Source organism: Triticum aestivum, chromosome 3B (assembly GCF_018294505.1).
Source record: "Triticum aestivum cultivar Chinese Spring chromosome 3B, IWGSC CS RefSeq v2.1, whole genome shotgun sequence".
NCBI classification, from domain to species: domain Eukaryota; kingdom Viridiplantae; phylum Streptophyta; class Magnoliopsida; order Poales; family Poaceae; genus Triticum; species Triticum aestivum.
In genome coordinates, this window is record NC_057801.1 from 358,107,872 (window position 1) to 358,179,960 (window position 72,089).

Genomic DNA, 72,089 nt, shown 5'->3' on the forward strand with positions numbered 1-72,089 from the left:
AAACGTCGGAACAATAACAATGATGACGCAGACGATACGACCATCAATGCCGGATTCAGCGGTCCTAAGTCCGGTCAGCAGAAGAAACCTTTCAAAGGCAACAAAGACGGGCCATCCAACTTAGATAAAATCCTTGAGAGGCCCTATCAGATTCATGGCACACCCTATAAGCCTTCAAACCACACCAACAGGAATTGTTGGGTTTTCAAACAGGCCGACAAGATAAATACCAAACATAAGGGAAAAGGGCCTCCAAGTGAAGACGATGACGAGCCCCGTCAGCCGAACACCAGGTGTCAGAAGCAGTTCCCCCCCCCCCCCCCCCCCGAGGTGAAAACAGTAAACATGATATATGTCACTCATATTCCTAAAAGGGAGCGCAAGGATGCACTACGGGACGTCTACGCCGTAGAGCCTGTCATCCCCAAGTTTAACCCATGGTCAGCCTATCTAATCACTTTTGATCACGTGGGTTCGGCCGCCCTGGTTCTTGATCCAATCATTGGCGGATACCACCTCACTAGAGTCCTCATGGACGGAGGAAGCAGTCTCAACTTGATTTATGTCAGGACCCCGATTCTAAGTCACACCAATCTAGCATGTAACACATCATATCACTTTGCGGCCTCACGCATGGTACTCCCATGGGTGCCACCTTACCTGGCCCAGGACCGTTTGCGCCTTTTGGCACACGTATATGATAGTGTTGCTAGCATCCATATGACAGAGAACCCGGGCTGACATGACTAGTCGTGAATCCAAAGTGGCGCTAACTTACATGGACATGCATACATGGCCCAGCAACAAACGTGTCGATCAACAGCGAATGAACCCAAGTCGTAGCAAGCTACAAGGACTTAAAGGAACACCGTGTGACATTTCCCCAAAGGGACGGACAAAGGAACGAAGAAGGGCACATGCCGGCAAGCCTAAGTGTTCCAGAGCAGTAGCAAGCTACCATGGCTCGGTGGAAGCACTAGGAGACATTTCCCGGTAAGAGAGGCTACCAAGGATAAACAACTAGGTAGTCAGATCCCACACATACCAAGCATTTCAATCATATACACACAATATGCTCGATATGTGCAAATACAACATGGCATCACAACAAAACTCTACAACTCAAGTACTTTATTTAAAAGGCTCCAGAGAGCCATACATATCATTCATACAGATAGGGGTCACACGACCCGACATCCAAGTCATTCAAGTATACAAGCATAGCAGAAGCAACTTGTCTGAGTATAGACAACTAGAAAGTAAAAAGGCTTGATGAAGCCTATCTATCTACAAGGGTCCTTCGCATGCTCAGGATCACCACCTGGGCATCAAGCTACTCATCAACGTCGAGGTCTACGTAAAACCCATCAGAAGGGGCGGCATTCTCTTCTGCAACAGTAATTAAGCAAACATGAGTACAAATGTACTCAGCAAGACTTACATCAAATCCTACATACATGCACATTATCAACAAAGGGATAGTGGAGTTTATTGCAGCAAGCCAACTTTGAATCTTGGCTAAGCTATCTTACGAGACACCAACTCGTAAATGTTTTGCGCACACGAGTCCACTACTCACCACAACAATACACTACCGCAGATCCACTCCCGTCATCCTACGGAAGGGCCATCCACGACACTCACACTTGTCTTGAGGCTTTTAGTAGTTTCCATTTACTTATCTATGAACTGTATAGGCAACCAAGTAGTCCTTTACCGCGGACGCGGCTATTCGAATAGATGATGTTAACTCTGCAGGGGTGTACTTCTTCACACACGCTTCCACCACTTATCGCCGTTTACACGACATGTACTCGACAACCTTCAAGCGGAAGCCCAACGAGGGTGTCGGCCATGGCCTGACTAAACACTCAAGTCTCTAGTCTAGGTTTATCGCCTATTCAGGTTCCAACTACAGGGAGTCCGACCGAGGTTTCCACATACGGCCCCGAACGATGTGTGCAGGGTTCCCAAGACACCAAACGGGCGCCCGGTACACCGTGCCACATACCTACCGCATCACAGCCCACCCCGAGGGTCAGTGCTGTGCACGGCTGGTAGTATACTACAAACACCAGAAACTACTTGCAACTCCTGGACAAAGGACAAGGGCGGTTAATAAGCCGAGAGGGTCCATTGGTTTCGGGCCCAATGCATGGTAGTAGCTGAATCTTAAATCACACACACAGATCTCAGTTCTTAAGGACGGTTCCAATGAAACAACCCACCATGTACTCCTACATGGCCTCCCATCGATACCTCTACGAAATCGTGTTCAACACTTCACTCTCTTCATCGACATATTCATTTCACTCTAGCCCATCACCCAGATGAACCAGACCTGACACGACTCTAAGCATAGCAGCCATAGCAAGGTAGGAACACAAAAATGGCTCAATCAACTCCTACACATGCTAGCGGGTTTCATCTAGTTACTGTGGCAATGACAGGTCATGCAGAGGAAATGGGTTCAACTACCGCAACACTCAGCAGTTTGAAACGTTGTTGTCTTATTGTAGTAAATGAGAGCAGGAGTGAGAACATGGGATTTTAGCGATACGGTCAAATGGTGGTTGCTTGGCAGGCAGATCGGTAGACTGGTACTGTCCTTCAGTTGGGTACTCACAGTAATCCTCTGGGATAGAACCTACCGCAGAGAACATACCAGTAACACAATCAATACATGGCAATATGCAACAATATGATGCATGCATATGACATGGCAAAATGAGTGTGTTGGGCTAATGCAACTACAGCCAGACGAGTTTGAGCCATTTTGGACCAAAGGCTCAACCCCAAACTCATTTTGTGATCTTAAATAGTGCCTTATCATGTTTTGCACCAAACAGCAAGGTTAACTTGTTTAAACATGCATGCCAGCAATACAAATGGAAATATTGGATTTTTATGATCATTTTTCATATATAACACTTTGCATTCGGAGTTACAGATCAATTTCTATGAATTTTTGAAGTTAGCACTATTTTCTGGAATTTCCTGAATAAGAATAAACCCAGAAAATGTATTACTGCGTCCGCAAGTCAACTGGGCGGTCCAGGTCTAACCTGACCAGTGGGACCCACTGGTCAGTGGCACAGTTAGCAAACAAACTAATTAGTGGTTAATTAGTTACTAACCTAGGTTGGACTAAAAGGGCAGGGCCCACATGTCAGTGACCCAGGGGGGGTCAAACCCATGGTCAAACTGGGTCAACTCGCCAACGTTTAGCCACCGACGATGACCAGACGCGGCGAAGGGGTGCGGGTTTTGCACTCTGGCGACCAAATGGACGACAGAGGCCACCTACGGGTAGCTGGGAGCAAGCCGTGTCGAGGGATGGTGGTGGTTGAGCTCGGGGTAGCCGAAAACAATGTCGGCGACGAACTTGGCGGCTGCCGGAGTTCGAGTGAGGTCAAAGTCATCGTTGCGGTGATCTTGGAGGCACGGGGCCAGCTCCTACGTGGCCTACGCGGTGCGGTGAAGTCAGTGGACATGGTGGTGAGGCCGTTGCCTGGCCGGAGCCACGTCGGCGACGAGCTCAAGCGGCAGCACATGCGGGTGTGCTCGTTGCAGTCGCTGCTATGGATGGCAGCGAGAACGGAGAGGAGTGGGAGAGGCAGGAGCTCACGGCGATCTCAGGAAGGTAGGCGGTGAGGTCGGGGATGAGCTAGAGCGAGCGAGACGGCGAAGGGGATCTCTGGTGACGGCAAGGTGGAGCGAGGTCATTGCGGTGGCTCCGGGGCGAATGAGTGCTCGGGGCTTGGCCTGCTCAATGAAGTGGAGAGCGGCGGAGCTCCTGGACACGACAAGGCGACGTGAGGGCGACGGTCGCCGCGGCTACGACGGCGGTGCGGCTGCGGCTGCGTCGGCCATGGGTGGGAGAGAGCGAGAGAGAGGCACAGGAGGGAGAGTGAGGTGTCGGGGAGGTCGGGGCGACGCGGTGGAGTTCATCCACGCGTCCAGCAGCTCGGCGGCAAGCAGGTGACGCCGTGGCGAGCTCGGGCATGCCGGTGCTCTCCTCTCTGCCTGCCTGGCGAGAGGAAGCAGCTGATTGGCCTCGGGCCAACACAGTGCTGGGCCGCCAGGTTAGTGTGGCCAGGTGAACTTCTCCTTTTTATTTTGGGACAATTGCATCTTTGCCCCTAGTTGGTTCCCACCTCCGGGTTTTGCCCTTACTTTTCGGGCATGCTCAGTTTTGTCCTTAGTTTTTCCCCTCTGTCAGTTCGAATGCCCTTCTGGCACAGCTCCACTTGGTCAGCCGTTTGACCGTGACAGCTCGACGTTTTGGACACCGGTTGCCCCTGGGCCTTCCTTACAAGTGGGTCCACATAGATTAGACAGTGTAGTTGCCATTTTCCCTCTCTCTAGGGTTTGGGTCGCCTTTGTCATCACCGATCTAGGGTTCAAAGGCGACAGTGTAGACAGCCCCGAACCCTAGATCGGTGACGACAAAGGCGACCCAAACCCTAGCACTCGGCAGCGACGCGGGCTCCCACAGAAACCGTGGCCTCGATGTCGTGAAGTACTCATCGCCGGATCTACATCATGCGGCGGTGATGGTGGAGACACGCTCTTCGCGCGGTGGTGGTGGCGGCGGAGACGATGCCATGAGGAGTGGCTGCACGACAGATTCAAGGCAGGAGATCCCGACAGGGTAAGTTTCCAGATCCAGTATTTACTCATCTGTTTCCATGATTAGAAACGTGCATTCCATGACTTCAGTTGTGTTCACAATCGTAGGATGGATCCATCGCGTGCGTTCTTTCTGACAATTAGAATGGAGACCACTCTTTTAGCAAAGGGTGGTACTAAGGGACAGGATGCAAGCTTCAGTTTCCCTCTAGTGGTGGACTGCACAAGTTCTTTCAATGATTTTAGGTCTGCAATCTATAGGAAATATCCTTGGGTATGCATGATGCAGTTGAGTTCAGATTCTGGGATGTAGAGAAAGCTACTTGGAATCGTCTACAGTGTGATGATGAGTTAGGTGTAATGTTTGCTACATATGCTGATTCAAAAACTGCAAATGTTGAAACTACTGTAATTCAGAGATGTAGAGCAGAAGCAGCAACTACAGCAGCAAAGCCCCCTGCCTCTAAAGCAACATCTAAAACATATGTTGCAGGAAGTACTTCTAGGAGCAGGTCAGCACCCCCTAGTAGTACTTGCAATCCACCTGCAACTCCTATTGCAAATGTACCAAGGCAACCTGGCTGCAAAGACACTGAAATTCCTTTAGAGCCTATGATTGAGGAGGCTGAGCCTGATGATGTGCTAGGCTCAGATGAGGAGGATGAGAGGATGTTTCCAGATCTTGTGCAGAAGACAAATGAAGAGATAGATGAGGATTTTATTCCTGCTGAGTTTTCAGATACAGATTCAGAGGAGGAACAAGAGAACATTGACATGGGACATTTTGAGAATGATGATGAGGACAGGCCTGAGATGATGTATGACAGGGAAAATCCTAGTTTAGCTGAAGGAGTTGTTTTTCCTTCTGATGTTGACTGCAGGAATGCAGTTGCCACATTCTCAATTCAGCATGAAGTAGATTTCAAAATAGAGAAGAGTGATCCATCAAGGTTCACTGTTTACTGTGCATTTTAAAGGTGTAGATGGAGGCTACATGCCTCTTTAATGAGAAACTGTACTTTGTTTCAGGTAGTAACAGTACTAACTAACTAATCTCATTGATAGTATCTTGCATATTTAGTTTGCATATTCAGTTTCATTCAGGCACACAGTTTGCCTTACTGTTTTGCTTTGTTTCAATTTACAGATTAAAGTAAATCCCTATGAGCACCACTGCCCGAGTGTGAACAAAACTGAGAGGCTCAGAGCAGCCAAGAGGAGGTGGATGGCTGATGTTGTGCAAAATTGGGTCAGAGAAACCTCCAACATTGGTCCTGGTGAGTTGGTAATTTGAAGAAAAAATATGGTATAGAATTGCCATACATGAGAGTGTTTTATGGTAAACAAATGGCAATTGACAACTTGTATGGTAAATATGAGGATAGTTTCCAGCTTTTGTACACATTCAAAGCTGAGGTTGAGAGGGCTTCTCCAGGTAGAGTAGTAGAAATTGACACACACACAGTTCCTTTCCAGCTAAGAGGAAAGAGGTATGAGAAGCAGTGTTTTAGGAGAGTTTTTGTCAGTTTCAAAGCTTGCTGGCAGGGATTTTTAGCTGGTTGTAGGCCCTACCTTGCTGTTGATGCTACTGCACTAAATGGTAGGTTCAGAGGTCAGTTGGTTGCTGCATGTGCAATTGATGCACATAACTGGATATTTCCAGTTGCATATGGTGTTTTGGAGACTGAATCTAAAGAGAGCCGGGGTTGGTTTTTCCAAAATTTGAAGAAGGTGATAGGTCATCCTGAAGGACTAGTAATTCATACTGATGCATGCAAGGGTCTTGAGACAGCTGTAGATGAAATTTACCCTGGGGTAGAGCACATAGAGTGCATGAGACATCTGGCTCAGAATTTTTCTAAGAAATTTAGGGGGAAGTTCTATGACCAGTATTTGTGGCCTTGTTCATTGACTTATAGCATTAAGAGGCACAACTATCACCTGAGACAGGTGTGCACAAAACCCAAGGTGCAGGCTTATCTGGAGGATCACCACACAAAAATCTAGGCCAGGTCACAATTCAATGATATCTGCAAGGTTGACTATGTCAATAACAACCTTGCAGAATCATTCAATTCCAAAATTAAAAAGTTCAAGGGTCTCCACATTGTGGACTTGTTGGATAAGATCAGGCAGTACTTAATGCAAAAATTTGGCCTTAGGAATAGCATAGAACTACAAAAATTCAATGGGCATATCATAATTCCCAGAGTTATGAAGATTTTGATGGCAATATCCAAAGGCTTGGACATGACTTTAGTTAGGATAAGTCCAACTAAAGCAGAGGTGACTGCTATAGACAAGGAGAAGAGGGAGTGGAGATACCCTGTGGGTGTAGAGAAAAGAACATGTAGTTGCAGAAAGTGGCAAGTTACATGCCAGCCATGCATACTTGGTCTATTCTTCATAACATCATTGAGAGGGGAAGCTAAAGAAATAGACCAGTATGTGCACAAGTACTTCTCAGTTGAAATGTTTAAAAAAACATATGCTGAGAACCTGCCTGCACTTGAAGGAAAGCAGCAGTGGGATATTGTAGACCCTGGTTTCAAACTAAGTCCACCTATACAGAACAAAGTTGCACCTGGCAGGCCAAGGAAGACAAGAATTAAGCCAACAAGTGAAGGAAAAGGACTTGGTCCTAGGAAGAGAAAATGCAAGAGGTGTGGTGGCTTGGGTCATTTACTGAAAACCTGCAAAAAAGCCATTGATCCAGCATTTGGTGAAGAAGATGCACACTGGGGAGCTGACAATGCTGAAGAAGACCCTCCTAACCAAAATGCAGACCTACATGATGAACAACAAGAAGAAGAGGAGCCATACAGTGAAAATGAAGCTCTAGTGCAACCTGCAGGTGAAGATGAAGCTCCAGTGCAGCCTGCAGGTGCAGATGATGCTCCAGTGCAGCCTGTAGGTGCACATGATGCTCCAGTAGATCCCCACAGTGAAACAAATGAGGCAGCAACACAAGCTTCCACAGTTGCATATGAAGTTCAAAGGTAATATTCCTCTTTGATTTATTTATGTGCCTTATTTATGTGCTTTTACCTGCAAATATCTCTTGTACTGTTACTAACCAACTATTTCTTCCCTATTTGTTAGCACACCAAGGAAGAACTACAAGAAGGCAGCAGAGAGAGGAGCATCTCCAATAGCTATCAGCAAGAAGAGGAAGCTTAACATTTCTACAAGTCCAGAAGAAGAACCTTGCTCAGTTACTGGCAGCAATGTAGATGCAAGAGTTGCTGCATGTGAAGAGCAAGTTCTCCCTCCAGTTGTTCCCCAAATCCCTGTGAAACTGACTAGGAGCAGGGCTAGGAGATGACAATCCCAGCTAGCAACACAAGGAGCAAGAAGGCAAAATCTGGAAAATGAGTACTAATGTGCTGTGCAAGTTTGAAACTGTTAGATTTGTTGTAATGTGTTCTTTTGGTTGCAGCAAGATTGGTTGTGAACTATGTTCTTTTGGTTGTTGAAGAATATCAAATGCTGCTTCTGAACTATGTCTAGTTGCAACAAGATTGGTTGTGAATTATGTTCTTTTGGTTGTTGAAGAATATCAAATGCTACTTATGTTCCAGCAAGATTCATGTTTGATCTTTGTTTTCACAATACATGCATTTGGCAAATTGTTGCGTCCATAAAGCTTCATAACATAACATAACAACTGCTAGGTTCATACAACTTCATATGTTCATTACAGGTTCATAACATAACAAGTGCATTTGAGCTACATAGATCATAAACTAATGTGCATTCTATGCATAGACAACCATTGAGATTGCTAGAAAACAAATGAAAATGCTAGCAAACAACATTGTCCCTATGCACATAATTTCTTTCATTTTCTTCAACTCCTTGTTCAATGCATGATTCTTCTTCGCAAGATCAATTGATCTCTTCTCCAGGTGGTGACTTTTGATCCAGCTATGTTCGATCACTTCATGCAGTTCTTCAAAGGCAAGACCAACACGTTCTGGAGGTGGTGGGTCAACCCAAACTGCCCATTCACATTCATCTGGCAACTGAATCAATAAATTTGATTAAAATTCTCCTTGGAAGTTAAATAAGAAAATGGAAACGAAAATGCAATGCAAATGAAATCATACATCCAGAGGGCAACCCAGAAAACGACGTCCAGTGCTTGCGCCTTCCCAGGTGACACGATGAGCCGGGATTAGCCGGTGCCCCGACAACGATGCTTCGAGCGCGGCTCCAAGCCACAGTATGTCGAGTCTGCCAAGTAGAACTCGGAGCTGTGCTAAACAATGCCTACCCCATCCACCTAAATCAGGCTAAGATCCAGAAATTAACCCCCAAATCTAGCAAACCCTAGAAAAGCAGGGGACCAGATGAGCTATCAAACCTGTTCGGCTGCCGGCGACGAGTTCTCCAATGAGATGGCCGACGTCGACATGGTCCTTCCCACCTCTCCCCACATCGCGATGTCACACCTCTCTTCCCAGCCGCTTCTCTGTTTTCTTGTGCAGCGGGAGCTAGAAGACGACTAAACGGGTGGGGGGTATCAAACCCAGGGGCAAATGTGTCCAAAACGTCGAGCTGTCACGGTCAAACGGCGCTGACCAAGCGGAGCTGTGACAGAAGGGCATTCGAGCTGATGGAGGGGAAAAACTAAGGGCAAAACTGAGCATGCCCGAAAAGTAAGGGCAAAACCCGGGGGTGGGAACCAACTAGGTGCAGGAATGGAATTGGCCCTTTTATTTTCTGTTTTTCTTTTTCTTCTGTAACTTTATGGCTTTTCTAAAAATACTTAGACACTTCCAAAAATCATGAAACTTGCTCCAGCCCACTGTTTGGAATATATCCAACAGTAAACATTTTAGTTTCTCATTATTTGAACATTTAAAATATTTTATAGCATTTAAATGCCCAAATGCAAATAGAGTATGATTTAGTTCAGTGACCTTATGATGTCCTAGAAAAGTGTGCACCATTTTTGTCAGAGGTTCTAGACCAAGGCAAAGATGATGAACATTTTAGAAGGGCATTTCAGATTCATTGAAAAAGATTTAGTGAACCCTAGTTGGATTAAGTGGTGCCGGGGGTTTCTGTCATCCCCATTTCAACTTTCTGAGTAAAGTAAACATGATGCAGTCACTCTAATGCATGCACTAACTAGGGTTGTGACAGTTTATCAAGATACTGTCCGTAAGATGGGGATCAACCCATCACGAATCAAGCCTAGTAACACTACCTTTAAAGGTGTGATACATGGAGCGGAGGCCCGTTGTACGAGCTCACTTACACTGGAGGTAGTATTCGGCTCCCCAGACAACTTACGCAGTGAAGAGTTAATCTTCAACATTGTCCCTTTCCGCAGTGGCTACCATGCACTGCTCAGACGAACTGCGTTTGCCCGCTTCAACGCAGTCTCGCACTACACTTACTTGAAGCTTAAGACGCCTGGACCTCGCGGCGTTATTACAGTCAATGGTAATATGGAGCACTCACTCCCGTACTGAAGAGCATAATGCGGCCCTTGTAGCCGAAGTATATGGCGGCATTATCAAGCCGAATAGTTCACCGGCCAATAAAGCCAACGACGTATCCAAACGAGTCTGGTCCACGCATAATAGCGATAAGTCAACATATCTGACCCTTGATTAGCAGTTCGGCCTCCGCCGATCACCCCACCAGGTCGCGGTTTACGTACCATGATGAGGACATTACTACCTTGGATACGACCAAAAATATTGCATACATGTATATTTGTGAGGTGATTTCTAATGCAAACTATGCAATAATTTATTTATGTCATCCAGGACAATAATACTTCACAAACTTTTGTGCCATGTCTAATTGCAGGTGTATGGTGTCGGCGTTTTGGGAACGGGGGTCCCCAGACTTGCCTGCCTGCGGCCTGCGGCGTGGCTCAAGTGGGGGCCTAGGACAGCCCAGCTTCATCAGCTCAACCTCAAGACCCTCGCGAGGAGCCAAGCCTCGCGGGGCGGACGACAGGAAGCTTCCTCAGGAGCGGCCTCATCAGGCAGGCTCGCGAGGAGGCGGAGAGATCAAGGCAGGGCACCTCGCGAGGAGCCCGTGATGCAAGCCATGACAATCGAGACCAGGCGGGCGCCAGGCGGGCGCCGGCCTGTGCAGTGTCCTTGTTTCCCCTTTGGTGCAAAGGGGGCAAGCACAGGCCAAGGCATCAGGCAGAGGTTACCGTTTCGGTGCAACAAGACCAAGACCAGCAGAACGGCAGGATGGAGGTCATCGTGGAGCCCAGGACGGCGTCACCGCCAGGGTCTTTGGCAGTCGAAGACCAACTTTAGTCAAGATAAGTGTACTAGATGTTCCCCTTCAAAATGGCCAATTGTTTGCGCCCTTCCTGCTCTTTATTTGGGAAGAGGCCCAGGGCCTCCCTCTATAAATAGGACTAGCCACCACAGTAGAAAGGAGATCGGATCCAGATTGCGCATAGACTAGAGAGAGGCGACTGAACTCACCCAAGCAGTTCATCGCACCAGCTCAAGAACAGCCCCTCGCGAGGCTGTTCTCCCTTTGTATTGTTCATCATCAGACCCTTGAGGCAATCCACCACACCACACACTGGAGTAGGGTATTACACCAGAATGGTGGCCTGAACCAGTATAAACCTCGTGTCCCTTGTGTGTTCTTCTTTCTAGCCTAGATTCCTTGCGAGGCTTCGAGACGTGAGTTAGTAGGGGAAAGATCTTCTTGCGCACCCTAGAGTTCGAACCTCAAGGGTCTGCCGGAACCCGAAATCCAACATTTGGCGCGCCAGGTAGGGGTGCGCCAGAATCTTTCTTCCGCTGCTCGCATGTGATCTTCCGTCGTATCCATGGCTGATGCTCGTCGGGCTCGCGCCGAGCGTCGGGCTGCTCTCGCCACCCGCGTCGCCTAGACGGCGCCCGTCGGCGGACGCCCCCGTCGTTCCCTGTCGCCTGCCGCCAATACCGCCACCGGCCTGGCGGGGAACGAGCAGCAGGCCTCATCCTTGCATCCTTCGGTGCAGCAGGAAGGCCGCACCGCCACCCCGTCGCTGATTCCAGCCGGTTCATCGTCCCACGCCCGTTGCGCCCCCACGGACACGCATGCTGTGCTGCTCCTGGCGCGTGAGCTCCTGCACTACCGTCCCGTCGACGACCTCTATGAGGACTGGCTCGCCCACATTACCGAGCTCGTCAGCACCGCAGGGGGGTCTCCTATGCCATCTCTCTCGCTGCCTGGCCCTCCATCTTGCGCAGGAGGCGTGGATCAAGAGGTGCCTCCGCCACCTCCTCCCCAAGAAGGCTCCTTGGCTCCAAGGTGCACGGCCCCAGGACGAGACCCACCGCGTCCAGCGCCTACACGATAAGAAAGGAGTTGCCAAGAAATCCCTCACCCCCAAGAAGGTGCCCGCGTGCTCCCAGCACTGGAGCGCCATGACCGCATCCCTGCGCCACCACGTCAAGACCCTGCGCTGCTCCAAGCGGCGGCGTGTGGGAATTTCTAGGAGCAAGCCCAACACTAGCAAAGGGCTCCGGTGGCCACCGCAGGCTGCCGCACCTTCACCCCCGAGCTACACAACGTCGCATGGCCAGGCAAGTTCAAGCCTGACCCGCCCCTCGCTACGACGGCACTGCAGCCCGCGGAGTTCCTACAGCTCTACAAGCTGGGCATCGAAGCCGCCAATGGGGACGAAAAGGTCATGGCGAATTGGTTTCCCATGGCGCTCAAGGACGGTGCCCGCACCTGGCTCCTAAACCTGTCCCGTGGCACGATCTCCTCCTGGGACGAGATGCGCACTCGCTTCATCGCCAACTTCCAAGGCACTCGTGACCAGCCCCCGGCCATGAGTGACCTGCGCCGCATCAAGCAACAGCTAGGAGACACCCTGTAGAAGTACATCCAGCGCTTCAACAACGCTCGCCTCAAGATCCCCAGGGTGGCTGAGGAAGCCATCATCTCAGCCTTCTCCGATGGCGTGCATGACATCAAGATGAAAGAGGAGCTAGCAATCCATGAAGACCTGTGCACATCCCTGGAGCTGTTCAACTTGTCCACCAAGTGCACCAGGGATGAGGAAGGGCGCCTCTCCCTCCTCGAGCTTCCGGCTGCCGATCGAGAAGAGAAGAAGCCCAAGGTCAAGGACGTGAAGCGCAAGAGAGCTGATGTGCTCGCAGCAGAGCCAGACACCAAGTGAGGCAGGGATCAGCCTGAGTCATCCAAGGGCAGCCGGTACTGCGTGTACCACGACCTCCACACCCACAACACCGAAGAATGCCAAGAGCTCAGGGCCATACGAGATGGGTGTATCGGCCGACGCCCCGAGCGCAGCGATCAGGGCTATGGCCGAGGAGGAGGAAGAGGTGGAGGACGATGGGAAAATCGTGGCCCTCGCCAAGGGTGGCGTGACCGACCTCGCGAGGACCGTTGGCAGGACCAGCCTCGCGAGGGAGGTTGGAGGGATCAGCCTCGTGAGGATCGCCCGCACGGCAACGCAGGCCTCCCTCCTCTGCCACCACCGCCAAGGAGGAATGAAGACCAGCATCAGGACGAGGGGGCTGGGGGCTTCCAGGAGCCGCACGCAATCGCTTGCATCCTGGGCGGTGCCCAGGCCCCAGCCTCACAGCGCATATTCAAGCAGTTTGCTCACGAGGTGAATGCAGTCCTCCCCAAGCTTGAGGCCACGCGCCCGCTCAGGTGGTCTACGTGCGCTATCACGTTCAGCTCAGTGGATCAGCTCAAGTGAGCAGCAACGGCCGGAGTCCTCCCAATGCTTTGTTCCCTAGTCATCAGCAATGTGCAAGTCACCAGGACTCTCATCGATGGCGGAGCTGGACTCAATGTCCTGTCCGTCGAGACATTAAACAATCACTAAGTGCCATACCATCAGCTTCAGCCGACCAAGCCCTTCTTAGGAGTCACCGATGGTTCCACTGTTCCGATAGGGCAGGTTTGGCTTCCAGTCACCTTTGGGCAGCGCAACAACTACCGCACCGAGCTCATTGACTTTGACGTCGCCCACATACGCCTGCCATACAATGCCATCCTTGGGTACCCATCCCTGGCCAAGTTCATGGCAGTGACTCACCATGGCTACAATGTCCTCAAGATGCCAGGAAGCAGTGAGTCATCACAGTATCCTGTGAGGAAAGGGATGCAGTGTGTTCTCTTGAGCGTGCCTTCCAAGCCGCAACAATCGAAGACCCAGATCACAGGAGCGGAAGACCTCCCGAGGCGGTCCCTAAGAAGAAGAAGGCTTCGCCTAGCCCAAGCCATCAGGAGGCGGGTACCTCCGGAGGCGTTGCGTCAGGATTCGTGCCCGTTCAGGGGGCGCCACCCTCTGTCTCATAGGAAGGCGCGCCCGGCGCCCTCCTCGGGCAGGGCTCGGGGGCTCTTTCTTGGAGAGCCACCGACTTTGCCAAGGTCACGAGGGAGGCGCTCGGGCACCACTTGGAGGCGTGCTTCAAGGCGCGTTTCCCTCAGGAAGGTATGAGGCAAGGAGGGCCAGGCCCTCAAGAGTTCATCGCGAGAAACACTCAGGAGCTACAGGAGTCAAGAGTCATGCGCGGCAGCCGCCGCCTACCTGCCGCAGCCCCCCATCTAGGCGAGGATGGCGAGCTGCCCGTCTGCATCGACATGCCAGGGCTCAACCTAGCCGCGTCTCAGGAGCGCCTCTGGCCTTCGCGCGTGGGGTGTTGCAAGGGTCCACCTCACAGGTACGTTTGCATGCCTTTCGGCATGCCGTACGCGGTCGCCGCTCATCAGCGCCTGCTGAGGAGCATTCTGGAGGCTCAGGAGGTCAGGCATCACGCTGTCCTGGCGGAGATGGAGATGGCCCTCGAAGATCCACCTGTGCCCCCGGAGCCTCCCGAGGCTCCTGGTCCCAGGAGCTCATGAGGACCGGCTTCTTCACCGCGCGTCGTCCGCTACTCCAGCATTCCTTCATCTCCAACGGTATCAGGTGACATCTTTCAAGTTCCATTTTCAGCTGGGAGCGCCCACAGGGCTGCATCATTCCCAGGTCGCGTGGGTCCATCCCTGCGGCATGTATCTGTTTTGCTTATGCTCTTTACCTACCTTGTTGGGGGCGCCCCTCGGGCTGCATTATCCCCAAGCTGCTCGGGCCTGACCCAATGGCGCTTGCTTTTTCTGCATCTATCTGACTGGATTTGTTCGTTCATGCGTAACCTGCTTGACTTAATCGCCTGCTCAATTGACACCTACCTTTGGAGCCGCTCGCTCTGGCACGACACTTGCGTACGGGTCCGTCCCTGCAACACTGATAAATCTGAGCGGCCGAGCTCTGGCCGCCGCAGCCCCGCAAGGCGCCACCTCACCAGGCCCTCAGTGCCCCAATCACTCCCTCGGAGTGACCAATGGTTGGCTGGCAACCGTAACGACAGACCTTGTTTCCCCTCGTGATTGGTGTGCAGGGTCCGCTCAAGGAATAACGTGGGGGGGGGCGTCACGAGATCTCTCTCCCTCTCCCTGGCATGATCCGCTCGCGCGTTAAAAGGGGGGCGCCTGAACATCGCGACTCATGGGCTCTTGCTGGCTCTCCAGCCCTCACCCCCTGGCCTTGACCCACGGCATCGCGACCTGTCATACCAGCGGCGGCTGAGCTCGCTCGAGGGCCGGGACCTGAGAACGTAGAGCATGAAGGAAAGTGCAGGGGAGAGGGAAGAAGCTCATGAGGACCTAACCCAGCAACACCTCAGCTGCTGCCACGCAGGCCCAGCACTTCGCCGAAAACCACTCCAAACCTACAAGATAAGTCACGCAAGACTGAATTGACTCAGCGCTAAACCCTCCCTACTGCGGCTTTGTCACGGCAACGTGGCCTGCCTTTCTTGCCTAGTGGAGGCTGCTTGAGCGCCAAAGGGGACCTCCTGAGCTTCGCGACTCAGGGGCTCTTACTGGACCTTGGGCCGCTCACCTCCTGGCCTTGACCACGGCATCGCGACCTGGCATACCAGCGACGGCTGAAGCTTGCCTGGGGACCGGGACCTGTCGGCGTAGAGCACCAAGCCCTCGTGAGGAAAGAAAGGAGGAACTGAGCCGGGGCAGAACGCGCCTCCCGCATCGATTCATGATAAGGATGTACAATTCACAAAAGCATGGCAGGCACCTTACATACCCTCATGGGGTGTCATTTCGATTCCTTGCAGGGAACAAAAGGTGCTAAGGAGCAATAACTGCGCGCGCCTCCGCAGGAGACGCCGTCATCAACAGTGGGTCACCAGGCGTCGGCGCCAAACCCATCCAGATCAGCCGCGCCGACGGCCTGATGCAGTCACCCTGCTTTGGGCGCGACGCGAGCTCGGAGGCTCGTAGCTGTCGTTGCTTGTCTCCTAAGTCGCGTGGAGCTTGGCAGAGTCACTGGACCCTCCGGCTCCTCCGCTGCTGCCTGAGGAGCTGCTGGGGAAGCAGTTGGCAGGCCTGGTCCTTGCCACTCCGATGCCCTGGCCGCCTTCCTTGGGGCAGCATTCCAGCCGGCGTCCTTCCATGTCGAAGACCTTGAAGAATAGCAAGGAGGCGCCATCGTATTCGAGATGGATTACGAGGGTGCCCCCTGTCCGGCAGACCCAAGCGATCTCGCCCCAGCCGCAGGTCAGGAAGATCTTGCCCGAGGCAACAACCTCGACCTCTGTCCCGGTCGTGGGGGTGTTGCAGTCAGCGTGCTGCAGCCAGAGCTCCCGAGGCCCCCTCGGCGGAATCTCGAAGGCGAAGGAGGGAGGAAGGCGAATCCAGGATCAAGGAGGCATGGCAGCGTGAAGCACAAGCTCACAAGAGGAGCCCTCAGCGTGGACTCCAGGAGGAAAGACACGCACCGCCGGAACTTGCCGGCATCGGCGGCGGCACCGTTGGTGTCGCTCAATGCTTTCTCCTCCAGGGCCCTCGACTCGGGCGTACAAGGGCAGCGGAAACCCAGGCGGCGGCCGCTCGTACTAGGGCCTCGACGCCTCCTGTCGAGCACCCTCATCTCAGCGGCAGAGGACTAGCCGCTTCTTCGGCGGAAGCGGGTCGGGACCCTCTCGGGGGGCCTTTCCCTTCTCTTCTGCAGAAAACCGGCGGATAGGCGCCATTGGCGTAAGGTGGAGCAAGGGCGAGGAAGAAGAAGAAAAGGAGTAGCAGGAAGGGATGGACTGGAAGGGTTCGCGCCATTTCGTACTTATAGCCGGAGAAGGCCAACCGTCAGCCACCACGATCACAGGTAATCATGACCCATTTTTGCATGCAGGCACTTGTCAAGTCGTGCGGTTGCCGAGGCGTCATGGGGAAGCGGAGGCACCCACGTCCAATCAACCGCCACGCGGCGTCCAAGGCCGCGGGCTATTGGGGCTCGCGGCGCTTCGCACTTGCCCCTTCGCTCCTCTACTAAGCCAAGTCCGCGCGCGCCTTGGGCCCGGGGGCTACTGTCGGCGTTCTGGGAACGGGGGTCCCCAGACTTGCCTGCCTGCGGCCTGCGGCGTGGCTCAAGTGGGGGCCCAGTGCAGCCCAGCTTCATAAGCTCAAGCTCAAGACCCTCGCGAGGGGCCAAGCCTCGCGGGGCAGATGATAGGAAGCTTCCTCAGGAGCGGCCTCATGAGGCAGGCTCACGAGGAGGCGGAGAGATCAAGGCAGGGCACCTCGCGAGGAGCCCGTGACGCAAGCCATGACGATCGATACCAGGCGGGCGCCAGGCGGGCGCTGGCCTGCGTAGTGTCCTTGTTTCCCCTTTGGTGCAAAGGGGGCAAGCACATGCCAAAGCATCAGGCAAAGGTTACCGTTTCGGTGCAACAAGACCAAGACCAGCAGAACGGCAGGATGGAGGTCATCGTGGAGCCCAGGACGGCGTCACCGCCAGGGTCTTTGGCAGTCGAAGACCAACTTTAGTCAGGATAAGTGTACTAGATGTTCCCCTTCAAAATGGCCAATTGTTGGCGCCCTTCCCGCTCATTATTTGGGAAGAGGCCCAGGGCCTCCCTCTATAAATAGGACTAGCTACCACAGTAGAAAGGAGATCGGATCTAGATTGCGCATAGACTAGAGAGAGGCGACTGAACTCACCCAAGCAGTTCATCGCACCAACTCAAGAACAACCCCTCGCGAGGTTGTTCTCCCTTTGTATTGTTCATCATCATCCCCTTGAGGCAATCCACCACACCACACACTCGAGTAGGGTATTAGACCACAATGGTGGCCTGAACTAGTATAAACCTCGTGTCCCTTGTGTGTTCTTCTTTCTAGCCTAGATTCCTTGCGAGGCTTCGAGACGCGAGTTGGTAGGGGAAAGATCTTCATGCGCAACCCAGAGTTCGAACCTCAAGGGTCTGCCGGAACCCGAAATCCAACATATGGGACATTTGTACAATCCACATATGAAGATAAGGGAAAAAGCGAAGTTTAGGTGCTGTTCAAAAAGGCCTCCCATGTCACTTTTGGGCCAGGAGAAGATAGAGTCCAAGTCTCACACGTTCTAAATTATGAATCGGACTGCACAGACATACCTGACTCAAAATGCCAAGAACTCTTTCATACGAACTCCGAATTGGGTGATCCTTTTTTTGTTGGAAATAAGATTCGTGCTCTTTCCAACTCAATTGGATTCACCTTAAAATTCGTCCGGAGCTTTGAGTTATCGACGAAACAATCTGAAGCTGCAGCAGAATCCTAGTCAAACTACAAGTCCAAAGGTGTTGCATCACCTCCACTTGGGCCCATGAGCCTTGTACGACCTAAGCTTAGTTTTAGGCTGCCTTGGGACGTCCTCCCACCTCCTTGGCCACCACCCCTTGCTCCTATATAAGTGGATAAATCTAGTAGCTTCTTCCTTGGGATTTTTTTAGTTAAAAGTTAGCCAACGCAACTTCATGTACTTCGTTTGTGTCCAACGACCAGACCAAGACCACTTACAGATCCCCACCATTATCAATACTTCATCCATATCACAATATTTAGATTGCTTTATCATATTCTTGCTTGTTCTTCGATTGCTTACAGGAATAGACCTTGGTGGTCAGGTTGATCGTGCTCCGGCGTGGTCAATAACCTCTCGAAGTTGGTTTAGCGATTGCTAAGGCGCAACGTCGTGCACGTTTGTAGTCGGATCGTCAAAGTCATCTCCACCAAAATCGATAGTTATCATCTCATCAAAAGATCGGGACACCCTCGCCTCTATTATACCGCACACACATAATTACACACTAAAAATACCTTGGGCGGCACCGGAGGCACACTTCAGAATAGGTCCATTACACGGCTTCACCATAATTGGATCGCATATATCCTTTTCCTTTTAACACAGGTTCATCGAGAGCCCTACTTACAAGATGGTTTTCACATGAGATCCTTTTAAGGCTAGTACGTCCCAACCATCAAACACTCCTCTCAAAGGACTTACTACTAAGGAGGAAAGGTGCAGACGTGCGATAGGGCTTCATTGGAGTTTCTTTCCCGAACTTTGATTTTTAGGCCCCGTGTTAGACTTTCCCTTATGTAAAATCTTTTCTTTTCCTCTTTGGGCATGTAATATGACCTTAATATTGAACGGCATTGCCTGTCATCGATGTATGAATAAAGATATAAGGGACGCTGATGATTATTACCTTCTTGGTTGGGTCTTGGTTTTTTTTCCTTGTCATCTATGCTCCCCTTTACGTTCAACCGACACACGTGGTTCGACACGGCCATCATACTAGGGGCTGTATTCGGCCCCGCAAAATTCCTAAGTCCGAACACCTATAGGGAACTCTTTGGCTTCCCGGATATGGCATTACATGCATCGGCTCTGAATCATGTCTTTGGTCTATAGTTGGGTTGCCCGGCTCCTGTGTTTGCCACCTTACGTTCCGCAAGTTCGGCTAAGGTAGTAAAGTGAGAACTACTGCGATTGTATTTCCGGTTCGTGTGGTCAAGTACCTTAGTAGAGAAAGCCGAAAGCTGACTATCATGATAAGCGAGAGTGGGTCAGCGATCCGGTGACTTAGTGTTATACTACGAATCATTCGCAATTTATGTCGTGTTATACGGCGGGCTAGGTTTTTGACCAGCCGCGTCGCAAAGGCGCCACACTCCGGATTGTCGATCATGCAACGAGGAGCTAGTACTTAGCGCCACCAATGGACTCTTATGGCTAAGTGAAAGTACTAAAGCCGCATAGTCTAATTTCCTAGTTCACTCTGCAAGACGCCTCCTACATCAGACCAAGACGTTGGATTAAGTGATGTGATGCGTTCCCGAACACCCCTGTAATATTTACATGGGGGCTGAAGCCGACGACTGGTAAACTTTCAGACATATAAACAGCCAAAATAGGAGGATAGACTAATCATAAAAAGCATAACCATTTTTTACATCATGAGTTCATTGCATGACTCTTACAAACTGGACACAACTACTCAAATATAATGTCCTTGGAACACTGGCCTTCTACAATACGGGCTCCCTCGAGGACCTCGTCGAAGTACCTCTCCGGTTGTCGATGCTCCTTGCCCTCAGGTGGCCCTGCGGTGGCAATCTCGGTGGCCCCGCGGTGGCAATCTCGGTGGCCTTCATCTTCTCCCATTGCACCTTGACGCGAGCAAAGGCCATCCGAGCACCTTCAATACAGGACGACCGCTTAAGGGCATCGATCCGAGGAAGCGCCTCGACCTCTTCACGAGTCCGAAGTGGCTGCTAGGTACGGCCTCTGCCTGCCATAGGTAGACTATTACGTCCTTCATGGCCAGTCCGGCCACCCTATGCAGCTCGGACAACTGCTTCAGCTGGTCGCTCAGGGGCACTGGAAGCTCTGGCGCAAGGTACTGCGACCATAACAATTTCTCCGTGGAGCTCCCCTCTTCGGCTCGGAAGAATGCAGCGGCATCCGCAATACTCCTTGGTAGATCCGCAAAGGCGCCTGGAGAACTCCGAACTCAGGTTAGTAAAATATATCTCCTACTAGTATATCTACTCTGCATGATAAAGGCCTTACCAGCCGCAATCCGCCTCGCCTCTTGCATCTCCTGGCGAGCGCCTTGGGCATCAACCCGGGCTTCCTTCAGGCTCTCACGAGCTTTGGTGAGCTCGAAGGCCTGCTCTGAACTATTCTGCTCCAAGAACTCACATTTAGTGATGGTGTCCTTGAGCTCTTTTCAACCTCGCCCACCTGCACCTCATGTCGTCAGCGGGTGGTCTGCTCCTCCTCTAAATTTTTGGGCGCTTTGTCTGCGGCCGCCTTGCTCGCCTCCGCCTCCTTGGCTTCGGGGAGGGCGCTCTTGAGGGACTCAACCTCGTCGGTGCCAACTGTCAGTGTATTTATAACATTTTTAGTCAGTTTAAAGTGACTAACATATATACAATTTTCGGATACACCATTGGAGATATATGATCAAACTCCTCAATGCACGTATACCTTGCGTCTCCTCAAACTGCTTGTTGATGCGGACTACTTCTTCATCGGCCAGCCGCAGCTTCCCAGTGAGTGCGGAAACTTCGACAGCCTGGGCACTCGCCGCTAGCAAGGAAGCCTGTTGTACAATAGAGTAAATATGTCACCTCTTCCGAACACTATGTGATCCTCTGTCCGGCTTCTCCAAAGCCGGACAGAGTCTCAATGTTAGTGTACAAAAGTATGGGTACTTCTGTACCCCTTACTTGTGCACGGATGGTCGCAGCCACTCCCACAACAGGGCACGGCGAGGCAGAGGAAGACAACAGAAGGCAAGACAGGCACGAAGAACATCAAGACAACTGCTTGGAGTAGCAAACAGCAAGGGACAAGTTGGACCACGCCCGGCAACAAGCCTTGCCGAGGCAACCTACGCACCCCCTCTCGACAAGCCCCTTGCCAGGGCAGCTTGCGAAGAGGCCAGCAAGGCCACTACCCTTGGGGTTGAGAGCTCTGACACCATTGACAATGTTAGAAATCAAGACTTGAAGAGCACATGCCTAGTAGCATGCGGCTCGTCACAAAGATCGACAACCCACGAGTCCACGTGGAGCCAAATGATGAAGACCCCCGGCAACACCCTTGCCGGGGATGACTCCAAGGCCCCCGGCAAGCCTTGTCGGGGAGGATCGTTGGACCACAGCCCGGCCTGCGCTCGGCAAGGTTTCACCACCTCACCACCACTCCAACGCGACGATAATCATGCCAGCTAAGCAGACGCCTGCGTGGCGGCATGCAGATCTTCGTGGAAGCCTACCACTTTGCCAACACGGCAGCTGGTTGGCCAGCGTGGCGCTACATGTCTTGTCGGCCCAGATGCGTGGCAAGGCGAGGGGAAGCGGTGAAGGACGGGATGGATTATGTTGTCGTCCCCAATAAAGCGAGAGGACACGTAGGCATCACATTAAATGTGCTTGTCCTACGTTGATCAAGCAATAAGCTTGTATCACTGTATCTTGCCACCTCCTGTGTGCCACTCTGGCAACCCCTTTCGTGTATAAAAGGAGGCCCAAGGCACACAGAGAGAGGATTCGGACTTTTGGACAAAGCACGCATCATAGCTAGTTCAAAAGCTCAAGAACACTCATAAACCAGATAAAGCGGGACTAGGGTATTACGCATCCTCGCGGCCCGAACCTGGATAAAAATCCTCTGTGTGCCAATGACTCGACCTGCTCTTTGTGCAACTAATCCCCCGCCGAACATAGAAGGGATCCTTGTGACCCCATAGGTGATCGGTTTTCCCCGACATGCTTGACGCCAAGTGGGGGGAGTTGGTTGTGAGAATCTGGTCCGTAGTTAGTACAGTAGCTCTTTCATCGCCATGGCTCCGGCCCGTCCGGGGCTGCTCCACCAGTGCCCGCGCGGACGGGCGACGGGGCGGGCACCAGCGGTGGAGGAAGTCGAGATCGTCCACACCATCCGAATACAAGAAGTCAGGCCGTCGGCGTCCTTCGCAGCAGCGACGGGGGTCGGTGCGCCGCTGCGCCCAAGGGTGGAGTTGTGCCACCTGCGGATGGTGCGGGGACCTCCAAGGCTAGAAGATCGACCTCGCCAACGCGTGTGCCGCATTTTCCTCAGCTCGTGCACGACGAACCACGTCGCAATGTTGAAGACCCTGGGCGTCGCCACGACAAGAGCCCTCAGCGTCACTCTCAAGACACGCAGGGCCGACATGCGCATCATGGCGCAGGCAAAAAGAGCGCGCGGCCACGGAATCGAGATGGGACTCCTTCTAACGTCGTTAGAAGTCCTAGTTCCTCCCATTCCTCACGCCTGTCGCTGCCACCCACGCGAGCGGAAGCGCTGTCGCGAGTGCAGATGCTCCTTGACTTTCCTCCTTCCTTGGAGAAGCAAGAGGAGTGGAGGGCTGCTATCCAAAGCCTTATTGGACATGCCAATAGAGATGGCCACCAGGGAGCGAGCCCCTCATGGCACCGGAACAACGAACCGACGTGTGTAGGTAGTGGAAGGGTCGAGGGCGCCGCGACCACGGTGCACTCCCCTCCGCCAGGGTCGACCCATCAGGGCGACGCCCAGGACAATGTGTCCACGGCATTGTCCGACCCATGAACATGCCGTGACTAGCGCCAAGTTCTTTAAGAACACCGTAAGGAGGACTTCCGAACTACCATCGAGCGGCGACGGGAAGCACGTCACCAGTCTGATAGACATGCTGGGCCCGCTGAGTACATGCCTGCGCCGGGGGATGCTAGTGATTTTCCATATGCAATCACTTGTCCAGCATTCACCCGCGAGCTGTGGTAGTTCCAGTGGCCCAACACCCGCATGTTCAAACCAGAAGTCCCGGAGAAGTATGACGGCAAGACTCACCCGTCCGAGTTCTTGAGCGTTTACACCATTGCGATGCAAGCTGCCGGGGCACGGGACGACAAGATACTTGCCAACTATTTCCCGTTGGCACTTAAGCCCAATGTCAGGTCATGGTTGATGCATCTGCTGATAGATTCCATTGCCTCTTGGTCCGACCTGTGCCACGAGTTCGTTGGTGCCTTCACGGGCGGCCACGTGGCTCCTGGGCAAGCAAGTGATTTGCACGTGATCCCTCAGAGAGATGGCGAATCCTTGCGCAAGTACATATAAAGGTTTAGCCGCATGCAGTACAACATCCCCGATGTTCATCCTGCCGCCGTCATCAGCACGTTTCACCAAAACATGCACAATCGAAAGATGCATGAAGAGTTGGCCATGAACAAGGTCGCGGATGTTGCCGAGTTGTACGTTCTGGCCGATAGATGTGCTCGAGTGGAGGAAGGAAGGAAGTACCCGGTGAAGACGCTGACGTGGGAAGTGATTCAGAAGATGAAGGCATCGTCGCCCCAGCAAGGAAAGGTCGCCGGCGTAACAGGAAGCGCAAGGCAAGACCGTGCTTGCCATTGAGGAATCTGGCAACCCTGACACCGCCAAGAAGGCCAAGGTTGACGACCCCGGCAAGGAGGTTGCCGGGTGCAATGCCTGCTGGGCCTTGGTGGCTGCCGACAAGTCAGAGGGCTCCGACAAGTAGTACTGCAAGATTCACCATACCAAGGGCCACGATCTCCAGAACTGCCGCCAAGTGGAGCTGCTGATGGAGAAGCAAAGGGCTGAGTATGAGAGATGAGACAAGGAGAAGGGCCAAGGAGGCACTGAAGGGTCCGGCAAGAAGCGTGGCGGCTAAGGAGGGCGCAGCAATAAGGAAAAGCAGCAAGAGAGGCCTGCCGAGACCGCGATAAGAAAGAAGAGGATGACGATCGTGATGATGACGACAAATCCACCGAGCATGAGTTCCAGAAGGCGACAGAAGTCATTTGTGTCGACGGAGGTGCTTCACTGCATTCTTCTCATCGCCAACAGAAATAGTGGGTGCGTGAGGTCAATGCAACGGAGCCAATGGTCAATGCCCAGAAGTCGTTGAGGTGGGCCCACAGGCCTATCGTTTTCGATGCCGAGGGTCACCCTGATCGCACCTCTACGGTTGGGTGCTTGTCGTTGTTGGTATCCCCAACAATACACAACCTCAAGGTGACGAATATGTTAGTTGACGATGGGGCCGACCTTAACTTGATCTCACCCAACATGGTCAAGAGGCTGCGGATCCCCGATGAGGACCTCGAGGAAATGGGCATGTTCCAAGGGATCAATTCGGGGAGGAGTCAGCCCAAGGGAAAGGTCACTCTACCCGTTACATTTGGTGGCGACCTCAACTACTAGACGGAGAGGATTGTTTTCGACGTTGCTAAGATCTCGTTGCCATACAACGGGATCCTTGGCTGCCCCGCACTGGCCCAGTTCATGGCGGCGTCGCACTACGCGTACAACAAGTTGAAGATGCCTGGCCCGATGAGCATCATCACTGTCGGCTACGATAGGAAGGATGCACTCATCTGTGCCGATCAGCTCTTCCGAGAGGCGGTCGCAGCATCTACCGCCAAGGCACCTGATCCTGCCACAGGGAAGAGGACTAGTAAGGCTTCGGTCGCCGACAAGACTCCTGGCTCCGGCAAGGGCTCCTGTACCTTCTCCGGCAAACGCGCCTCCTAGGAGTGCTGTGTTTCCGCTGGAGACGTGCCAGAAAGCTCTACCAGTAAGAGCAAAAAGTCCAAGGTGGCCCCACTGGAGACCAAGAAAGTGTCCGTCAAGGAGGACGGCACGGGCGGAGCTTTCATCATAAGCTCCACCCTTGACAGTAAATAGGAATGCGTGCTCATCGCCTTCCTGCGGGCAAATGTCGACGTGTTTGCATGGCAAGCATCCGACATCCCCGGCGTTCCCACGGAGGTGATGGAGTTATGGTTGAATTTCTATGATTTTTAGAAGTTTAGGACATTTTCTGGAATTTCCTGAATAAACTTAAATCCAGAAAATGCTTTATCGCGTCAGGGTGACGTCACTGTGATGTCAGCAGTCAACAGGGTTGACCCAAGTCAAACCTGACCAGTGGGGTCCACTGGTCAGTGACACAGTGTTGTTCAGTGTCAATGACAGGTGGGGCCTGGTCAACGGCCACGTCAGCCGGGTCAACACTGACCTGTGGGGCCCGTGGGGTTAGTTTAATCTAAACAGGAGCTAAACTAGGGTTAGTTAGGCAGCGGGGCCCAGGTGTCAGTGGCGTAGGGTGGTTGGTTAGTGGGGTGTTTAACCGCTAATGATGGCCACGTCAGCTACCGGCGTTTAGCCGCCGGCGACCAAATCCGTGGCGGAGGGAGTCGGGATTTCGCTGCAGGGCCCTATTTGGCGTGCGGGGAGCATCTACGTGAAGCTAGGGGGCTGCCGCGTCGAGTGGTGGTGGTGTTTAGGCTCGGGGTGGTCGGAAAAGACGCCAATGACGACGTTGGCGGCTGCCGGAGCTCGGGCGAGCTCGGGGTCGTCGCTAGGAGGCACGTCAGGAGGTGCGGAGCGGTGCTGTGGGCCCCTGGGGACACAGCGAGTGTGGTGAAGCGCTCGGTTGCGGCTATAGGTGACGGTGGCCACGACGGCGACATGGCTGGGCGGCGGTGAGCTCTCGGGTCCGGCGGAGACAACGGCTAGAGTGGCCAAACGGCATGGAAAGAAGAGGGGAACGGGTCAGCGGCTCACCGCGAGTCCAACGAGCGCGAGGGCGAGGCCGGGGACGCTCTATGGGCGGCGAATCGAGCAACGGTGGCCGTCGGTGCAGAGGACGAAGATGGCGTCGAGGACGGCGTTGCAGGGCTTCCGGCAGGGCATGTCTCGGTGGGGAGGAAGAGGGGGTCGAGGCGGAGCTTCTGAGCGCTTCGACGAGGCGAGGCGGTGGCTGTGGCCGCGGGAACGGCGAGCGGTGCGACGAGCTCCGCTCGGGCGCGTGCAGGGAGAGAGCAGAGGAGGGGGAGAGCGTTCGGGAGAGAGTGAGAGGGGGCCAGGGGGGCTGCATGGCGTCTCTAGGGGGTCGAGAAGCGGGCAGGGAGGCAGGAGGAGGTGGAAGCAGGAGGTGGCCGAGAGTGCGCGCGCGGGCGACACGCCGGCGTCCTTCTGGCGCAAGGAGGAGGGTGTCTGGCACTGTGGGCCAGTGGGCCACACAGTGCTGGGCCAGCTGAGGCGCCGGATGGGCTGCAGGTAAGCGCCAGTCAGTTTTTCTCACTCTCTTTTAATTCCATTTTCTATTTTCTGCAATTGTTTTGGCTTTATTAAAAATGCCAGAGCATTATTAAAAATCCTGAAAATATTTGTGGCACTGTTGAAATTATTTCCAACAGCCCTCAACTAGTTTCAGAATTATTAGAGCATTTAAAATATTTATAAGATTTAAATGCCCCAATTCAAATACAATATGAGTTAATTCAAAAATCCAGAAATGACCTATAAATATGTTCATCATTTTTGGCAGAGGTTTTCACCTTTATCAGAAATCATGAACATTTTCAAAGGCATTTTGGGTTTATTGAAAATGATTTTATTTGAGCCTATTTGAATTCATTTGGTGCTAGGGTTTAAACAATCCCCATTTCAGGTTTAACTGAAATTTAAACATGATGCAACACATGACTAGCTAGCTCAGAGCAAACCAGAAGCTAGGGATGTGACAACTCACCCCTACTAAACAAGAATCTCGTCCCGATATTCTGCCGTAGGGTAAGATGGAGGGGAAAACACAATTAATGAAATCTTCACGATCCAGGTTGCACTTCAAATGAATGTTGATTCAATCACCATCTTTGTCTTGTCGTCTTGCTCTGAGAACTCCAACCAACATGACAACGAGAGGAGAATGAGACTCTAGAAGGATCGATCTTCTCGAAGATCGAACAACTTAGGATCAACTCGCGGAATGAGGCATAGCAACACCACTCGAGCTGAGACACAAAACACACATCTAGAGGGATGGAGTGGAACAAATGACGAGGGTTCACTAGGTAGACAACAATTCCACGCTTAAAAGGGTGGTGAACGGTTGTCAACGTAGCGAGGAGTTGAGTTGCCATGATGCCACAGCGGGACATCCTGGAGGAGGGTGATTCGTAGATTATTACCTTAAGTGGCAAAAAGAATTACCTTTGAGTCAGAGATCATTGAAAATCTTTTATACCAACCTAAGGCAATTCTCGAGCGACCATTTGGAGGGGTTCGGTAGAATGGCATACCCGGATTAGAATGGATGATGTGGATTACCTTGTTGAAAACAACACAAGGGATGATTTTAGTAGCTAGGGAGAAGCTCAACAGAAGAGAGTGAGTCCACTGTTTGAAAAGTTATAGCATAATCGAGGAAACTGAGAGCAATCCCAGTTAGTGCCGATGATAACACCTAGCGCTTGCGTGTGCTCTCAAGAACTTGAGCATTTCCATATTCATCAAGGTTTTACCAATATCCGTGTCAAGGAACCTGGTAACACAACGTACTACCATGATGAATAGTGATGGACAATGCAGATGCAAAGGAAGACAACACCTTCTCAGATTTCACCTTAAAGAGGCCAAGGGGAACAAAATCTGGAAGATCGACCGAGAGACATTTAGCAGTCCGCTTCTAATGTTCTCCTTGATGTACTAGTGTAACCCATTCATAGATATGGTTTGATATCTAGAACATCAAGTAAAAGGTCGGACTTCGGGAACACAAAAATCCATAAGGAACAATTAGAGAGTAATTCCTACGAAGTCCCTATGGGGAGGTGGCCAACTTCTTCAATCAAGATATTACAATAATGGGTCTTTCAGCTGGGTGTGTTGGCCACGACATCCACTTTACCGGGTTACAAAGAGACCAATATTATAGTTCTTGGGAAATGTTCCAACCATCAAGTCTGCCTGAGATTCAGATCTGGTTGGTGTCAGAATAATCCAGACTCATCGAGTCTAGGAAGAAAAATGAAAGTTTGCAACACAAATCGACGAGATGACATTGCGAGATTCTCGGGGAATGAACTACAATAGCAGGCTCCAAAACATGATCTGGTTCTACTACAACATGTGAACACATTGTCCCAGACAAACATGATCACATGGTAGTCTTACAATAAAACAGTACCGAGTTCAGGTTGGGGAACCATCATCGAGGATATCGAATTCCTTACATAAATCCGGATTAGCTCTTATGAAGAAACTCCTTCTCCTTGAACAAATCAGTCAGTGGCTTGGTGTGCTAAGGATACATATAGAATGGAGGTTGCAAGTCTCCAAACCACAGAATGCTTCGCACGTATGCATGACCGATTTGGGATGATTCCAGAGGAAGCAATATTGACTTTCTCGAATTCATGACAGCAACTTGCATCAAATGCACATGAACTGGAGGAAGTCACTTCTTACATCTGAACATATGCTTCATGAGCTAGCATGAAGAAATGCTTTCAAAAGTTTCCAACACTAGCTTAATGCTCAACAAAATCATGGAGAAGACAAGGATGTTGCCGATGGGCTCAACAACAATTCATCCAGATTCCGATGGAGATGGAATTCCATAACTATGTGAACAAGGTGATAGTATTGGTCAGACCCAAAAGATATAATGGTGTATGCTCAAGGAAAATCCACGAGTAAGACAACATTACGAACATCGTTGGTTATGACTTGATTTGAGGATAGCCCACACTCAAATCAAAGTTTTGAGAAGATAATAGATCCAACAACTGATCACGAGAACCAATCGATGAAGATATCATCTTTCTTTAACACACATATACAAAAGATATCCCTTTGAAATGAAATAAGTTAGGAAAAGCTTTTATCTTCCAACTCTCCAAGTTGTTGTTTAGCCCAACCAACCAGCTCAGGGGTATGCAACACAGATTCTTGGAGAAGGGGTGGTTACAAGCAACCAACATGCTCACGAACTCAACATAGCGATCAGGTGACGTCCTGGTGATACTTCCAAGAAGAAATTCGGAAAATCACGAACCACCGATATGTTATTAAGTACGGGAACAATCCTGTTTTCAGGGAAAGACGATATGATCAAATAAGCGAGGGATTGGCACAATCCTAACTCATTGATCGAAGTGTGCACCAGAAATACGGACTAGGTAGCACGATCAATCTTAGGATGATGATTCCATAACCAGCACACTAAGAATGAGAGTATTGTCCATTAACTACCAAGCAACACGGTTGCTAGGAGTATTGAGTTCACACATCATGATGCACTTGTCGGCATTCCGGTTGCAACAACACGGAGACCAAATAATGAACGATGATGGCGAGAAGTATCACTGCACCAAGAATTCATAAGATGGTGCAATTCTCGTTAAATTCTTGATATAAAGATGGTAATACTCCAAGGTAGAACAGAACAAAAGCTGGATTGGCATTTTGATCTGCGAAGTACAACTACTTTGACCCAATCCTGGAAATGGATAAGATACTGGAGTTTGTTTCTCCTAGTCATTCTAGGACAGAATGGCTTGACGGAACACAAGAATAATAGGCATCGATGAACATGATTGCACAATTACTCCTTGCTACCAATTGATAGACGAGGGTCAGGAGACAACTAAAGATGGACAACTCAAAGGAACATACAGTTTTCTGAGTTGTGGATGCATAGATTAGTATGTCGGACCAAGTTCAACAAGTTTCTTCCGGATAACCCATGCGGAGGAGGTAGATCTGGCAGAGTCACGGCATAGAATCGAGAACTCGTCAAGAGCACTCTGGTTGTAATTTTTCGGTTCAGCGAGGAACTTCTGCCATAAGTGGTTCATAGTATTTGGAAGAAGGAAATACCACGGACCTCGAGGACTATCACAAAGGTTACTAATATCCTAAAGGCACTAGCAATTACTATCAACATGAAGTAAGTAGGGTGAATCTCGGGTTTAAAACCCAGAAGTAGAATGCCTACTAACTAAATGGCATCACATGATGCTTTCGGGAATAAAGGCCAGAATCATCACACTGGGACACAAATCATGTCTAGATTACAAGGTGGTTAACTAAGACACCTAGGGTCATAATAATAGCTCCAACTTATATATCGAGGCAATGAAGTACCTCAACACACTGGGTAGTGTGGTTAATCTGACCGAAAAGGACATCGAGAATAGAGAGAAGTGATTTGCAAATGCATCAGACTATTTAGAAACCTGGGATGACTCGGACAGCATAACGACTGTAAATGCTCAAAATGATTTGAGACATCCTACAAAATGGTGGCATAACCACTCGACCATCACAATATCAAGGTTTCGAGATCAATAGTTAACATACAAAAGATAGTAGGAACTGAACGCAAGCTTAGAACCATCAATCCTATAGGACTACAGATTAGTAACACGTGATCCTGATAGAAAGAAGAGAAATCCTAATTCCTTAACCCCATAGGAAAGATAAGATGACTCAGATCAGAAGGGCATAAGGTATAAGGAGTAAAAAGAGCCTTACGTTCCATCCCACAATCAATTCCCTTATATAACTAAAGAATTTCTAGACTCAACTTCGACCAGTTTGGCTTGGTAATCCTACAGGTAGTCAAGCTCTGATACCAAAGCTGTCAGGACCCCGATCCTAAGTCACACCGATCTAGCATGTAACACATCATATCACTTTGCGGCCTCACGCATGGTATTCCCACGGGTGCCACCTTACCTGGCCCGAGACCGTTTGCGCCTTTTGGCTCACGTATATGATAGTGCCGCTAGCATCCATATGACAAAGAACCCGGGCTGACATGGCTAGTCGTGAACCCAAAGTGGCACTAACTTACAGGGACAGACATACATGACCCAACAACGAATGTGTCGGTCATCAGCAAGTGAATCCGGGCTGTAGCAACTGGGCTAGCAGGACTCCGGTAAACCAGGCTGTAGCAGGCTAACAGGACTCCGATAGACACCGCGTGACATTTCCCCGAAGGGACAGACACAGGAACGAAGAAGGACACATGCCGGCCAGCCTAAGTGTTCCGGAGCAGTAGCAAGCTACCAGGGCTCAATGGAAGCACTAAGAGACATTTCCCGGTAAGAGAGGCTACCAAGGATAAACAACTAGATAGTCAGATCCCACACATACCAAGCATTTCAATAACATACACACAATATGCTCGATATGTGCAAATACAACATGGCATCACAACATGACTCTACGACTCAAGTATTTTATTCAATAGGCTCCGAGGAGCGAGATATTACAAACATGGGTCTCACGACCCAACATTCAGAGCATACAAGTCAAAGCACAAGCGGAAGCTTAACATGTCTGAGTACAGACATCTACAAATGAAAAAGGCTGAGAAGCCTGACTATCTACCAGATCCTGCAAAGGGCACAAGATCGTAGCTGAGGTAACAAGCTAAACGTCGAAGTCCACGTGGAACTACTAGCGAGACTGAAGTCTCTCTGCAAAAACATAAATTAAGCAACGTGAGTACAAATGTACCCAGCAAGACTTACATCAGATCTAACTACATATGCATCATTATCAACAAGGGGATGGTGGGGTTTAACTGCAGCAAGCCAGCTTTGACTCGGTGGCTATCCTAAACTATGACTGCAAGTAACTCTTTTGAGGTGGCGCACACGAGTCCACATATTCACCATATCAGTACACCACTATGGATCCGCTCCCGTCTCCCTACGAGAACGCCATCCATAGCACTCACGCTTATCTTGCGTATTTTAGAGTATCCACTTTCACTTGTCTATGAACTGTACAGGCGACCCAGAAGTCCTTTACCGCGGACACGGCTATTCGAATAGATAATGTTAACCCTGCAGGGGTGTACTTCTTCACACATGCTCTCACCACTTACCACTGTTTACACGACATGTACTCGGCAACCTTCAAGTGGAAGCCCAGCGAGGGTGTCGGCCACGACCTGACTAACCACACAAGTCTCTCATCCAGGTTTATCGCCTATTCGGGTTCCATCCGCAAGGAGATCCAGCCGGGGTGTCACTCACGGCCCCAAACGATGTGTGCAGGGTTCCCAAGTCCACCATCCGGGTGCCACTTGGTACAACAGGCCACTGTGCCTAGTCTGTCCCAAGCCCACCTGTACCGGGTGCCACTTGGTAGACTACTAACACTACCTACAAACACCAGAAACTAGTTGCAACTCCTGGACAAAGATCATGTTGATTAATAAGCCGAGAGGGGTCGAGTTACGGGAACCCAATGTGTGGTAGTAACTGTTCATGGATCACAAACACAAAACTCAGTTCCTAAGGATGGCTTCAATGAGACAACCCACCATGTACTCCTACATGGCCTCTCACCGCTACCTTTACCAAATCGTGTTCACACACTTAGCTCACACACAGTAGGACATGTTCACACATCTCCAATTCATCCCCGATGAATCAGACCTGACTCAACTCTAAGCAGTAGCAGGCATGACAAACAAGCATGAATGAGTAGGCACATCAGGGCTCAAACAACTCCTACTCATGCTAGTGGGTTTCATCTATTTACTGTGGCAATGACAGGTCATGCCGAGGAAAGGGGTTCAGCTACCGCAGCAAGTAACAAATATGTCGTTGTTGTCCTAATGCAGTAAAAGAGAGCAGGAGCGAGAGAGTGGGATTGTATCGGAATGAACAAGGGGGTTTTGCTTGCCTGGCACTTCTGAAGATAATATAGTTCTTCATCGGTGTCATCGAACTCATCGTCGGAACGTCGTCTACTGAGAGGGGACAAATACCGACAAACAAAGAAGAAACACAATCAATGCAATGCAACAATATGATGCATGAGTATGACACGGGAAAATTAATGCAACTTAGAACAGATTAAATGAAGTTGGTTTGAACCAAGGGTTCAAATTCAAAACTCCACATGTGGTTATTTAAATGCCATTTAATTGAATTGTCCTAAACAGTAGCCATAAGTTGTTCTAACATGCATGAAAATGGTACAGATGGATAGATTAGATTTTTTCTAATCATTTTTCATATATAAATTATTTCATTTGGAGTTATGGTTGAATTTCTATGATTTTTAGAAGTTTAGGACATTTTGTGGAATTTCCTGAATAAACTTAAATCCAGAAAATGCTTTATTGCGTCAGGGTGACGTCACTGTGATGTCAGCAGTCAACAGGGTTGACCCAGGTCAAACCTGGCCAGTGGGGTCCACTGGTCAGTGACACAGTGTTGTTCAGTGTCAATGACATGTGGGGCCTGGTCAACGGCCACGTCAGCCGGGTCAACACTGACCTGTGGGGCCCGTGGGGTTAGTTTAATCTAAACAGGAGCTAAACTAGGGTTAGTTAGGCAGCGTGGCCCAGGTGTCAGTGGCGTAGGGTGGTTGGTTAGTGGGGTGTTTAACCGCTAATGACGGCTACGTCAGCTACCGGCGTTTAGCCACCGGCGACCAAATCTGTGGCGGAGGGAGTCGGGATTTCGCAGCAGGGCCCTATTTGGTGCGCGGGGAGCATATACGTGAAGCTGGGGGGCTGCCGCGTCGAGTGGTGGTGGTGTTTGGGCTCGGGGTGGTCGGAAAAGACGCCGGCAACGACGTTGGCGGCTGCCAGAGCTTGGGCGAGCTCGGGGTCATCGCTAGGAGGCACGGCAGGAGGTGCGGAGCGGTGCTTCGGGCCCCTGGGGACACGGCGAGTGCGGTGAAGCGCTCGGTTGCGGCTATAGGTGACGGTGGCCACGGCGGCGACATGGCTGGGCGGCGGTGAGCTCTCGGGTCCGGCAGAGACAACGGCTAGAGCGGCCAAAGGGCATGGGAAGAAGAGGGGAACGGTCAGCGGCTCACCGCGAGTCCAACGAGCGCGAGGGTGAGGCCGGGGACGCTCTGTGGGCGGCGAATCGAGCAACGGCGTCCGTCGGTGCAGAGGACGAAGATGGCGTCGAGGACGGCATTGCAGGGCTTCCGGCAGGGCGTGTCTCGGTGGGGAGGAAGAGGGGGTCGAGGTGGAGCTTCTGAGCGCTTCGGCGAGGCGAGGCGGTGGCTGTGGCCGCGGGAACGGCGAGCGGCGCGATGAGCTCCGCTCGGGCACGTGCAGGGAGAGAGCAGAGGAGGGGGAGAGCGTTCGGGAGAGAGTGAGAGGGGGCCAGGGGGGCTGCGTGGCGTCTCCAGGGGGTCGAGAAGCGGACAGGGAGGCAGGAGGAGGTGGAAGCAGGAGGTGGCCGAGAGTGCACGCGTGGGCGACACGCCGACGTCCTTCTGGCGCAAGGAGGAGGGTGACTGGCACTGTGGGCCAGTGGGCCACACAGTGCTGGGCCAGCTGAGGCGCCGGATGGGCTACAGGTAAGCGTCAGTCAGTTTTTCTCACTCTCTCTTAATTCCATTTTCTATTTTCTGCAATTGTTTTGGCTTTATTAAAAATGCCAGAGCATTATTAAAAATCCTGAAAATATTTGTGGCACTGTTGATATTATTTCCAACAGCCCTCAACTAGTTTCAGAATTATTAGAGCATTTAAAATATTTATAAGATTTAAATGCCCCAATTCAAATACAATATGAGTTAATTCAAAAATCCAGAAATGACCTATAAATATGTTCATCATTTTTGGCAGAGGTTTTCACCTTTATCAGAAATCATGAACAAATCAAAGGCATTTTGGGTTTATTGCAAATGATCTTATTTGAGCCTATTTGAATTCATTTGGTGCTAGGGTTTAAACAATCCCCATTTCAGGTTTAACTGAAATTTAAACATGATGCAACACATGACTAGCTAGCTCAGAGCAAACCAGAAGCTAGGGATGTGACAATAAGCACCTGATTTTCCGCCTCGGCATTAATGCCCACGTCCTCCGCGCCCGCCGCCTACCCTTCCCAATGCATAGAGGGTACATGGCGAAGTAGAAGGGGGCGTGAGGACAGGTGGGACAACCAACTGCCACCCCGTGATCATGGGAAGCGGCGCCATGCATGCTGCGGCCCAAGTCCACTTAGCAAATGAGAAGCGCCCCTGCAGGTTCCTTCCTTTTTTGATAAAGGAACCACGGGCCACCTCTTTGCTACTGACCGTGAGATGACGCGGCCATGCTGAGGCCATCCCACGCATGACCCCCGTGTTACGCACTCGACACGAGTTGTGGGGAAGCGCAACTGCTAGAAAGATCGTGGCGGTTCGCCTCTGCCATGCCCGCCCACGCACTGCTTTGGGCCTGGCCCAACTATGCCCTATGCTTATGTGTGGACCAGGCTCGGGGGCTCCTGTCAGTGTACAAAAGTATGGGTACTTCTGTACCCCTTACTTGTGCACGAACGGTTGCAGCCACCCCCACAACAGGGCACGGTGAGGCAGAGGAAGACAGCAGAAGGCAAGACAGGCACGAAGAACATCAAGACAACTGCTTGGAGTAGAAAACAGTAATGGACAAGCTGGACCACGCCCGGCAACAAGCCTTGCCGAGGCGACCTGTGCACCCCCCTCTCGACAAGCCCCTTGCCGGGGCAGCTTGCGAAGAGGCCAGCAAGGCCACTACCGTTGGGGTTGAGAGCTCTGACACCATCGACAATGTTCAAAATCAAGACTTGAAGAGCACATGCCTAGTAGCATGCGACTTCTCACAAAGATCGACAACCCACGAGTCCACGTGAGGCCAAATGATGAAGACCCCCGGCAAGACCCTTGTCGGGAACGACTCCAAGGCCCCCGGCAAGCCTTGCTGGGGACGATTATTGGACTGCGGCCCGGCCTGTGCTCGGCAAGGTTTCGCCACCTCACCACCACTCCAACGCGACGATAAGCATGCCAGCTAAGTAGACACCTGCGTGGTGGCATGTAGATCTTCGTGGAAGCCTACCACTTTGTGATAGAGGCAAAGGTGTCCCGTCTTTCAATGATATGATGGATATCACTTTGGTGGAAGTCGACTTTGACGATCCGACTACGAATGTGCGAGGACGTCGCGCCTTAGCAATCGCTAAACCAACTCCGAGAGGTTATTGACCACGCCGGAGCATGATCAACCTGACCACGAGGGTCTGTTTCCTGCGAGCAAACGAAGAACAAGCAAGAAACTGAGATTGCAATCTGGATATTGCGAATATAAGATGAAAGCTTTATTGATCAAGGTGGGGTTCTGTGACGCCTTTGTCTGGTCGTTGAACAGAAACGAAGTACGCGAAGTTGCAGCTATGTCGAACTTTAATCTAAACAACACCCCTAAGTCTAAACGGTGCCCTAAGGGCTGTATATATGGAGGAAGAGGGGGGAATTTTGTGGCCCTTGTTGGAGGGGTCCGAAATCAACCCTATCTCTTGTTTCCCCACACATACGGACTCTAAAAATAGCCTATACTTATGTATTTCGAAATTACAAGGGCCTGACCCAATAATAAGGTGACGCAACACCTAGAATAGCCCCGGGACGAAATTTATGAAGTGGCATCTTGTATATTTCGTCCAAGGCTTCATGCACCCATTATGGTGGCTTCAAAGTCCTGAAATCATCACTTGTAACTCCGTTCTTGTTCCCCTTGCGCATGGCATCATCTCCATGCTTGTTCTTGCTCCAATGTTCATCCTTCTCCAAGCTAGGCCCTTCATTTATAAGCAAAACAAATGTATCCAATTTAGGCAGCATCATATTCTCATGAACATTAGAATCATTACCAAGAAACGAAAGTACCTGATAATTTAATTGGCGTGCGCGAGCTCTAGTAATTGGCCCCGTATATGTACCAGTAGGGGCTGTGGGTGTAACAATGGTATTGATGTCCTCATCATCCTCCCCTTCTTGAAATCAAGTCGTCATCGACGGAAGCTCATCTTCCTCACCCAAATAAGGCTTCAAATCTGCAATGTTAAAAGTGGGACTAACCCCAAAATCTGCAGGCAGCTCAAGTTTATATGCATTATCATTTATTTTCTCTAACACCTTAAAGGGACCATCAGCACGTGGCATTAGATTTGATTTGCGCAAATCAGGAAATCTATCCTTACGCAAATGTAACCAAACAAGATCTCCAAGTGCAAACACAACATGTTTTCTACCCTTATCTCCAGCAAGTTTATATTTAGCATTCATACGCTCAATGTTTTCCTTAGTTAACTCATGCATCTTTAAAATCAATTCAGCACGTTATTTAGCATCAAAATTAACCTTCTCCAAAGATGGAAGAGGCAACAAATCAATAGGTGCACGAGGTAGGAAACCATACACAACTTCAAAAGGGCACATCTTAGTAGTAGAATGCAATGAACGATTATAAGCAAATTCAATATGAGGCAAGCATTCCTCCCACATTTTCTTATTATTCTTCAAAACAGCTCTAAGCATAGTAGACAAAGTTCTATTGACTACTTCAGTTTGTCCATCAGTTTGGGGGTGACAAGTAGTACTAAAAAGTAGTTTAGTCCCCAACTTAGCCCATAAACATCTCCAAAAGTGGCTAAGAAATTTAGTATCACGATATGAAACAATAGTATTTGGCACACCATGCAAGCGAATAATTTCATGAAAGAACAAATCAACAACATTAACAGCATCATCGCTTTTATGACATGGTATAAAGTGTGCCATTTTTGAGAATCTATCCACGACAACAAATATGCTATCCCTCCCCTTCTTTGTTCGAGGTAAACCTAAAACAAAGTCCATAGATATACCCTCCCAAGGAACACTAGGTACAAGCAAAGGCATATATAAACCATGAGGATTGAGTCGTGACTTAGCTTTTTGACATGTAGTGCAGCGAGCAATAAAACGCTCAACATCCCGTCTCATCTTTGGCCAAAAGAAATGTGTAGCAAGTACGTCCTCCGTCTTCTTCACGCCAAAGTGTCCCATTAATCCTCCTTCATGCACCTTCTGCAACAACAAAAGATGAACGGAGCTAGCTGGAATGCATAGCTTGTTAGCACGAAACAGAAATCCATCGTTAACGACAAACTTGTTCCACATTCTTCCTTCTTTACAATTCTGCATTACATCTTTAAAATCAGCATCATGCACATATTGATCTTTGATGGTCCCCAATCCAAATATTTTGAAGTCAAGTTGTGAAAGCATAGTATAGCGACGAGACAATGCATCAACAATAACATTTTCTTTTCCCTTCTTGTGTTTAATGACATAAGGGAAAGTCTCAATGAATTCAACCCATTTAGCATGTCTACGATTCAGTTTAGCTTGACTTTTAATATGTTTCAAAGATTCATGATCAGAATGTATAACAAATTCTTTGGGCCATAAATAATGTTGCCATGTTTCTAAAGTCTGAACAAGAGCATATAATTCTTTATTATAAGTAGAATAATTCAGACTAGGCCCACTCAATTTTTCAGAAAAGCATGCAACAAGTTTGCCATCTTGTAATAACACACCTCCCAATCCAATTCCACTAGCATCACATTCAAGCTCAAAAGTCTTATTAAAATCAGGAAGTTGGAGTATAGGAGCATGTGTCAACTTATCTTTCAATACCGTGAAGGCTTCTTCCTGTGCGGTACCCCAAAGAAAAGGCACATCTTTCTTTGTAAGCTCATTGAGATGTGCAGCAATGGTGCCGAAATCTCTCACAAAACGCCTATAGAATCCAGCGAGGCCAAGAAAACTCCTCACTTGTGTGACTGTTTTGGGCTGCGGCCAACTCTCAATAGCTTCAATCTTGGCTTTATCAACTTCAATTCCCTGTGGAGTAACAACATAGCCAAGAAAAGATACTCGGTCAGTGCAAAAGGTGCACTTCCCAAGGTTAGCAAATAAATGTGCATCACGTAGAGCAATAAAAACAACATGTAAATGTTCCAAATGTTCTTCCAAAGATCTGCTATAAATCAGTATATCATCAAAATAGACTACCACAAATCGTCCAATGAAAGCACGTAAAACTTCGTTCATTAATCTCATGAAAGTACTAGGTGCATTAGTTAACCCAAAAGGCATGACTAACCACTCATATAATCCAAACTTAGTTTTAAATGTTGTTTTCCATTCATCTCCCAATTTCATACGAATTTGATGGTATCCACTACACAAATCAACTTTGGAGAATATTGTAGAGCCACTCAATTCATCAAGCATATCATCTAGCCTAGGAATAGGATGACGATAACGAATAGTAATATTATTAATGCCTCTACAATCAACACACATACGTGATGTACCATCCTTTTTTGGCACTAGAATAATAGGAACAGCACAAGGACTAAGGGATTCGCGTATATAACCTTTGTCGAGAAGCTCTTGTACTTGACGCATAATCTCCTTCGTCTCCTCTGGATTGGTACTGTATGGCGCACGGTTTGGCAGTGAAGCACCGGGAATTAAGTCAATCTGATGCTCAATCCCTCGAATAGGCGGTAATCACGTCTTGTTAGTGACAGAAGGAGGCAAAGAGGAAGGCACGTCCTCGAATGAAAATAATGCCTCTTTGCACACAAAAGCATAGCAAACAGATTTGCTGAAATCTAGCTCATCAATATCAGATTTGGTGGCAAATAAACATGCACTTTTCAATTTAATTTCAGAAGCAACACTAGATGGTTTATTATTAGGCTTCATTTGTTGCTCAAATTTTTTTGCCACAATCTGATTTTCACTCTTATTCTTCTCCTGTTTTGCTTTATTAGCTCTATTAATATCATCTTTCAAAATAGAATCAGGAGTCATAGGAAGCAAAGTAATATTTTTATCCTTATGAACAAGAGTATACTGATTGTTTCTACCATGGTGTACATAATTTTTATCAAATTGCCATGGTCTACCAAGTAATAAGGAACATGCTTGCATAGGTACGACATCACAATCAACAGAATCAGCATATGTAGAGATACTAAAATTCACACGAACAGTATGTGTTACCTTAACCTTGCCGCTATTGTTGAACCATTGGATGTAGTAAGGATGTGGATGTGGTCTTGTGGTGAGAGAAAGCTTCTCCACCATCTCCATGCTAGCCAAGTTGTTGCAGCTCCCTCCGTCTATGATGACGCGAACAGAACGTTCCTTTACAACTCCCTTGGTATGGAACAAATTGTGCCTCTGATTTTACTCAGCTTGTGTGACCTGCACACTCAAAACACGTTGAGCAACTAAACATTCATACCTGTCAGCGTCTTCAGGAGCCATGTATTGCGTCTCATGATCAGAATCATCTCCACCATGTTCTTCACGTGTAATAAGAGCCAAAGTTTCCTCATCATAGTCACTAGCGGACTCATACCCACCATCCTCGGTAGCAATCATCACACGCCGAGATTTGCATTCTCTCGCATAATGACCTCCTCCCTTACAACGACGACAAATAATATCACTTGTGTGCCCTGTTGATGCTATGGAAGAAGAAGAACGTTGTGCAGGCCCTGCAGGTGCGCTCTTGGCAGATAATGGTGGTTGTGCCTGTTTTCTTGTATCACGGCTGGAGGTGGCACCTGATGGAGGTGCTGGTGCAGTTGAAGTAGAAGATGCACGCGGTGTCCATGATGAAGGTCCGCCTGCAGAAAAGTTAATTCGCGCCATGCTTGTCGATCCTGCACTTCACGTTCAGCTTTACAAGCAAGATGGAATAAACGAGTGATATTAGTATACTCCTTATAGTCTAGAATGGTCTGAATCTCTCTATTTAATCCACCCAGAAAACGTGCAAGCATAGCTTCATTCTCCTCAACAATACCACATCTAATCATGCCAGTTTGAAATTCCTGATAATATTCTTCTACATAATTTTTTCCTTGTCTTAAACGCTGCAATTTTTGAAGCAATTCACGTTGATAATATGGTGGAACCCAACGCGTACGCATAGCAGTTTTCAAAGCAGCCCAAGTAGTTGGAATAGGATATAATCTACAATGTTCAGACCACCATACACATGCAAAACTAGTGAAAGCACAAACAGCAGCAGCAACCCGTCTCTCCTCAGGATATTGTAAACATGTAAATCGTTGTTCAGTTTCTAACTCCCAAGTAAGATATATATCAGGAACATATCTACCCTCAAATGGTGGAATATTCAATTTCAGTTTAGGAATATGGACATCATCTCGTACCTGAGGTGGTGGTGCAGGCCTACCATTGCGAATATATACCTGAGGTCGACCTGCTGGTGGTGGTGCTGGTGGCTGCACGTAGTTCTGATGTTGATCAACCTCATCCTCATAATTTCTCACATAATCCTCCTCCTTCGCATCAGCAGCAGGAGCCACAGAAGTATCAACAGCAGCACCAACAGTTTGGCCAAACGCAAGAGGGACACGGCTCGCTCGGCGGAGGTCTGTTTGGCGACGTGGAGGTAGTCGTTGTTGTTGTTGTTGTTGTTGTAGAGGTGCGTTAGGTGCAGCAGGTGGTGGTGGTGGAAGACACGCGAGTAATTCATTAAACTTGTTATCAAGCTTTGTTTCGAACGTCTTGTCCACGCCATCGATCTTCTCCATGGCCTCTTCAAATCTGTTTAGCACATCTTGCACCTGTCCACTCATCATTTGCTGAAATGTATCATGCAAATCCTTATTCGTCATGTTCTCCCAGTCAGTCTCGTCGGCTTGTGATCCTGGCATGGTTAGCAGCAACAGAAACACACAAGAATATGATCCTACAGACTACTAACAAGAGGTTGTGGTGGGTGTCACAAATCCGTCAAGCAAATCTCAAATTCTTACCAGTTCTTACCCAGCAGCAGGCGGTGATCGGCAACCGTTGTAGTCAAAACTCTCAAAGCTTGGATAGAGCGATTACCAGGGAGAGTCAAACGCACGACGTAGATGTATGTGGAGCTGGGAAGGCTTATAATATGGTAGCCAAAAGGTCAGCAATAATCAATTCAGAGATGCAAAGTTGAATAAACGCTTAACGACGGTACTGTGCTGGTCCTAGGCTAGACTGTGCTAGAGACGCGAGCCTAGAACACTAACAAAATCATGGCGCTGCATGTAAACGAGGGAAAAGCACACTCTGGAAAAAAAAAATCGCTTTTTTTTTGCGCTGCTCTTTTTTTTTTGCGAAAAATCACTATAATGGCGAGTGTCTCAAAACTCTTCCCAGGTCAAACTGACAGGATGGGCACGAAATTTTTTTGACCAATTTTTTTTTCGACTGCCCGGACCCAAAAACTGGAAACGGGTCAAAAAAACTTTCTATAACGGCGACTGTCTCAATACGCTTAGAAACACCTAAAAATAGGATAGCCAGAAATTTTTTCGACAAGTGCGTTTTCGGAAAATTTTGGGCCTAAACGGAGGGTGGTTTCCGGACTCTTTTTTTTTCCGAAACCTACTCCGGCAAGGAAACACGAATCGGAAACTAGATGGATCTCGAAAACAAACCTAATATGACAAGAACTCGGTTTGGTGGTGGATATATGGTGGTAGATGGCAGCGGTGGTGGTATATGACAGCGGTGGTGGTATATGGATACGGATTCGAAGCGGTGGCGGATAAGCGGTGGTGGTAGATGGCAGGGGCGATGATGATGGTGCGGCGGCGGCGTGACAACTTATGACCAGAACTCGAAACTCTAAAAGACTAGACTCTAAGACCAGCAACTAGACACGACAATGCAACCGCAAATTCAACAAAGCAAAACCCTAAAAAGATTATGCAATGGCTCAGACTGGTTCAGATATGATGAACTAACCCTAATTTTTTTGTGGCTTTTTTGTGGACTATAGGTATGAAGAAAAGACTCGATCTAAACTACGAAAAACTGTAAAATCTCACCGAGCAACCTGGAAATCTGATACCACTTGATAGAGGCAAAGGTGTCCCGTCTTTCGATGAGATGATGGATATCGCTTTGGTGGAAGTCGACTTTGACGATCCGACTACGAACGTGCGAGGACGTCGTGCCTTAGCAATCGCTAAACCAAGTCCGAGAGGTTATTGACCACGCCGGAGCACGATCAACCTGACCATGAGGGTCTGTTTCCTGCGAGCAAACGAAGAACAAGCAAGAAACTGAGATTGCAATCTGGATATTGCGAATATAAGATGAAAGCTTTATTGATCAAGGTGGGGTTCTGTGACGCCTTTGTCTGGTTGTTGAACACAAACGAAGTACGCGAAGTTGCAGCTATGGCGAACTTTAATCTAAACAAAACCCCTAAGTCTAAACGGTGCCCTAAGGGCTGTATATGTGGAGGAAGAGGGGGGAATTTCGTGGCCATTGGTGGAGGGGTCCGAAATCAACCCTATCTCTTGTTTCCCCACACATACGGACTCTAAAAATAGCCTATACTTATGTATTTCGAAATTACATGGGCCTGGCCCAATAATAAGGTGACGCAGCACTTAGAATAGCCTCGGGACGAAATTTATGAAGTGGCATCTTGTATATTTCGTCCAAGGCTTCATGCACCCATTATGGTGGCTTCGAAGTCCCAAAATCATCACTTGTAACTCCGTTCTTGTTCCCCTTGCGCATGGCATCATCTCCATGCTTGTTCTTGCTCCAATGTTCATCCTTCTCCAAGCTAGGCCCTTCATTTGTAAGCAAAACAAATGTATCCAATTTAGGCAGCATCATATTCTCATGAACATTTGAATCATTACCAAGAAATGAAAGTACCTGATAATTTAATTGGCGTGCGCGAGCTCTAGTAATTGGTCCCGTATATGTAGCAGTAGGTGCTGTGGGTGTAACAATGGTATTGATGTCCTCATCACTTTGCCAACACAACAGCTGGTTGGCCAGCGTGGCGCTACATGTCTCGTCGGCCCAGACGCGTGGCAAGGCGAGGGATAGCGGTGAAGGATGGGATGGCTTATGTTGTCGTCCCCAATAATGCGAGAGGACACATAGGCATCACATTAAATGCGCTTGTCTTACGTTGATCAAGCGATAAGCTTGTATCACTGTAGCTTGCCACCTCCTGTGTGCCACTGTGGCAACCCTTTTTGTGTATAAAAGGAGGCTCAAGGCACATAGAGAGAGGATTCGGACTTTCGGACAAAGCACGCATCGTAGCTAGTTCAAAAGCTCAAGAACACTCGTAAACCAGATAAAGCAGGACTAGGGTATTACGCATCCTCGCGGCCCGAACCTGGATAAAAATCCCCTGTGTGCTAATGACTCGACCTACTCTTCGTGCAACTAATCCCCCGCCGAACATAGAAGGGATCCTTGTGACCCCATAGGTGATCTGTTTTCCCCGACACTTAGGGGCTACTATCTATACACAGGCATATTCCTTTACTAAAATTGGTTAGAAAATTACATCGCATACCTCAAAGCCTGTACGCTGGTAAAGGCTTCAGTTAGCCTGCTTTGGCAGACTGAATCTTCTCAACCACCATACACATCAGGGTACGGTGCTCCTCCACGACGAAAGCACGACGAAGTGCTTCTGCCAAAGTATCCAGCGCCTCCGAATTGATGGAGGTCGCCGGTGGAGTCGACGCTCCCCCCTCCTTCAAAGGGGGTCACTCGCCCGATTCCGGAGCCGTATGGGTCTCTGGAATAGTGTTCAGCTGGGGGGCGGAGTGGTCATGGCCCCCGTCATCAGTCTCCATGGAGGTTGGTCCCCCCGTGTCTTCGGCAGCCGAGGCGTTACCCTCTGGCACCGTCTTGATGGCCTCCCGCACCTCTCCATGGCCTAGAGAGGTTCTTCAGGTCAAGACTTCAGTGTCGTCCATAGCGGTTGGCAGAGAGGCCCGTGGAGGCGTCTCACTCTCCACCATCCCCGGCTCTAGCGACTTCCCCGGAGATGATATTTGGGAGAGATCGCGGGCCGGACTGAAGCATACAATATAATGTATTAAGAACTACAATCATAAACGCCGATATATGTTAGGCATCCTTGGATACTTACGAATTGGCCAGAGGCTTCGACCTGGGGCGCCGCTCGGGGATGACTTCGACATCTGAATCCGAGTCGTCCGAGAGGGATATCTTCCCCCTCTTGGATGCCTCCGCCTCTGGGTCTTCGGAGGCCGCTCTTTTCTTCTTCCTCCCCTTAAGGGGATAATCGCTCTCTCCCTCCTCCTCCTTTTCGTCTTCATCCCCCTCGTGGGAGGAGAGAGCTACTGTATCTCTGGACACCGCATCTGGAGTACCTTTACGGCGGGGGCCACCTTTGGCCTCGTTGCCCTTCTTCTAGTCCCTCTTCTTTGGTGCCTAGTACATCACACTAACCAGCATCCTCGTTAGCAAAGAATCAGCTGGGTTTTCGGGCAGCGGAGTCGGACACTTGATCCGCTCCGCTTTCTTCGTCCAACCCTGATCAAGGATGGAAGTCTCACCATACCCCTTTGATTTCTGCTAAGATATGTTCAGAAACTAAAAAACATACCGGGAAGGCTGGGTGATCGCAGTCGAGGCCGATGTCGTCGGTCGTCTTTGGCCACGACTTCTGGGCCTTGAAAAGCAGCTTCCAGATCTCTTCATGCATCGTGCCGAAGAATCGCTGTAGGGTTCGCGACCCTTTCGAATTGAACTCCCACATATGGAGAGGCCGGTGCTGGCAGGGAAGGGTCCGGCGGAATAGCATCACCTGGACCACATCAGTAAGTCTGGTTTTCTTTTCTATAATGTTTTTGATGCGCTTTTGCAGCATCAACACCTCGTCAGACAACCCCTAGTCCAGACCCTTGTTGATCCACGACGCGAGCCGCATAGGGGGTCCGAACTTCAACTCAGGAGGGCTGCCCAGTTGGTGCCGCGGGGTTCGGTGATATAGAACCACTCCTATTGCCATATCTTGACAGTTTCCACGAAGGCCCCTTTTGGCAGGAGACGTTGGGGAGTTTGCTCACCATCGCACCTCCGCAATCTGCATGCTACCCGTCAACCACCTTCGGCTTCACGTTGAAGACTTTGAGCCATAAGCCGAAGTGGGGGGAATGCGGAGGAGCGCCTCGCACACGATGATAAACGCCGAGATGTGGAGGAAGGAGTTTGGGGCTAGATCATGAAAATCTAGCCCGTAAAAGAACATGAGGCCACGGACAAAAGGGTGAAGTGGAAACCCTAGTCCGCAGTGGAAGTGGGAGATCAATACCACCCTTTCGCCGGGCTCTGGAGTGGGTATGTGTCGGTGTCAAAATCGGTGGATCTCGGGCAGGGGTCCTGAACTGTGCGTCTAAGGCTAATGGTAATAGGAGGCGGGGGACACAATGTTTACCCAGGTTCGAGCCCTCTCGATGGAGGTAATACCCTACTTCCTGCTTGATTGATCTTGATGATATGAGTATTACAAGAGTTGATCTACCACGAGATCGTAGAGGCTAAACCCTAGAAGCTAGCCTATGATTGTGATTATTCTTACCCTACGGACTAAACCCTTCGGTTTATATAGATACCGGAGGGGGCTAGGGTTACCCAGAGTCGGTTACAGAGAAAGGAATCTTTATATTCTAACCGCCAAGCTTGCCTTCCACGCAAAGGAGAGTCCCATATGGACACGGGACGAAGTCTTCTATCTTGTATCTTCATAGCCCAACAGTCCAGCATATGCATATAGTCCGGCTGTCCGAGGACCCCTTAATCCAGGACTCCCTCATAGCCCCTGAACTAGGCTTCAATGATGATGAGTTCGGCGCGCAGATTGTCTTCGGCATTGCAAGGCGGGTTCCTTCTCCGAATACTCCAAAGTAGATCTTCAACATAAGAATCATGTCCGGCTCTGCAAAACAAATTCCATATACCTCTGTGGAGAGCATAACATTTTCACGAGTCCAAACCGCTGGCAGCTTTTGCAACAGGACATTACGTCATCGTTCGGCCATTATTTTGAATCGTTTTCCCACCTGTTGCTCCATGCTTTGCGAGGTGGTTTTATTGGCACGTCTTGTCGAAGCGGAGATCGTGTCCCCTTATTGTGGGATTCTCATCAACACGGGCGTGGGTAACCCAACCGTCCCGTTGGTATGATTCCTTGGGAATAGGCATGTTTTAAGGCCACGTAGGGGACATTTGATATTGGTCATCTTTATAAGGAGGCGGAGACCCGCCTTTCCCCTCTACGCTACTCCCTCCTCTTCCCACCTCAACTTCCAACACCCAAGGTTTAACCATTCGCTTTGAACCTCAGGCCATGTCCGGATCTAGCCTTCAAGGCCGGTGGATGGCTTCCTATGTCACCGAGGAGGATATCACGAAGCTCAGGGAGGCGAGGTATTTGACCGCGGAGATCCTTCACAGGCTTCCTGCACAAGGGCAGGTTATCCCTACTCCAAGACCTAATGAGATGGTCGTATTTATTCCTCACTTCCTTTGGGGGCTCGATTTCGCCCTTCATCCCTTTGTTCGAGGGCTCATGTTTTACTACAGACTAGATTTCCATGATCTAGCTCCGGACTCCCTCCTTCACATCTCATCATTCATTATCTCATGTGAGGCTTTCCTCCGTATCTCCCCACACTTCGGCTTATGGCTCAAGACCTTCGATGTAAGGCCGAAGATAATAGACGGGAGACACGCAGAGTGCGGAGGTGCTTTGATAAGCAAATCGGCCGACGTCGTCTGGCCAAAGGGTTCTTTCACCGCAACCTCCGGCCTATGGCAACGGGAGTGGTTTTACAGCACGGAGCCCCGTGGTACCAAGTGGGCGGCTTCACCCGCCTTCCGATCCGGCCCTCCGCCATGACTTGCATCGTGGATTAACAAGGGGCTGGATTGGGGATCGCTAGATGAAGTTCAAATACTGCAAAGCCGCATTCAAGACCTTATCAAGAAGGACATCGATCTCATCAAGGTAATCCAAGTTATGCTAGTCCGTCGGGTCTTGCCATGCCAGCGCCGACCTCTCCATATGTGGGAGTTCAATCCGGAAGGACCGCGAACCATTCAGCGCTTCTTGGGCACAACGCTCGAAGGGATGTATGAATTATTCCTCGATTCACGAAAATGGTGTCCGGACACCACACAGGATGCAGGCCTCGACTGCAACCGTCCGGATTCCCCGGTAAGTACTCAATTTCTGAACACGTTTTTAATTTAAGTTTCTCATAACAAAACTGAGAAAACCATACTTTGCCATGGCTGGGTAAAGAAGGCAGAGAGGATTAAGTGTTCGGCCCCTCTTCCCGAAAACTCAGCGGACCCAGTGTTAACCAGGATGCTGGCTCCGGCACCCTATCAAGTGCCGTCAAGGGAAGAAAAGGAGAGGGAGTGGAGAGGCCCAAAGTGGCCTTCATACTGGAGACGCATCATGCACCGTATCCGGGGAAATCGGAACTCCCATGTGAGAGGATGAACAGGGAGGAGAATCTGACATTCCCTTCCCCCACGGGAAGAAGAGAGCCCTGAAGACCTGAAGGCAGAGGCCTCCAAGCAAGGGAAGAAATCCCTATCAGGGGGCACAGATTCGGGAGGCGATATTGCCGCACAGTGCCCACAAGGGGGCCAACCTTTAGCCAAACTGTAAGTGAACAAAGGTGCTTTAATAAGGATACCCCATTCTTTTCTTGTTTGTGAGGGTATTATCTGAAAAGTATGTTTTGAAGTTCGGCCTATAGCCTCCCTCAAAAATCTTCGTCCTCGGGGGATCTTCTTCCGGAGATGATGGAGAGCGAAACGCCGCCTCATACTTCCCCGCCCCATAAGGCGGACGACCCCGAGGTGTCGTCCCGGAGTATCTCTCCCGATCCGCGAAGGAGGACAAGGCCAGAAGATGACTCTTCGGGCGCCCGAGGTCCGGGGTGTTCGGCTCCTAGAGAGACCAACAACAAAAGCCCCAGACTATCCGATATATAGCCGGACACATGGAAGGGTCTTCTGCGGCAAGCGCCCATCTTGGAAGAACATCGTACCATAATGGGTACAGTGATAGAGAGAATTTCATTTGCAAAGAGTGGATTGAATGAAGCTTTTACGAGCCTGCTAAGAGGCTTTGAGGTATGCAATGTGTACTGTGTATGGATAGTATCCCCTGAGACTCTGGTTTCCCTCGAACGGGGCGATCAGAGGATCGAAAGATAAATAAGCTCAGGTAATAATTTTGCTAATTTGTACACAGGCGGCTGCAGCCCCGGCCACTGCCCGGGCTGCCGAATTTGCCGAACTGAAGCGGCAACTCGATGTAGCAGATGATGACATCACGCTCGTGAACAAGCGGCTTGACGAGGCACAAGGTATGTCTTTTGGGCGGTCAGTGGGTATAAATAGGAGCATGATGTTGGAATTTATAATATGCTTGACTGCAGATGGTGTTGCCGTCGTGGAGACCCTTCGGGCTGAGCTTGCCCGGGCCAAGGAGCAAGCCAGGATAAGCAATGCGGCTGCCGAGAAGGCAGTTGGTGAATTAAAAGCCGAACAGACTGCTCATCGCCTGAGTGAGGAGAAAATATCTAACATGGCGCGTGAGCTAAGGGATGCCGCTAGCCAATATGCACTTCTCGAGAAAGAGACCAAAGAAAAACGGCTGACCTTGAGAAGGCCTTACAAGCGGCAAAGGAAACCCGGTCCGAGGCCAGAGCGACACGGGAGGAGATCCGGCAAGTCGGGGAGATCGCGGCTGGGAAGCCCTTTTTTATTACGAACTAAGTTCGGTGATCTGAAATATGCCCTGCTTGATCAAATGTGGAGTTCTCCGAACGCATATTTGGACTTGTCGAAGAGTGCTGCTGATGCGATGCAGTTTTTCCAGGACCAAGAAGGCCATGAAGCAGAACGGATTTTCTGGTCGTAGTTTAGCATGCCAAAGCGTCCGCTGCTATTGAATGAGCAGATGGCCGAATGGGTCGAGCTCCATAGGATATCCGGACTTGCCATGAAGGCTGTCGTGGACCGGCTGTGGCCTGGGGGACCAACTGCGAATAGTTATTTTGGTTTAGTGCAACAACTTGTTTGTGCGGTGTCACATACCGACGCTGTCAAGCGGTCAACGTGCATGGAAGGTGCACGGATGGCCCTTGCCCGTGTGAAGACGTATTGGGCAAAGATGAAGGCCACCGATATTGCGACAAGGGGTCCACTCGAGGGTCGGGACACACCAGATCAATATTTTGAAGAAGTCTTAGAGGGTGCCCGCTTGATAGAGGGTCAGTGCTCGAAGAATATTATGTTTGAGTAACGTGTATCCGAATTGTAAAAACAATGCTTATGATAATGAAGGTTGTGTTTATACTTTTGCCCGTAAAGTATTTTAGTGCCTCCTGTGTGGCCGTTTATGTATATATGTATATAACCTAAAAGTTTGCAGTCGTCGGCTTCGGCCCCCTCGCATATAACGCAGGGGTGTTCGGAAAAGCACTTGATCACACTTGACCCAACGTCTTGGTCCGTTAAGGAGGTGTTTAGGTGGCGAACTAGGCAATCAGACTATAGAGCTTTAACACTTTCACTTAGCCATAGGAGTTTGACAGTGGGGCTACTATATAGCCCCTAGTATGTCCGCATTTATCCAAATACGGTGCATTTACATACGTGACCGGGAAACCGGTCCTTCGTTAATACGGAGGAATCGTGAAGATTCCGCTGAGTCATTGAGTGGTTGACCAGCTCTCGCCTTATCATGACAGTCAGTTTTCGGCTTTCTCTACTGAGGTGCTTGTCCGGATGAACCAGGGCACAATCACAGTAATTCTCCCTTTGCCACCTTAGCCGATAGAACGGAACGTAAGGTAGCAAACACAGGAGCCGGGCAAGCCCAACTATTGACCAAAGACATGATTCAGAGCTGATGCATATAAGGCCAAAACTCACGACGGCGAACACTCCCGAAGGTATTCCAACTTTTCAATATATACCAGGCTGGGTGCAGCCCCCGGTAATGAACCCTAAGTTCAAGGCACGTGCTATGACCCGACGTGAGGAAAGAGTGCCTATGGTGAGAGCATAGTTCTCAAAGCACACTGCTGGCTGCTTCTAGAACATCCAGTTTAGTATGGTGAATAGTAAGTTCGCAAATACTGCCGATATCTTGGGCGCTTTATATGCCAGGAGGGTATGAAACAACAAGAGATAATTAAAAAAAGTTTTACACAGGGTCTTAATCTAAACAGAAACCTTGAAACGGGGCCCTGCTGCACGTCTGTGCCTTTGTCTCCGTTGTGCAGTGTCCTTGAAGGGTATATCATGATGGCCTATCTGTGAAAAAGAAAGAACCAGGTGAAAGAATCTGGTATGGCCGTGGGTATAGTTTGTTGGTTTTGATGAACCGTGAACTGTAGCTTCTTGAGTCCGAATAGGGTCAAGCTAGACTATAGACTTCTAACGTGCAGGGTGCCCCCAGAGCCACCCAAGGAATTTTGAGTGTATATTTATGTATACGGGAAAACATGTACAGTCTTCTTATGGGGCGATCTATGGGGGCAGGGCTGCTAAACAAGCTCGGGTTTACCTGAGCTTACGTAGGTGTGTGCCGAACACGTTTGGCTGTATTCGCGGTCTTGAGGAGCGATGAGCTGTTCGGCTTGAAAAGGCCGCTTCGTGCTTTGGCTACTAGAGCCGTCACGTATTCTTCTGTACGAAGAGAACGCTCTGTGTTTCCGCTCACCGTGATAACGCCACGCGGCCTAGGCATCTTGAGTTTAAGATAAGCATAGTGTGGGACTGCATTGAAACATGCGAAGGCCGTTCGTCCGAGTAGTGCGTGATAGCCACTTGGGAACGGAGCAATGTCGAAGATTAGCTCTTCGCTTCGAAAGTTATCGGGAGAGCCGAAGACGACGTCCAATGTTAGGGTACCCGTGCAGCGGGCCTCTATGCCTGGTATTACTCCTTTAAAGGTAGTGCTGCTTTGCTTGATTCTTGATGGGTCTATCCCCATCTTGCGGACAATGTCCTGATATATCAGATTGAGACTACTGCCACCGTCCATAAGGACTTGGGTGAGGTGGTATCCGTCAATTATTGGGTCGAGCACTAAGGCAGCCGAGCCCCCGTGACGGATACTAGTCGGATGATCCCTGTGATCGAAGGTGATCGGACATGCTGACCATAGGTTGAATTTGGGGGCGATAGGCTCTATAGCATATATGTCTCGGACTGCGCGTTTGCGCTCCTCTTTGGGATATGAGTGACATAAATCATGTTCACTGTTTTGACCTCCGGTGGGAATTTCTTCTGTCCCCCCATATTCGACTGGCAAGATTCGTCCTCATCTTCGCTTTGCAGTCCCTTCCCTTTGTGTTCGGCGTTGAGCTTGCCGGCCTGCTGAAAGACCCAACATTCTCTGTTGGTATGATTGGCTGGTTTGTCGGGGGTGCCATGAATCTGGCAGGACCTTTCTAGAATTTTATCTAGGCTACATGGACCATCTCTGCTGCCTTTAAGTGACTTCTTCCGTTGACCAGGTCTGGAGCCCCTGAATCCGGCATTTACCGCTGTATTGTCCGGGCTTTCTTCGTTGTTTCGACGTTTGTTTTTATTGCGTCGTGTCTTTCCATTGCCATCCATGACTTCGGATGTGCCAGGGTCGCTGGTGCTGCTATAGACCAACCATCTGTCCTCTCCCGCGCAAAAGCGGGTCATGAGTGTAGTTAAGGCTGCCATTGTCCTTGGCTTTTCCTGGCCTAGGTGTCTGGCTAGCCATTCGTCCCGGACACTGTGTTTGAAAGCTGCTAAGGATTCGGCGTCCGGACAGTCGACGATTTGGTTCTTCTTAGTGAGAAATCGGTTCCAAAGCATACGGGCTGACTCTCCGGGTTGTTGGGTTATGTGACTTAGATCGTCTGCATCCGGAGGTCGGACATAGTTCCCTTGGAAATTTGCCCTGAAAGCATCCTCAAGTTCTTCCCAGCTTCTGATGGAATTTCGGGGAGGCTTTTTAGCCAGTGCCGAGCTGGTCCTTTTAGCTTGAGGGGCAGGTATTTGATGGCGTGGAGATCGTCTCCGCGAGCCATGTGGATGTGAAGAATAAAGTCTTCTATCCAGACCGCAGGGTGTGTCGTTTCGTCGTATGCCTCGATATTCAAGGGTTTAAACCCTTCTGGAAATTCATGATCCAGCACCTCATCGCTGAAGCACAGGGGGTGTGCGGCACCCCTGTATTTGGCTGTGTCGCGATGTGGGTCTGATGGTTGTAGTGTTCGGCGTTGGTTCCGAACTGGTAAGTGACCGGTGTATTTGGTTTGATGGTCCTGATCCTGTGCGGGAACACGTTCCCTGGATCCATAAATTGATGAGGACATCAATACTATTGTTACACCCACAGCCCCTACTGCTACATATACGGGACCAATTACTAGAGCTCGCATGCCAATAAAATTATCAGGTACTTTCGTTTGTTGGTAATGATTCTAATGTTCATGAGAATATGATGCTGCCTAAATTGGATACATTTGTTTTGCTTACAAATGAAGGGCCTAGCTTGGAGAAGGATGCACATTGGAGCAAGAACAAGCATGGAGATGATGCCATGCGCAAGGGGAACAAGAACGGAGTTACAAGTGATGATTTCAGGACTTTGAAGCCACCATAATAGGGTGCATGAAGCCTTGGACGAAATATACAAGATGCCACTTCATAAATTTCGTCCCGAGGCTATTCTAGGTGCTGCGTCACCTTATTATTGGGCCATGCCCTTGTAATTTCGAAATACATAAGTATATGCTATTTTTAGAGTCCGTATGTGTGGGGAAACAAGAGATAGGGTTGATTTCGGACCCCTCCACCAAGGGCCACGAAATTCCCCCCTCTTCCTCCATATATACAGCCCTTAGGGCACCGTTTAGACTTTGGGTTTTGTTTAAATTAAAGTTCGCCATAGTTGCAACTTCGCGTACTTCGTTTGTGTTCAACGACCAGACAAAGGCGTCACAGAATCCCACCTTGATCAATAAAGCTTTCATCTTATATTCGCAATATCTAGATTGCAATCTCAGTTTCTTGCTTGTTCTTCGTTTGCTCGCAGGAAACAGACCCTCGTGGTCAGGTTGATCGTGCTCCGGCGTGGTCAATAACCTCTCGGAGTTGGTTTAGCGATTGCTAAGGTGCGACGTCCTCGCACGTTCGTAGTCGGATCGTCAAAGTCGACTTCCACCAAAGCGATATCCATCATCTCATCGAAAGACGGGACACCATTGCCTCTATCATAAATGGACCTGGTTCTACCAGCCCTTTTGTCCAGGTCTTCACGCAAATTGTGTTTCCTGTTCTGGGTTGCGACCTCCTTTCCTTTATGGGAGGGGGTGCATTTTTCTGTGTGGCGTTGTTAGCCGCTCTGTCTCGACCACGAGGTGGTCGGCCTGGTTGATCGGTCGTATTGTTATTCGGCGGTATGGGCCCAATAGCATCGTCATCAAATTCGGGCAGTAGTTTGCATTTGGGTTAGCTCTTTGTTTGTTTCGTTCCATTTATCATTGAGCATATCCTGTGCGGCTTTAAGACATTGCTTCTGCTTCTTCAAGCTCCTCGCGGTGGCGACAAGTCTCAAGTGGAGGTGTTCTTGTTCCAATTGTTTTTCCGGGACGATGAATGCATCGTCATCCAGACTGTTCTCCTTTTCAGAGACAGGTTGATAATTGGAGTCTTCAGCATCGCTGCGATCGGACAGGGGCCCCGGACTGTGTTCGCTATCACCTTGCTTGTCCTGCTCCATTGCTGGGTCCGCGGTTTCTTCATTATCTTTGGTGTCGTCCGGGGTGTTATTCCCTGTTGTGCCAGTATCGCTATTTTTACCATGGCGTGGTTTTGAGCGGCGCCGCTGACGTCGGTGCTTTGGCTGCTTTCCAGGAGTTTTATCCTCAACTGGGTCCTTTTTGTCATCGCCATTGTCTTCTTTGGGTGTATCCACCATGCATATGTCGTATGAGGAGGTGGCTATCCAGCGCCCTATGGGCGGTGGTTCCTGTTCATCTCCGGCATCGTCGTCCATACCGTCGATGTCTTCGGAGTCGAAATCAAGCATGTCGGTCAGATCGTCGACAGTGGCTATCAAGTGGGTGGTGGGTGGGTAACGAAGTTCTTCGTCGTCCGCTTCCCACTCAAGCCGGACATAGTTCGACCAATAATCTCCTGACAAGGAGAGGGATTTTAATGAGTTTCACACATCGCCTAAGGGTGAGTGCTGGAAGATGTCCGCGGAGCTGAACTCTAAGATCGGCGCCCGCTCAGATTTGATGGCTGCGGATATACGCGGTTCAGAGCCTATGGCCGGAAACGAATCCGAGGTTTCGATAACACAGGCCTTGTTGGAGGCCAGACCCGTGTTTGGCTCTAACGTCACTGAGTCCCTGGGCTCCGTGGCGAGGTTGAGCTTCCCGTCCTTGGATGGCGCGCTCTGCTCTGGATCTAGGGCCAGAGCGATTACGGGCGCTATCTCCTGCATGCAGTCCGATGACAGATTTAGGTCATATTCATCATGGCGGCAGGGCGCGGCTGTCATGGTCTCGAATCCATCGAAGATCAAGTCTCCGTGGATGTCGGCAGTGTAGTTCAAGCTTCCAAATCTGACCTGATGGCCTGGGGCATAGCTGTCGATCTACTCTAGATGGCCAAGCGAGTTGGCCTGCAGTGCGAAGCCGCCGAATACGAAAATCTGACAGGGAGAAAAACTTCACCCTGGATTGCGTTGTTGTAGTTGATTGAAGGAGCCATCAAGCCTTATGGTGATGACGCAGTGGAACTCTCAATGAAAGCACCAGTGTCGGTGTCAAAACTGATGGATCTCGGGTAGGGGGTCCGGAACTATGCGTCTAAGGCTAATGGTAACAGGAGGCGGGGGACACAATGTTTACCTAGGTTCGGGCCCTCTCGATGGAGGTAATACCCTACTTCCTACCTGATTGATCTTGATGATATGAGTATTACAAGAGTTGATGTACCACGAGATCATAGAGGCTAAACCTAGAAGCTAGCCTATGATTGTGATTGTTCTTGTCCTACGGACTAAACCCTCCGGTTTATATAGATACCGGAGGGGGCTAGGGTTACCCAGAGTCGGTTATAGAGAAAGGAATCTTTATATCCTAACCGCCAAGCTTGCCTTCCACGCAAAGGAGAGTCCCATCTGGACACGGGACGAAGTCGTCTATCTTGTATCTTCATAGCCCAACAGTCCGGCATATGCATATAGTCCGGTTGTCTGAGGACCCCTTAATCCAGGACTCCCTCAGGATGACATGCTTCTTGTCCGGGATCCGGTGCACAATGTACACACCCATGTACCCCGCCTCCTGGAGCTCCTTGATGTCTTTCGCCGTCATGGAGGAGGCCACCCACTTGCCTTGAGAGCCGGATCTGGACATGGCTGGAGAGGTTGGTGTCAGTGGGGAAGATCAAAGCTTGGGCGCTGGAGCTCGAAGATGGGAAGGCTGAGGAAGGAAGAAGGCATGGGGTGGAAAAGATGGATCTCTGTCTGCTTATGTAGGCCGTGAATGCCAAGCGCCCGCCCCCTAGCCTTAAAACCTTGCCTGTTCCCAATGTGGGTATGCGCCGCGGTCGGTTGGATTACCCAAATACCATTGATATGCAATCCCGTATTAAGTGGGCATGATCTCTGTTTGGCAGGGCGTGGCAATGAGGCGTGGCCTCGAAACACGAAACATGGGGTGTGAAAACGGTTCAAAATGCCGAAGGGTCAAATCTGATGCTTCATCGAAAAAGTCGTCAGTAAAAGACACTATTCTTATTATATATATATATATATATATATATATATATATCATGCCTTCGCGGCTAAGGGTTGTGTTTATTATGAAAAGCCGGATACAATTCTTATACAGAGGAAAGCCGATGTGTATTCTTCAAGGAACCCACCTTGCAATGTCGAAGATAATCTGAGCGCCGAATATATCATCATTGAAGACTGATTCAGGGGCTACTATGGGAGTCCTGGACTAGGGGGTCCTCGGTGGTCCAGTCTATTGATGTGGGACAAACTGATGGGCTGTCAAGACACAAGACAGAAGATTATCTCTCGTGTCCGGTGGGGACTCCCGTATGCGTGGATGGCAAATATAGGTGTCCTGATATGTTATTTCCTTTCCGTTAAATCGATTGTGTACAACCCTAAGCCCCTCCAATGTCTATATAAACTGGAGAGTTAGATCGGAGACAGGATCACAACAATGCTAGGCTAGCTAATCTAGGGTTAGCCGAATCGATCTCGAGGTAGATCAACTCTTGTAACTGTTGGGGAACGTAGTAATTTCAAAAAAAAATCCTACGCACACACAAGGATCATGGTGATGCATAGCAATGAGAGGGGAGAGTGTTGTCTATGTACCCTCGTAGACCGAAAGCGGAAGTGTTAGAACAACGCGGTTGATGTAGTCGTACGTCTTCACGATCCGACCGATCCAAGTACCGAATGTACGGCACCTCCGAGTTCAGCACACGTTCAGCTCGATGACGATCCCCGGACTCCGATCCAGCAGGGTGTCGGGGATGAGTTCCGTCAGCACGATGGCGTGGTGACGGTGATGATGTTCTACCGACGCAGGGCTTCGCCTAAGCACCGCTGCGATATGACCGAGGTGGAATATGGTGGAGGGGGGCACCGCACACGGCTAAGGAACGATCACGAAGATCAACTTGTGTGTCATGGGGTGCCCCCTGCCCCCGTATATAAAGGAGGGAGGGGGAGGTGCGGCCGGCCCTAGGGGTGCGCCTGGAGGAGTCCTACTCCCACCGGGAGTAGGACTCCCCCCTCTTGCCTTGTTGGAGAAGGAAGGGGGAAGGGAGAAAGAGGAAAGGGGGACGCCGCCCCTCCCTTCCTTGTCCTATTCGGACTAGGGGGGAGGGGGCGCGCGGCCTGCCCTGGCCGGCCCTCCTTTTCTCCCTTAGGGCCCATGTAGGCCCATTAACCCCCGGGGGGTTCCGGTAACCCCCCGGTACTCCGGTAAAATCCCGATTTCACCCGGAACGATTCCGATATCCAAATATAGGCTTCCAATATATCAATCTTTATGTCTCGACCATTTCGAGACTCCTCGTCATGTCCGTGATCACATCCGGGACTCCGAACAACCTTCGGTACATCAAAAACTATAAACTCATAATATAACTGTCATCGTAACGTTAAGCGTGCGGACCCTACGGGTTTGAGAACTATGTAGACATGACCTAGAACTGTTTCCGGTCAATAACCAATAGCGGAACCTGGATGCTCATATTGGCACCTACATGTTCTACGAAGATCTTTATCGGTCAAACCGCATAACAACATACGTTGTTCCCTTTGTCATCGGTATGTTACTTGCCCGAGATTCGATCGCCGGTACCAATACCTAGTTCAATCTCGTTACCGGCAAGTCTCTTTACTCGTTACGTATACATCATATCATAACTAACTCATTAGTTACATTACTTGCAAGCTTATAGTGATGTGCATTAACGAGAGGGCCCAGAGATACCTCTCCGACAATCGGAGTGACAAAACCTAATCTTGAAATGCGCCAACTCAACATGTACCTTTGGAGATACCTGTGGAGCTCCTTTATAATCACCCAGTTATGTTGTGACGTTTGGTAGCACACAAAGTGTTCCTTCGGTAAGCATGAGTTGCATAATCTCATAGTTATAGGAACTTTGTATAAGTCATGAAGAAAGCAATAGCAACATACTAAACGATCAAGTGCTAAGCTAACGGAATGGGTCAGGTCAATCACATCATTCTCCTAATGATGTGATCCCGTTAATCAAATGACAACTCATGTCTATGGTTAGGAAACATAACCATCTTTGATTAATGAGCTAGTCAAGTAGAGGCATACTAGTGACATTAAGTTTGTCTATGTATTCACACGTGTATCATGTTTCCGGTTAATACAATTCTAGCATAAATAATAAACATTTATCATGATATGAGGAAATAAATAATAACTTTATTATTGCCTCTAGGGCATATTTTCTTCAGTCTCCCACTAGAGTCAATAATCTAGATTACACAGTAATGATTCTAACACCCATGGAGTCTTGGTGCTGATCAAGTTTTGCTCGTGGAAGAGGCTTAGTCAATGGGTCTGCAACATTCAGATCCGTATGTATCTTGCAAATCTCTATGTCTCCCACCTGGACTTGGTCCCGGATGGAATTGAAGCGTCTCTTGATATGCTTGGTCCTCTTGTGAAATTTGGATTCCTTTGCCAAGGCAATTGCACTAGTATTGTCACAGAAGATCTTCATTGGTCCCGATGCACTAGGTATGACACCCAGATCGGAAATGAACTCATTCATCCAGACTCCTTCATTTGCTGCTTCCGAAGCAACTATGTACTCCGCTTCGCATGTCGATCCCGCCACGACGCTTTGTTTAGAACTGCACCAACTTACAGCTCCACCGTTTAATAAAAACACGTATCCGGTTTGCGATTTAGAATCGTCCGGATCAGTGTCAAAGCTTGCATCGACGTAACCATTTACGACTAGCTCTTTGTCACCTCCATAATCGAGAAACATATCCTTAGTCCTTTTCAGGTATTTCAGGATATTCTTGACCGCTGTCCAGTGATCCACTCCTGGATTACTTTGGTACCTCCCTGCTAAACTTATTGCTAAGCATACATCAGGTCTGGTACACAGCATTGCATACATGATAGAGCCTATGGCTGAAGCATAGGGAACATCTTTCATTTTCTCTCTATCTTCTGTTGTGGTCGGGCATTGAGTCTGACTCAACTTCACACCTTGTAATATAGGCAAGAACCCTTTCTTTGCCTGATCCATTTTGAACTTTTTCAAAACTTTATCAAGGTATGTGCTTTGTGAAAGTCCAATTAAGCGTCTTGATCTATCTCTATAGATCTTGATGCCCAATATGTAAGCAGCTTCACCGAGGTCTTTCATTGAAAAACTTTTATTCAACTATCCCTTTATGCTATCCAGAAATTCTATATCATTTCCAATTAACAATATGCCATCTACATATAATATCAGAAATGCTACAGAGCTCCCACTCACTTTCTTGTAAATACATGCTTCTCCAAAAGTCTGTATAAAACCATATGCTTTGATCACACTATCAAAGCGTTTATTCCAACTCCGAGATGCTTGCACCAGTCCATCAATGGATCGCTGGAGCTTGCACACTTTCTTAGCACCTTTTGGATCGACAAAACCTTCCGGTTGTATCATATACAACTCTTCTTCCAGAAATCCATTCAGGAATGCAGTTTTGACATCCATTTGCCAAATTTCATAATCATAAAATGCGGTAATTGCTAACATGATTCGGACAGACTTAAGCATCGCTACGGGTGAGAAAGTCTCGTCGTAGTCAACCCCTTGAACTTGTCGAAAACCTTTCGCAACAAGTCGAGCTTTGTAGACAGTTACATTACCATCAGCGTCAGTCTTCTTCTTGAAGATCCATTTATTCTCGATGGCTTGCCGATCATTGGGCAAGTCAACCAAAGTCCATACTTTGTTCTCATACATGGATCCCATCTCAGATTTCACAGCTTCAAGCCATTTTGCGGAATCTGGGCTCATCATCGCTTCCTCATAGTTCGCAAGTTCGCCATGGTCAAGTAACATGACTTCCAGAATAGGATTACCGTACCACTCTGGTGCGGATCTTACTCTGGTAGACCTACGAGGTTCAGTAGTAACTTGATCTGAAGTTTCATGATCAATATCATTAGCTTCCTCACTGATTGGTGTAGTTGTCACAGGAACCGGTTCTTGTGATGAACTACTTTCCAACAAGGGAGCAGGTACAGTTACCTCATCAAGTTCTACTTTCCTCCCACTCACTTCTTTCGAGAGAAACTCCTTCTCTAGAAAGGATCCGAATTTAGCAACGAAAATCTTGCCTTCAGATCTGTGATAGAAGGTGTACCCAATACTCTCTTTTGGGTATCCTATGAAGACACATTTCTCCGATTTGGGTTCGAGCTTATCTGGTTGAAGTTTCTTCACATATGCATCGCAGCCCCAAACTTTAAGAAACGACAACTTTGGTTTCTTGCCAAACCACAGTCCATAAGGCGTCGTCTCAACGGATTTTGATGGTGCCCTATTTAATGTGAATGCGGACGTCTCTAAAGCATAACCCCAAAACGATAGCGGTAAATCAGTAAGAGACATCATAGATCGCACCATATCAAGTAAAGTATGATTACGACGTTCGGACACACCATTTCATTGTGGTGTTCCGGGTGGCGTGAGTTGCGAAACTATTCCGCATTGTTTCAAATGTAAATCAAACTCGTAACTCAAATATTCTCCTCCACGATCAGATCGTAGAAATTTTATTTTCTTGTTACGATGATTTTCCAATTCACTCTGAAATTCTTTGAACTTTTCAAATGTTTCAGACTTGTGTTTCATCAAGTAGATATACCCATATCTGCTCAAATCATCTGTGAAGGTGAGAAAATAACGATACCCGCTGTGAGATTCAATATTCATTGGACCACATACATCAGTATGTATGATTTCTAATAAATCAGTTGCTCGCTCCATAGTTCCGGAGAACGGCGTTTTAGTCATCTTGCCCATGAGGCACGGTTCGCAAGTACCAAGTGATTCATTGTCAAGTGATTCCAGAAGTCCATCAGTATGGAGTTTCTTCATGCGCTTTACACCGATATGACCTCAACGGCAGTGCCACTAATAAGTTGCACTATCATTATCAACTCTACATCTTTTGGCTACAACATTATGAATATGTGTATCACTACTATCGAGATTCAAAAAAATAGACCACTCTTCAAGGGTACATGACCATAAAAGATATTACTCATATAAATAGAACAACCATTATTCTCTAATTTAAATGAATAACCGTCTCGCATCAAACAAGATCCAGATATAATGTTCATGCTTAACGCTGGCACCAAATAACAATTATTTAGGTCTAAAACTAATCCCGATGGTAGATGTAGAGGTAGCGTGCCGACCGCGATCACATTGACTTTGGAACCATTTCCCACGCTCATCGTCACCTCGTCCTTAGCCAATCTTCACTTAATCTGTAGTCCCTATTTCGAGTTGCAAATATTAGCAATAGAACCAGTATCAAATACCCAGGTGCTACTGCGAGCATTAGTAAGGTACACATCAATAACATGTATATCACATATACCTTTGTTCACTTTGCCATCCTTCTTACCCGCCAAATACTTGGGGCAGTTCCGCTTCCAGTGTCCAGTCTGCTTGCAGTAGAAGCACTCAGTCTTAGGCTTAGGTCCAGATTTGGGTTTCTTCTCTTGAGCAGCAACTTGCTTGCTGTTCTTCTTGAAGTTCCCCTTCTTCTTCCCTTTACCCTTTTTCTTGAAACTGGTGGTCTTATTGACCATCAACACTTGATGCTCCTTCTTGATTTCTACCTCCGCAGCTTTTAGCATTGCGGAGAGATCTGGAATAGTCTTGTCCATCCCTTGCATATTATAGTTCATCACAAAGCTCTTGTAGCTTGGTGGCAGTGATTGGAGAATTCTGTCAATGACACTATCATCAGGAAGATTAACTCCCAGTTGAATCAAGTGATTATTATACCCAGACATTTTGAGTATGTGTTCACTGACAGAACTATTCTCCTCCATCTTACAGCTATAGAACTTATTGGAGACTTCATATCTCTCAATCCGGGCATTTGCTTGAAATATTAACTTCAACTCCTGGAACATCTCATATGCTCCATGGCGTTCAAAACGTTTCCAAGCCGTAAAGCATGGCACACTGAACTATCGAGTAGTCATCAGCTTTGCTCTGCCAGACGTTCTTAACGTCGTCAGTTGCATCTGCAGCAGGCCTGGCACCTAGCGGTGCTTCTAGGACGTAATTCTTCTATGCAGCAATGAGGATAATCCTCAGGTTACGGACCCAGTCCGTGTAATTGCTACCATCATCTTTCAACTTAGCTTTCTCAAGGAACGCATTAAAATTCAACGGAACAACAGCACGAGCCATCTATCTACAACAAACATAGACAAGTAAAATACTATCAGGTACTAAGTTCATGATAAATTTAAGTTCAATTAATCATATTACTTAAGAACTCCCACTTAGACAGACATCTCTCTAGTCATCTAAGTGATCACGTGATCCAAATCAACTAAACCATGTCCGATCATCACGTGAGATGGAGTACTTTCAATGGTGAACATCACTATGTTGATCATATCTACTATATGATTCATGTTCGACCTTTCGGTCTCCGTGTTCCGAGGCCATATATGTATATGCTAGGCTCGTCAAGTTTAACCTGAGTATTCCACGTGTGCAACTGTTTTGCACCCGTTGTATTTGAACGTAGAGCCTATCACACCCGATCATCACGTGGTGTCTCAGCACGAAGAACTTTCGCAACGGTGCATACTCAGGGAGAACACTTCTTGATAATTTAGTGAGAGATCATCTTAAAATGCTACCGTCAATCAAAGCAAGATAAGATGCATAAAGGATAAACATCACATGCAACCAATATAAGTGATATGATATGGCCATCATCATCTTGTGCTTGTGATCTCCATCTCCGAAGCATCGTCGTGATCACCATCGTCACCGGCATGACACCTTGATCTCCATCGTAGCATCATTGTCGTTTACACCATCTATTGCTTCTACGACTATCGCTGCCGCTTAGTGATAAAGTAAAGCAATTACAGGGCGTTTGCATTTCATACAATAAAGCGACAACCATATGGCTCCTGCCAGTTGCCGATAACTTCGGTTACAAAACATGATCATCTCATACAATAAAATATAGCATCACGTCTTGACCATATCACATCACAACATGCCCTGCAAAAACAAGTTAGACGTCCTATACTTTGTTGTTGCAAATTTTACGTGGCTGCTAGGGCTGAGCAAGAACCGTTCTTACCTACGCATCAAAACCACAACGATAGTTCGTCAAGTTAGTGTTGTTTTAACCTTCGCAAGGACCGGGCGTAGCCACACTTGGTTCAACTAAAGTGAGAGAGACAGACACCCGCCAATCACCTTTAAGCACGAGTGCTTGTAACGGTGAAACCAGTCTCGCGTAAGCATACGTGTATGACATGCTGGTAAGCAGTATGACTTGTATCGCCCACAACTCACTTGTGTTCTACTCGTGCATATGACATCTATGCATAAAACCTGGCTCGGATGCCACTGTTGGGGAACATAGTAATTTCAAAAAAAAAATCCTATGCACAGGCAAGGATCATGGTAATGCATATCAATGAGAGGGGAGAGTGTTGTCTACGTACCCTCGTAGACAGAAAGCGGAAGCCTTAGAACAACGCGGTTGATGTAGTCGTACGTCTTCACGATCTGACCGATCCAAGTGCCGAACGTACGGCACCTCTGAGTTCAGCACACGTTCAGCTTGATGACGATCCCCGGACTCTGATCCAGCAGGGTGTCGGGGATGAGTTCCGTCAGCACGACGGCATGGTGACGCTGATGATGTTCTACCGATGCAGGGCTTCACCTAAGCACCGCTACGATATGACCGAGGTGGAATATGGTGGAGGGGGGCACCGCACACGGCTAAGGAACGATCACGAAGATCAACTTGTGTGTCATGGGGTGCCCCCCTGCCCCCGTATATAAAGGAGGGAGGGGGGGAGGTGCGGCCGGCCCTAGGGGTGCGCCTGGAGGAGTCCTACTCCCACCGGGAGTAGGACTCCCCCCTCTTGCCTTGTTGGAGAAGGAAGGGGGAATGGAGAAAGAGGAAAGGGGGGCGCCGCCCCTCCCTTCCTTGTCCTATTCGGACTAGGGGGGAGGGGGTGCGCGGCCTGCCCTGGCCGGCCCTCCTCTTCTCCCTTAGGGCCCATGTAGGCCCATTAACCCCCGGGCGGGTTCCGGTAACCCCCCGGTACTCCAGTAAAATCCTGATTTCACCAGGAACGATTCCGATATCGAAATATAGGCTTCCAATATATCAATCTTTATGTCTCGACCATTTCGAGACTCCTCGTCATGTCCGTGATCATATTCGGGATTCCGAACAACCTTCGGTACATCAAAAACTATAAACTCATAATATAACTGTCATCGTAACGTTAAGCGTGCGGACCCTACGGGTTCGAGAACTATGTAGACATGACCTAGAACTGTTTCCGGTCAGTAACCAATAGCGGAACCTGGATGCTCATATTGGCTCCTACATATTCTACAAAGATCTTTATCAATCAAACCGCATAACAACATACGTTGTTCCCTTTGTCATCGGTATGTTACTTGCTTGAGATTCGATCGTCGGTATCCAATACCTAGTTCAATCCCGTTACCGGCAAGTCTCTTTACTCATTGCGTAATACATCATATCATAACTAACTCATTAGTTACATTACTTGCAAGGCTTATAGTGATGTGCATTACCGAGAGGGCCCAGAGATACCTCTCCGACAATCGGAGTGACAAAACCTAATCTCGAAGTACGCCAACTCAACATGTACCTTTGGAGACACGTGTAGAGCTCCTTTATAATCACCCAGTTACGTTGTGACGTTTGGTAGCACACAAAGTGTTCCTTCGGTAAACGTGAGTTGCATAATCTCATAGTTATAGGAAGTTTGTATAAGTCATGAAGAAAGCAATAGCAACATACTAAACGATCAAGTGCTAAGCTAACGGAATGGGTCAGGTCAATCACATCATTCTCCTAATGATGTGATCCCATTAATCAAATGACAACTCATGTCTATGGTTAGGAAACATAACCATCTTTGATTAATGAGCTAGCCAAGTAGAGGCATACTAGTGACATGAAGTTTGTCTATGTATTCACTCATGTATCATGTTTTCGGTTAATACAATTCTAGCATCAATAATAAACATTTATCATGATATGAGGAAATAAATAATAACTTTATTATTGCCTCTAGGGCATATTTCCTTCAGTAACCCCTATATCCTCGAATATAATCAAGCAGGAGTAGGGTTTTACCTCCATTAAGAGGGCCCGAACCTGGGTAAACATTGTGTCCTTTGATTCATAGTTACCATTGGTCCTCAGACGTACAGTGTTATAGGGTGAAATCCTAGAGGGAATCTTTTTACACTTGGAGGGGGAAAATAGGAAGAACACTCAAGAACACAAGGCACAAATCACTCAAACAAACCCAAATATCACATCCACTAGAGTAGCATACATGAGATCCACAAGATTACATGAATAATTCAAGGAAAATAGCAGTAGGTCAGTTCTTCCCACTAGGTGAGGTCTTGATGTTGATCTTCTCCAAGAGGAGGCCTTGACAATCCAAAGAATTCTTCCCTAGGTGGGGGCTTGATCTCCAAGAGGACTGGATACAAGGAGCAAAGCTCTCTCTTTGTGTTCTAAATACTTTGTTATCCTTCCCAAAGAGCTAGGCAAAGAGTATATAAAGGTTAGGGATGAAACTTGGAGAAAGAGGGGCAGAAAGGACCAAAATATCCCTAAAACCCGTAGCCACGGAGGAGTTCGGGCACCCGGGGTAGAACCGGACGGGCACCTGGACCGGTCAGGGGCACCTGGGGAGGAGGATTGGGCACCCGGGAGTCCTAGGCCCGGGCACCCGGGGAGGCCGCATGTGGCTGGGCGGGGCAGGCCGGGCACCCGGGGTTGAGGGCCCGGACACCCGATGGTGGGCTGGGCGCAGCCCTGGGAGGCGGCCGGGCACCCGGAGCCAAGGGGACGGGCACCCGGGTGGTGCTGGGGCGAGTCCCAGGCGGCGTCCGGGCACCTGGGGTCCTTCCGTCCGGGCACCCAGGGTGTCCAGAAGCTTCTCCCCTTCATTCTTCTTGACCTCTCCTTCCTTCTCTTGCTCCATGGATGCTCGAATCTTCCCCTTCTCCTTCTCACGATCATCTCCTTGGTGTCCTAGAATGCATGACATGTCTTTATGAGGTAGAACCCAATTCTCATGCGAATTCGACAGAAACTCGAAGAGGAGAGAGTCAACCTCGTTCTCAATGGCGCGTGCACGTGCTCTTGTCATTGGTCCTCTCGGTGCTTGCGGTGGTGATGGAGTGTCGGTGCGGGTAGACGAGGGGTGCCCCACATCATACAACTTGGGCCCCCCTACCTGAGATCTGCCAGTTTTGACACTGACAAGGACCTTCCGCAGCAACCCATGAGGTTTTGGGATACTGCTCAGGTTTCCAGTAGGTCCCATCAGCATTGAGTTTCCTCTCAATGGCAATACCCTCTTTCCTAGGGTTCCTGTTCAAGATCTGCTTTTTGAGCACATCACAAAGAGTCGGATGCCCTTTGAGGCTTTTGTATATGCCTGTCACATACAATTCCTTCAACCCTGCATTATCGTTAGTGATACTTGTGGTATCCTCGGATGAGGAATTTGTGACCATAGAGACAGTTGAAGAATTTGCAGCAATAGAAGCATTTAAACATTCAGGTGAAGAATTAGCAGATTCACGCTCAATGCATTTCAAACATGGTGGAATGAATTCTTCCTGAGCGGAACTGGTCTGTTGAGCAAGCAATGAACCGTTTTCCTTCCGAAGATCTTCATAACTCACCCTTAACTTCTCAAGATCTTTCTTTATCTGAAGAAATTCATAAGTAAGCTTCTCATGATAGGCTAACAGAGAGTTATGATGACCCTGAAGATTATCATACTTAGACTGAAGACTTTGAAGATCATTAGTCAGAGTTTGAGTTTGATCCAATTCCTCACCCAACAGGTCATCGCTTTTGTCTAGCAGATTTTGAACCTTTTCCAAAGCCTTTTGTTGTTTAGTGGCAATAGTAACAAGCTTTGTATAACTAGGTCCAAAGACATCATCATCATCAGATTCATCATCACTAGATTCGGATGAGGAGTAATCAGGTACCTTTGCACCCTTAGCCATGAGGCATGGTGCGGATGATGATGATTCTGGCTCGAAAGTCATTGTTTTGAGTGATTCCTTGAACTCATCAAACCAGGGATCCTGACGAGTTCGATGACCTTCATAAACATCAGAGATTCAATCCCAGATAAGCTTTGCATTGCACAGATGCATAATGAGCCTGAACTGATTTCTTGAGAGACAGGAGCAAATGATATCCTTCGCCATGCAATCCAGACGAGTGTACTTGCGAATATCATCAGCATGCACCATCTTGCATAGATCGGTAAGGCCAATCTCAGTGATGGTCCATAGCTCATTGTTCATCGCCATGAGGCGCTTCCTCATCATGGCCTTCCACTTGGGATAATCGTGACCGTCAAAGATGGGGCACGATACTTTCTTCATACCTGCGGTCGACATAACTAAAACTCTAGGTGGTTAAACCAAAATCACACAGAACAAGGGAGTACCTTGCTATGATACCAATTGGAAGTGCGTTATATTGACTAGAGGGGGGGGGGTTAATAGGTGATCTTTACAAATTCTTCACTGAGGAATTTCTAGGTGAAGAAATTCCTAAGCAACGGCACACTAGCAGTGGAATAAGTACTTAGGTATAATCCTAACAGAGCAAAAGCATAGTCATCATGATGAAATGAAAGACAAGCATAGAGTACAGGTAGCGTGAAAACAGGATAAGTAAGCTGAAGACAATGTGATTGAAGAAATAAGGTTGAGGAAATAGAGAAAGTCTTCAGTCAAAGTCTTCAAATAGTAATGATCAGGTTCATCAACACATGAATGAGGAAATGAAAGAGTTGAGGAAATAGAACCAATGGCTTGGTAAAGACAATGATTTGGTAGACCAGTTCCAACTGCTGTGACAATTGTACGTCTGGTTGGAGCGGCTGGGTATTTAAACCCGAGGACACACAGTCCTCGCCATATTCTCCTTGAGCTAAAGTCACACGGACCTCGCCCAATCACTCATGGTAAGTCTTCAGGTGACTTCCAAACCTTCACAGACTTGGTCACTCGGTGATCCACAACTCGTCTTGGATGCTCAGACCTTGACGCCTAACCGTTTGGAGGATGCACAGTCCTCAAAGGTAACAAGAGTCGGTTCCACACAGGAACAATCTCTTCGGTGATGCTCAATCACTTTGGGTTGTAGGTGTTTGGGTTTTGGGTTTTCCTCACTTGATGATTTTCGCTCAAAGTCCTTGGAGGATGGGATGCTCTCAATGACAAGTGTTAGTTTCTCCCGGAGCATACAACCAGCTAGTGGTTGTAGGGGGGGGGGGCTATTTATAGCCTAGGGAGTAGCCCGACATGGTAAGACATAAATGTCCTTTAATGGTATGACCGTTAGGTGGGCAGATATTTTGGACAGCTGGCGCGTAGCACAACAACGGTCGGATATTAGAGAATCAAATTCCTCAGGGCTATCATGTTCCTCACTATGTAGGCAATCCACACTGACAAATTCCCAACTCCTCAGTCATAACAAATTTCTCAGCGAACAAAAGATCTTCGTCTCTGTCACTGAAGAACTTGACTGAACTGTATGAAATTTCCAATGGCTTCACTCGAAAGGATTGGGTAGGTCTAGGATTTTGATTTGAGCATCACTTGGAAAGTGTTTCCTTAGTTTTACCTCGACCCCCTTTAACAATACGGTGTTTCTTATGCCTCAAGAAAGAGAAAATGAAACTACGAAAACAAAAGTCTGCACGCTTCATAGTCCTCGCATGAATATCCAAGTCTTCAAAGGTCACACCAATTTCTTCACTTTCAAAGTCTTCAGGAGAACCAAAGTCTTTAGCTGAAGACATACATTTTTAGGGGTCAATTTTCATCGTAAATATCAAACTCCTCATCGACTTATAAAGCCTGTGTACACTCACAAACATATTAGTCCCTTAACCTGTAAGTCTTCAGTACACCAAAATCACCAACGGGCACTAGATGCACTTACACATATTCTCCGGGATAACTCCTTCACTGGTGCTCTTCCGGTAAGGGCATGACCTTTTTCCTCAAAATCTGGAGTCCTTGCATCAAAATAAGATCCTTCTGAGTTTGGGTCTTCTTAGCTGATAGGTTTGTCGCCAATGCTAAACAACTATCAGAAATCTCATGGTAGTTAACTGTTACTGGTTTCTCCTGCAGGAAATGGGTCTGGGTTAAATCTCACCATATAACATACAATTGGCGGCGGGTGCGTGTACAGGGTTTCCATTGTCCTTCCATTCTAAGATTTTTGGCTTGTCATGTCGACACTCTTCTAGGGTTTTAAGGCTCTCTGATTTTCCATAAACATATGATAGTTTATGATAGAAGTCTCCGGTATGGGCCAATCCATCCCGCACTTGAATCATTACCACATACGCAGATAGTGAATCATGTATTCTAACACTTGGGCATCCTCACAAGCATTGCAGAACTTCTCTTCTCCATGATCTGGGTTCGGGTAAATACATCGGTTCTGCAAGCCAAACAAAACCTCTACGTTTCTTCACAACTCTCAGGTTTACGTAACCTCCTATGAAATGTGTGCTGATGAAATCACAGCTTCTTCCAGAATTCTTCCTGCAACAAGGTTGTGCTTGCTCCTTTTCAAATCCTGGGTCATGTGGGTTATGGTCCCACTTCAACACTTGTATATCTTTAACTCATCCTTGGAGTTACTATTGTTCCATATTCCGACATTACATCTCCTTTAAATCCAACAGTACTTCATTCCCTCATACTCTTGGGGTAACCATCATAACAAAAGCAAAAACTCTAATGTATTTTGTCCTAACTCCACTCTACAGAAATACATTTTCCTTTCCATTGGTCAGGAGTTCTCACAAGGTATTACCATTAAAATGAAACATACTGGTTCATCCATTATTCATATTCTCTTCATATCAAATCCTTTACATCCTTAACCACTACTCAAAACTCAAATTTCAAAAGTATTTTATTACAAATGTTGCCATCCACATAGTTTGGTATGGTCAAACATTACTTCCATCTTTATTCATTTGCCCTTCCTAAAGAAGCTTCAGCCCCATTGGAATTGTGGGATGTGATACTTGGAATCATCAATATTTTGCTTCATCATGGTGGCCATGAGCTTCATCTCCATCATCTCGACATGCACCTCTCTCAGTTATCCGTGAGTGTGACGGAGTCTTGCTTCAAGTATTTCTCCAATCTGACACATGGCTTCCATAACAGCTTCATGAATAGAGTCGAAGAATGTTGCTTGTGGTACTCGAGAAATGAAAAGGTATTGCCCTATAGTCTTTGGGAAAACTCCTTTGACACGGTGGAGGTGTACCTCCAGATACCAAAGTTCCGCTCCATTCTCCATGAAAGGATAACCATTGTAGGCTGCATCTCCTTCAAGATGAATATGCTTCATGATGTCCTTCAGGATCTTTGGATAATCCTGATCACTAGTCAGGGTCATGATCGTTTCCGGGCCCTTGAGAAAAGACTCGTAAAGGGTTTTCATCTGCAGGTATAAGATAAAAGGGGTACTCAAGATAATGTATGTATTTCCTTGGGTGAAATGTGGTTATTTTTTTGGGAAAGGTTTGGGGTCAGCTTGTCCATGGGTTCAAGGTTTAAGTTTGGGTGAGATAGTGAGAGAGGCACTCACAATCAACAAACAACTCATAATATTTCATATGAGATTTCAAACATATCAACTTTTATTGCTTCATGAACTATTACAATTTCCATTCCATAACTCAACTCAACATCCCCAATGAAAATAAAACTACGTTCCACATTTATTACATTCTTTATTCCAAATATCAAGATCTCAACTACTCAGCCCAAGCTTTCGCAGGTCTGAACATTCTCTGGCAAAATGTCCTACTCCTTTGCAACATAAACAAATGACGTCAAACAAATCCAGGGGCTTCTTGGTGGTTATCTTGGCTTCCTTTTTGGGCATTTGCTTGCGTAATGACCTGTATGCTTGCACTTGAAACATGCGATATGACTCTGGTCCTTCTTGGTTGAAACTAGTTTTTTCAGGGGATACATGCTCTTTCTCTTCCTGGACTTCCTCGTTTCGATCAATTCTTCTATCTCTTGTGGATCAAACTCCACTTCTTCTGTGGGGAAGTCTCCTAGATACTCTTGGCTTTGCTTCGTGCAGTACTGTGAAAAATGTCCTTCTTTC